Here is a 62432-nt window from a genome sequence, read left to right as displayed (position 1 = left end):
CCCCAGCAGTTTGGTTCGTGATTAGAGCCTTGAGCAGCCTGCACTAAGATGCCACAACCATATTCTTATTCATAATACTGCAGTCGACCAGTGGTTTTGATAATGTGAGTACATTTGGTTCGTTGACCACTGAGCCGAATTGCCCTCAAATCATGTGTATTAGATATTATGGTATTTTGTGGATGCTTTTATCTTGAGCTGTTAACTGCAGGCAAATTCAAGACCAGTTCCTTAAGATTTATTGACTTTCCTAGATCCACAATGTTAGCGGCTAGCAGGAGATGATGCACGAGCTGCACCGCCTCAGGACAGACTCCACCATCTGATTGCATAGTATTAAAACTGATTTTAGACCATTTACCTTGTATTGTTACATCGTTGATGTTTCATAATGTTCTCAAAGACACCTGGATGCCCTCAGGGATCTCTGATCAATATTTCACTGTTCGAGTATTCAGTGATTTTCTGATGCACAGGCCTTGCAGACTGTAATGGGTACACGAGCGTGTCAGAACTCAAACCTGACTCATCCTGTTCACAGGCAGATGTTACACTTAATCACCCACACAACAACTTCACAATGTGCTCTTCAACACAAACCCCCCCACACACCCTGAGTGCAAAAATATACTTCACATGGAAAACAATACCAATATATACTCATACAATACCTCTACACAGATAGGCTTTCTAACGTTTTTTTACTATTATTCACCTAGTCAGTTTCATTTTGACGCTTCACTAAAATGCTTTTTAAAACTCTTCTTCGGTAATGCTGATGAATGTTCTAGACTGGAAGAAAATGTGGGATCAAGATTTACTTCACTGTCTAGACTTTTCTCACTTATCCAGTTTGTCGAAATTTGAATGTCATTCAAATAACTGTCCAGTTAAGGCAGATAATTCTCAGTCTCAGAACAGGATTAAAGTTTTAAGAGCCGTTTCAAGGACTTGGATGAACAATAGTGAATTCTGATGCTGAGCGAACTCTATGGTTTTAAAAGTTCTGTGCAGCATTCTGTCATCTTGATTTGTGGTGTCTTTCCATCTAAATAGTTTAGGTTACCTCTAATGAACCCATTTTTTAAATTCCACTGTCAACATTACTTAAGGCCATTACCAGGCCATAAAACGCAGACCATACATTTACTTTACTATGTTCACGTTCATTTTATTTAGTATAATTAAGTAAAGTTTAAGTATACTTTATGTAGCTAGTAGTATACTTGTAAGTGTAGGCTACTATTTCAGTACTACTTGGGACTAAATTTGCCCACTTTTTAGTGTATAAAATATACTTTTAAGTACACGTTAAGACAGTAGTAAACATTGAGTACACAACTTAGTAAACGTGATTGACACAACACGAGGTCGTATTTATTTTTGAACGTGCGAAAACATAAAGAAAAAAAAAAAAAACATAAAACATTTAATGTGCTTTGGCCGGTCATTTACACAACGGCGTTTTGGGGGCCTGAAAACGCAAACGTTTGAAAACGGGTTCAGAGTGCAAATTATTTTTAAAACGATGCCCCCATCGTCTGTGTAAACTACAAAAATGTGAATTTATGAAAACAGTGACGTCACGTGCTTGCGTATAGGTGTTCAGTCGTTGCGTAGTGTTTCTTTACAAAGTGACATCGCCAACTGCTGGCCTGGCAGCATAATACAGCGTTTTTAATAACTTTCGTGAATCCTATGGAATCCATGCGAACGGGATCATTTTGAAAAGGTTGTCATCTGCTTTAAACATAGGTTACATCAGAAAGTGGAATTTAAACATTTTAGGATGAGAGCCTCCTTTGCATTTCTTTTGCTGTAGGCTATTAAAAAAATGGTGTAGGATTGACTTTGAAACTAAATTCATTCAGAAATTGCTAATACATTTCACAAATAATTACAAAGCGACAGCAAGTGAAACATTAAAATTAAGACACTTTAAAATGTAGGCTACTCCAAAAAAATATATCAGAACTTTATCGTTATAATTGTATTTTTTCCCCATGAATTTTTCCACTAAATGAAAGTGAATCAGGATATGAGCTCTCAGGCTCCAAAATGACAAAAATGTGTGTGCTATATTAACAAACCCCTAATTTAATAAACCAGTAGATAAACACACAAAGCCAAACCTGTTACAAACAAGTTGCTTTTTTTTATTATATTAGCTGGAATACATATAAGTCTGCAGTTCAGCCTAAAGAGATGTCTAGCTCCATGCACAATGCTGAAACATGCACAAATATTGCAGTACAAAGGTGTAAGCCTGAAACATAAGAGTGTGTGTTATTGCTGACACTGTGAGGCTGAATACAATGAGCATGTTCACCTGTGTCCTCACCGCAGGTTCACTCTAGACCAACATCTGCTTGACAACCATTTACAAACACTGCTTTATCAGAAAAAAAAAACACCATGTCTCCCTTCTTTAACAATGCAGGCCTGTATTTATATGTGCAGTGTGTTAGAGACCGTGTAAGCAAGTATCAGTGAACTTAAATTCAGTTGCTGTGTGTGGCATGTGTTAAGGCCTGAAATCTGTCTTTGGCAGCGCTTTTAATACAGCACAGGAGATGAATGAACCCTGAATGAACAGAAGGGAAACCCACAGTCTGAGCAGTTAATAAAAGATGAGAACAGTACAGAACTGAACCATACTGAACCCCTGGCTCAACATATCCATCTTACATTTAATAAACACTTCACCCAGAAACCTCTCTTAGAATGCTAGAGAAAAAAAAAGCACAAGTTGGCAACGTTTGAAAAGCTGGTTAATTAACACTTTTAACTGAGTCTAACTTTAATAGTTTATAGGAATTACGAATAAAACATAAGATTGAAATAAAAAAAAACTCTCCAGGAGCCCAATAAGGTACACATCTACACAATAAACAAGAGAAAGGGGGGAACAATCTTAACATATCTTAAACATGGCCCACTTTACAAAATTACAAGATACATTTAAATAAAACTATCTGATTGTAGTTTGGAAAAAAGGCAGATAACAGAAGGAAAAGCTTGTCAACAAGAAATATTTACCCTTTTAATTTCATAATTGCTTTTAAGAAGCCATTTGTTTCCATGTAAACTACAAAAATACCTTGGAATGATTTTTGGCACATTGTGTCAACTGAAATATATAGCACTTGGCCTTACAGAAAAAAAAAGTAATGACACAAATGAAAATAAAACACTTTGCAATCTATACAAATAATGTGGACAGTCTATCTCTCAACCCAGAAAAATACAAGAGCTGTCTCACAGTAATGCTGCAGGTGAAATTATTCTGTTATTCTGGCCAGTGCACAAAACACATGTACATATTTACACATCTTTGATGGCTGTACATTCACTTAATTGGGGAGTGATTAAAAAAAAGAAAAAGAAAAGGGGAAAAACAGGTATATTAGAAAATGAAGTCTATAAAGGTTAAGGAAAGGGATAAAAGAGTAATTTAAGTGCTGGTTAAGTGCAGATTCTGGAGTGTGATATTTCACGACACTGACCTATTTTTGGCCTTTTAAGGCCTTATAATGCAGGCACAACATGTCAAAGCCTTCAAATGTTCTCTTATGTGCATTCAATATTACTTTATTGCTTAGAAATGGCTTTTAAACAATAATTACCACTACTTTTCTCAATAAGGCTTAGGAAATTGCCACTGTCAGAAGCTAGCCATGGTAATGCTTCCTGACTGGTGTCATAGCTAGGTTAAGTTTGGCTAGCTAAAATGTCCGTAAAAGTGATGGGAAAATCTTGATGTCGGAAGACGTATTTTCATGATTTAGTTCTTTTAAATGAACAATACGTGAAACTATATAACCTTTGATCCGTTCTGAGATGTGTAACCAAATCTCGCACCGATTATTTCCACAGAGAGCTAAAGACAGAAGTGGAGGAAAGAAAATCAGAGACATGTGTTAGATGACTTCTGAGGGTGAACGGCACATTGACACATCAGTAAATGGGGTTGAGAAACGAAGAAGAATTCCTTGAGAATTGTGGTTTGTCGGCCTCTTTAAAAAAAGAAACTCTGGGCTGTCTCGCGAGCACATAAAATCTACGTTTTCCGACAGCTGTGGCTGTGCGTTGAAGCCACAGAGCAGCCGGGAGACCTTTGCCTGGCCGGGGGGTTGGGAAGGGAGATGTAGTCTGCTGGTATTTCCAGTACAGACTCGCTATATATCATCACATCAATCTGGGTCATGCTGCAGTTTTAGGATCATGTTTGCAAGCTTTGAGTGGGCACACATTTATTATAAAGGGATTTACAATTCATAATGCCTAAAACTATTTGCGGGAGTTGGGAAACAGCTAAAACCTTCCATCTCTACAGAATCCTGGCTGACCCTCCTGGTTCTTCTTGGTACCACACATGGACACCATCCTGGTCACCCACTCTGCTTCCTCTTTTGCATTTTATTTATTTGCTGCCAGCTGGTCCAACTTCCTCCCTTAGAAGTTCTAAGGCCATCAAATGCAGCGCTGACCTCCGACCTGCAACCAACCCAGGGACCGTATATCAGGCCTGCTGCTGCCGCTGCTTTAGCCAGCCAATAAAATCGCTTTAGGGACCGGCAGCTTGGATTACAGCAGCCCAGGGCACTAGGGTATTCTGAGAAAGCAAGGGCATGAGATACAGGAGCCAGCGTGTTCGCTTCAGCCCAAGACCCCTGAACAGGAAGTAGAGGTGAAGTCTGGGATATTCATTTGGAAAGACAAACGTTTGTTTTTACTGTGCAGAATAAAGTAGGGCAAATCTGAGAAGTACAAAACCAAACTGCCGCCCGAAGTCAAATGAGTTATTGAAAAACTTTAATAAAACATATAAACAATAAAACATACATATAAATTTTGCATGGGCAGCTTGGTGTAGAAAATGAAATGCGTTTTAAGTTGGTTGGCAATATTATTTAGCAAAATGTGCTGTTAGCAATACTTTTTGCTGTTAAGCCACATCAATCATGTGTAGTCTCTCTATTTCAGAGACAACCAAAGCTGAGAACATTATTTATACATTAGAAATAAATTATTTCCAGAAAGATCTAGACTGTTTTCTTACTTTTGTAAGGCTGTTTTAATGATTTAAGTGCAATTACAAATTCATTAGAATGACTTAAATAAAAAAGATAAATTGATAAACAAACAGAAATGTCCACTTTTGTTTCAAAGACTCTATCCAGCCCAAATCAAAGGGATGAATAACTATGCAGGACACAGAAGCACAGGAAACCAGAACAAAGCTAAACTGACCGTGATGGTGAGGTGTGGATCTTTTTAAATCTGTAATAACCGAGTGAGACGCCTAAACATCAACCCCCAGAACAACATTACACATACAGCATTAGATTAAAACAAACAGAAAAGTAAAACATCCCACATTCCAGTGACTGACGGATAATTGACCCTTTGTCGTCATCGTCCGATTCAAGGTATTGGATAAGAGAGATGTTAATACACACAGACACTTAAGAGTAGTGTACAAGGACAAAAGGAATTGGAGCCGGAATAAGAAAATATATCGTTGGTGGCACTGAACTGGAGTTTAAAACCTAATAGAAACAGTACACAACATTTCAACTGCAGCAGCTCTATTCAATTATATTTCAACAAGTACTAACCACACGAGGACAAATTGATGTGCATTCCGATGTTTTCGATGGTGAGGCCATTTATCCAGGCATAGGCATTCCTAACTGAAGCATTCTGGATCCTCTGTGGTGTCATGCTAGCCACCTTCAAGACTCAACAAGCTCTATGGCTGAAATAACATGAAAACACAACCCGTCTAGGGGTTTATTAGACTCACTTGGACCAGCAGAATCCCAAACGCTGGTTTTCTGTGACACAAAGAGAGTTCGGATCATTGTCTTTCTGTGCAAAGTTAGCGAGTAGAGTAGAGCGGCTGTAAAGAGTCGGCTCTGAAAATCCTCTATAAATGTCCAGAATTTGGGTTAATCCCAGTGAGCTACCCAGATGGACAGGCTCTAGGTGATCGGATTCTTCTCCAGTGGTTTGGAATCCAAAGCCAGCATCCCTTCAGAGCTACTGAGATGGGGAAGGGTCAACATGCAGATGCATTTCCCAGCTTTTCTTAAAAACGTTTAGTGTTGGTGGCCCTGTGCATTCGCTATGCTGGTTGTGAGATCATCAAATCCAGTTAAATAGAAGATGAAGGAAACATACAAACTAGTAACAGAATAAATTGACATGATCAAATTCAAGGAGCACATTACAAATGAGATCAAATAAATTTGGACAACTGGGCATATGTACATCAATGTATAATGAAGAACGTTGGCCTTAGCGTGTACTCCAAGAATGTGGCTGACACTACTGGCTCCTAAGACACAAGACAAAAAAATATGTATACACCTATGTGTGATTGCCTAGATAATCAATGTATTTTAGCTGTGTGCAATAATCCCAATGAAAAAAGAAAAAAAAAATTTGTGAGATTGTAGAACTAATTGAGAAGCCACAAGCTGTAACTTGCTCCTTGTGAGAATAACACATGGAGTTCAAGACCTGTGGCATCAGAAAGGTCTGTGTGGGGTTCTCAAAATGCTGATCAATTACCCAAAGCCCCTTTCACATATTCCCAACGTCAAAACAGTCACATGTCTGCACCTCTCCCTTGTCATGTCTGACGACTTTAATACACTACAAGGAGCAGAAGAGGATTCGTCGCTGTAGGACCATGTGACTCCCGTTCCCAAAGCGACAGCTGGAAGATGGTGAATTCATACAGGTTGATGTATGAGTATGACAAGGTTCCCAGGGGTCTTTTGGGGTCTACCTGGAAATCTGATCAGCTGATGGGTCTATTGAAGACATGGCATAACTGAAGAGATGGGATGAGCTTCATTCCTTGCACACAGGGGCTGCTTTGAGTACTGAGGTAATAAAAACACACAAGGACACTTTAGGTCAGGACTCATTAACATTTGAGTAATTAGCTTCTAGCTTGCTTTAATTAAGTATAACCCAGAATCCTCTATGGTCTTAAGTTTAACTGAATATGGCTATAAGAGGACACATACCTAATTGGAAATGTCAATTTGGATCAATTTTCCAGATGTCGGTTTGACCACGACCGGCTTCCATCGGCTGTGCGGTTTCTGCTAGACCAAGCTCCACGACTCCCAGGCCTATCGTACGGGTCCACGTCACCTGTGGGCTGCCTTCGCCATGAGGACGGAACAGGTTCTCCATCATCTGCTGACTGGGAAGAGAACAAACATACAACAAATGTGATACAGTATACTAATGATTTCAATAGACTCAAAACTTTCCACTTCTGTTTATCCACCAAATTCTGTCATGTTCTGAAGACCTGTTACAATCACATAATTGCCTGACCATTAGAGTTCTCAACGGGTCGGGTCGGCCCGACAAACCCGACGGGACCCGCGGGTTCGGGCCGGGTTCGGGTCGAAAATATAATCAAATGACTCGGGTCGGGTCGGACCTCGGGCTTAATCTTTTCCAGTCAGTGAAAAAAAACAAAAAACATTTATTAATCATCGCTGCTGTTCACCGTAAAGAAAGTCTGGCTGCTGCGTGCAAGCGCATCATGGAGAGGGGCGGGGGCAGACCTGACGCCGCTGCGTGCACGCCTTTAGCCTGGAGAAGAAGATGGAGTTGGTGAAAAGTAAACTTGCCTCAGGTGAATTCACCGTCGCTACTACAGCCTATTTATATATTTAAAGTTTATTGTTTCAGTTGTTTGTATTGTTAAAAGGCGTGAACATTAAAGGTTGATTTGAATTTCCGTCTGCTGGTCATGATAATACGTGTATGAGAAAAAAAAAATTCCGACGCAGCGTCGGGCCGCGGGCCGGGTTCGGACAGATAATTCATGTTGATGTGTCGGGTTACATCGGGTCCGGGCTTTAAAAGCCACGGGCCGGGTCGGGTCGGGTTTTTATTTTCAGGCCCGTTGAGAACTCTACTGACCATGATTATTTGATCTATTATACGCAATATGATGGATTAGTGAATACCCTGGACACAAGATTCCCTTATTTGAATGGAAAAATGTGACAGGAATTTAAAGCAAATGAAATGCACTTTCAAAAAAAAAAAAAAAAAAAAGAAATCTCTTGATGCAGTGCAGTAATGCGTTAAGAGCATGTGAAGTATAAAAACCGCCATTACAGGTTGAACCTGTAACATTAGGCTATTAGTAGACATTATTTATACATTAGAAATGGACATTAGGGCAGAAAAAAAAAAAATGTCTTGCATAATATTCTAATATTCATAATAATAATAATAATGACCAATGACTTATTTGTGACGTTCCTACTCATTTGTGATTGTGTATTGCATAAGATTAATTGTATAGAGTTTCACAGACTGACAAAGAGATTTTTTGAATAAACAAATGTACTTTATAAAGTATTTATAATAGAAATGGCCAGGACGTTTTCCATTTCTTTTTAACATTAATTTCCACAATTATTATAATTTTTTTTTTAATCTTATATTTCCAGATATTCAATGTCTGTGGGAAAATGTGTATTTCATGTAAATTTGCTGGGTTCCAAAAAACATTATTATTGTCCATTCCGACAGAAGTAGAACAATACGTAATTTCTGTACAGACCACTCTTATAGGACACGTCAGAGGAGAGAAATTGCACAGACCGCAGAACAAGTCCCAATATAGAACGGCTATTGTCTCTTTTCTTTACCATGAAGGTGGAGACTTTACACAGCCAACCAAATGGTTTATGACGTCAGTTATAAAAAGTTCCCAAATGAGGCAGCAGGATATGCCACACACTGCTGTGGAATTTCGTACGCTGCAGACAGATGCTAATTGTCCATAATAGGGCTTGAGGCCTGCTGGGATACGAGAGGTGGGTGTACAGGAAACCAGTTACGATGCATCGGCTGCCAAATGGGCAGGCGCAACCTTGCAACTTCCCGTGTCACTCAGGAAGGGGCAACGGGTGGAAACGACCAAAGCACAATCTTAAAGAAAGATGTCATGACGGAAGGGGTTCCATGTAAGTCCATGTTACAAGAATTTTAAAAGACATTATGAGAATAGTTGTGATTGTGCTGAAATGGCAAAAGTTTTTTTGTCTCAGTTACTCAGTACCAAGAGTAGAACATATGAGGCCTGTTACAAGACATTCTGAAAACGTTTTAATAAAATCTAATTCAATAAATTCCACTATTTTATTTCCAGTGTGTTTCATGTGATTCAAGTATGTAAGTTGAGTTAAACTACTGTTTCCTTAAAACTTTTTTTTTTTTTTTACTAAAATTATTAGTTGGTAGTTAGTTTATCAAGAAATACACTAATTGGTTAAATTAGAGGGAACAGCACAGAATCTGCATTGCTCAAGGTCACTAATGATATATTATTATCGTTGGACTCAGGATCACATATTGTTCTAGTTTTATTAGATCCAAGCGCTGCCTTCGATATGATTGACCATGAGATTCTTCTCAACAGTTTGGAGTGTTGGGTTGGTGTTCAGGGTACAGCCCTTCAGTGGTTTGCCTCATATTTAAAAGACAGGACAGTTGCTGTGAATCTGGGAGACTGTTCTCTCTGTATATTCTTCCTCTAAGCACTATTTTTCGGAAGTATAGTATTGCGTACCATTGTTACGCCGACGATCTCCAGTTTTACTTTCCTGTGAGCTTAGATAAAACCGGTTCGCTGGACAAAGCACAGGAATGCTACAGTGACATTAAACTATGGCTTTCTAGCAACTTTCTCTAATTAAATGAGAGTAAAACTGAGGTTTTGACTGTAGGTTCTCCCATCTCACCTGATCATTTCGGTTCCTTGTCCTTAAAGATTGAAGATCATGTAAAGAGTTTAGGGGTAATTATGGACTCCTCACTAATTTTAGTGTGTCTCCACTGCAATTTTAATAATCAGATTGGTGCTGTTGTTAAAGGTAGCTTTTTAAACCTGAGATCAATTGCTAAAGTAAAGCATTTTCTATCCAGTAAGGATTTGGAAATAGTGGTTCACTCTTTTATCTCATTAAAGATTGACTATTATAATTCTTTATATATTGGTCTCCCCCAGACTATGATAGTCTGCCGACAGTTAGTGCAAAATGCAGCAGCAAGGCTTTTAACGGGGGGTGAGAAAGAGAGACCATATTACCCCTGTACTGCAATCCTTACATTGGCTTCCTGTTAAATGCAGGATTGATTTGAAAAGTTCTCCTGTTTGTCTACAAGGCCCTATCAGGCCTTGACCCCCAGTACATCAGTGATTTTATCATTCCCTACTCTCCTCAAGTTCTCAGGTCCTCAGATCAACGGCTTTTAAAGGTCCCTCGTTGTCATTTGAAATCAAAAGGAGATCGTGCTTTTTTCCGTGGTAGGTCCCAAACTCTGGAATAGTCTCCCATTCCACGTGAGGTCAGCTCCATCAATTGACACTTTTAAGTCTTATTTAAAAACGTATTCATTTTTCTTTAGCTTTTTAATAAGTTATGTTCATTTTATTGTATGATTTTAATGTCATAATTTTTGTAAAGCACTTTGGGGCAACATCTGTTTGAAAATGTTCTGTATAAATAAAGTTGCTTGCTTGCTTAAAAGAATACCTTTATTCAATGATTTCAATACCATGGCATACTGTATATTAAAGTACTATGGTATTACCTTCTAAAATTTAATGTATCGTATTGCCACATTACATTACTTATTTTGTAGTTTATGCATTTTTAGGAACACTACAAATTATTAAAAATGAATAACAAATTATTTTTAGTGCTAATGCACTTTTTCCCCCTTTACTTAGTTGGAAGTGTCTCCTCTTAAGAGACATTTAACAAGATAAAAGCACACCCAAAGTGAAAGAACGAACGTAAAAGGGATCACAAATTCAGCCCTCAAATTTACAATGTTACTTTGTCCAGACAAGCTTTTAAAAGCTTTTAAATCACACACCACAGGTACCATTAAGCAAAGTGCTATTATATCTATGGCAGATAGTCACTTTCAGTACTCTACATTAGTAAGCAGCTAATGGTTGCCTGCATAAGCATTATTTTCCCATATTAACTTCTAGAAAAGAAATAATAAAAAATAATAAAAATAAAATAAATACAAAATGAACCTGTGATCAAAATTCCTCTATAAATCACTCCAGATTTGTGTAATTTTCTAAGCACGGATGAAAAGTCATTCCAGCTCTAAACATAACATGACATCTGGCTGAACAGGATTACTTTACTTTACACAGCTCTCCTCGCAGTAGGAGTATTAATGACTTCAGCACTTATATTTGACTCACATAGGCTTTGTGTCAGAGACATGAAACAGATGACCTTGATCTTCGAGGACAGTCCTGGACATGTGCCTTCATTAATTATGGAGGAGATAAAACCTCCGCATCTGTCAGCACAACGCCACCGCATCATTGATGGACGGATTGAATCTCCTCAAATCACTGTGGTATTGATCCTGTATAAGACACAGTCTGGAAATCTGTCTGAAGGTTTAAATAAAGACACCGATGGTCAAGCTATTCCACTGTAGAGTACGCAGAGATTAAAAGGAATGATGCTATATGATACGGGTCCAGGGAAATAAATAGAAATAAAGGACTCAACAATTCAATACTGCATCCACAGTTGTGATGGCAATTTTCTTCCGTTCCATTTACTAGTTTTACAATGTAACTCGTAATAATCTACAAGCAACTGAAAATCAGACCAAATTCTAAGTTTAAAGGGTTTCTTCATTTAAACATTGATCATGTTGTATGTGTTTGTGTGTGTCACAATCATTGTGATAACCCTGAGTGAGGTATTTATTGAGAAGATTAGTCTAAATTCAGGGGGAAAAAAGAAATCACATGAGTTGCAGATAAAGCTGAATGCATGCCTGACCATGGTTGATTAGATAAATCCTTCCCTAATGGACTCCAGATTGAGTGGGAATGGATGAAGTTTGCCTTCAATCAGTTGTTGAAGCCTGTTAGACTGAGAATATGTGGGTGCTTCTTCAAATAAAGGCATTCATTTATTTTATGTTTATTTTATGTACTGTATAGATATTATTGTTTTAGCCTCATCTTAAGCCCAGACTTTCAATATACTAAAACTATGATAATTCATTATAAAAAAATATATTACATTTTTTAAATAATAATTACCTTAACAAGTGAAATAAGCATAAATAATTTCATTATTTTTGTCAAAACTGCAATGCTTTACACAACTTACGGCTTAATCAGTTGTCATTTCCAAAAAAAACAAGATTTGTCAAATTATGCAAAAAAGTTTGAAAATATTATTCAGTTGTATATTTAGTATACATAAAAATTCTAGCCATGAAATTAGACTATTTTATTCTAAAAATGTCAAAAATGTAATTTCCATCGCCACTATGGTGGAATGACACTGTAGTAGAAATGTTCATGAAATTGAGTCATTCAGAAAAAGGACTGAAATTACAGAATTCTTCTGTAAAGAATGTGTATAGAAAAATAAACTACTGGGAGTGTGTTTAAGGCCAAAAAATACTCATAGTGGAAGAAACATCCATACATATCTTTACTCTCTGGAACCAACTCTTTCTTTTTTCCAATTTAAATTTCTTGGTAAAGAAGGTTTAAAGGTTTATAGTACAAATCACATTCACTTCTACAGATGGAAAGATGCTTTAAAGATAAAAAAAGGTACAATATTAATGTTGGAGAATCCCCAACAGAGAAACAATCACAATAGCAGTATATTAACTTACGGCTGCAATGACAGCATGAAGAACCATCTGTAGTACAAAGAAAACTAACCTTGGGTGATAGAGAGAAGGGAGTAAGACAAATGATCTGACCTATGCTTATGCAAGTGCTAGAATTCACTTGTGCATAAATCTTTCAGCTTCTCAGATAAATGATCAGACATTTGCAATCCATCATAACAATAGACAAAGAAAACAAACATAGCATGAAATAGAACGTGAGAAACCAGAAAGAGAGGGAGAATGAAGAAGGGGCCGTTTTTGAAGTCGTATGCCAGGAGGGGGCCATGTTTGAGGGCCATTTTAGTGAATTAATTAGATCTTTGTGGGTAAATTTGAAGGCTGGGCTGTTTGAGATGTTTAATGAGAGGATGATGGTAATTGGTGCTCTGATAGGGGGCAGCTCTATTCTCTTACTTGTATTCTCAGTAAGTGAAAAAGAGTGAAAGCTGGTGAAAAGGGTCGGCTTTCCCGGTCTTGTTTTGACTGCTGGGGTGACGCCAGACTCAAATTGGTTTAGCTGTTGAGACAAAAACTGCCAGTTGACCTGACTAACAGCTTTTCTAAAAACAAAAGCATGATCTCTGACCTGTTTGATCATTAGCTTTTAACACCCTTCTCACATACTGTATCAATATCTAATACTACACTCAAATGTTACTAGTAAAAAACAGCTTTATTATACAAATATAAAAAAACGTAGTATACTACGTCATATTCATTTTTGAGTCGGCTGTATCTAGTTTGTTTCTTCACGATTTAGCTTTTTAAGTACATGCAAGACAATGTATTGAAATGACTGATGACAGACACAAAACACAAAACTGCCCAGGCCACAACAACTGAAAAGCACCGTTTCCCAGTACGGATTCAATATCAAGAAAACAGAAGAGAGAGATACCTCAAGGGCCTATTTTTCTCTTTCAGCAGATGGAAAGTGATCTAAAAATACTTCATGCCTACAAAATATCTGTCCACTTCACCTTCTTCCAGATGCAGAGGATTACAAGGAAGACTTCCAAATCAAACTAAACTTTTAGAAACAAATGTGTTAAATTCCATGGCTAAGAAATATGAATCAAGATGGTGGCACGGTGGCACCAAATATGTGCACAGACTTAAAGGCTCCACTGAGATCATTAACAGGTGGTAGGACAAGTACACAGAACTTAAAAGGACAAAAACTACAAATAGAACAAACATACAAGACAGGATCTGAATGACCAGATACTTTGCATAAGCACATTTTATGCTCCTGTTTGTCTTTATCTTAAGATTTCACTGATCTCACGGTGCTCACAGTGAAAGACAACCATTGGTGGACAGAACAAATCGCTTACAGTACACTTCTGGAATCTACATTATTAGTTATGGCCAAAAGGTAAAAAGTTAGTACTCACCATGGGTTGTTTACGGCCTCTTGGTTGAAGTTGCTGGGCACTGACAGGCTCATGTGCAATAGCCCTCTCTGGTGAAGGAGTCTTCTTGTTCCTTCGTCCTTGTTCAGGGATAGACGCCGCTGCATTGTTGATCCTACGCATGTATACCTCAGCTGGGGTTGGTTTACCTCCAAAGTTAGCAACAGTGCTAGTGTTTGATGGAGTGTCCAACACTGTAGTTGCCCTATATGCTCTCCAGGTGGTTGCACCCTCACCCTCATCCTCTGAGCCATCTTGCCTTATTGCTCGAGGAGATTCATCCACAGAAGCTGCCCCACGGCTCCTCCAAGTGCTCCTGACAGTGATGTTTCTCATTTCTGACAAACTGTCATCATATGAGTGGTGGTTTTGACGGTGGCTTCTCCAACTGGTCACAGTGGTGCTGCTACTGCTGCTCTCAAACCCAGACTCAATGTCATTATTAAAGTCTGAAGCATCTGAAGACTGGAGGCTGCTTTGAGACGGGAGGGCTGCCTCCATGGGAGCTGTCTCAAGGTAACTGTGAGGTTCAGAGAGGTCTGCATCAGTCTCACTTTGACACAGAGTGATCTCACTCTTAGGGATGGATATTTCGTAAGGTATAGAGATGCTACCCCTATGCTCACTGCTGGGACCGATGACAATATTACTAGTGGAAGTGTGCCTTTCCTTGGAAGGGGGCTCGCTTGACAAACTACTGCTCCGACTGCTTGTTCGAGAGGAGCTGGGGTCATTGGGATAGAAGGTGATACTGCTGGTCATCTTGCTAGTCAATACTGGCTTAGTGGAGATCTTGGGCTTTCCACTGGTAGTCAAAGGCTCTGTGATTCCCCCTGACATCACTTCCTTCCTGTCAATCTCAACAATGGCTTGCTTGATGACAGCTTTTGACCGGAGGGCTTCACGAGGGCTGCATACCCTGCGGATCTCAATACCTGAGGTAGTATGCATAGGAATCTCTTGGGTATCCCCTTCTACCGTAAGAGGTCTGTGTTGCTCCTCACCAAAGGGGCCCTTTGAGGAACCATCAGAGTAAGATTCTTGCAGTCGTGAGTATCTGGTGTACTTTGATGTTCTTCCACTTGTACTTGATATCAGGGGGTCACTTTGCTCACCTGCCGATCGCCTGGAGCCAGTGGATTCTGTTTCAGAGGCTGAGGAGTGACCATCAGAACCGTGATCACTCAGAACAGATGGTGATACTTGAGACTTGTAAGCAGTATAGGATCCGTTTGCCTTGGACAGACTCAACATTGCAGAAGCATCTTGATCTAAACTCTCAGGTTCATTTAGTCCTTTCTCAGATGCAGCAATGATAGCTGCCCTGGCTGATATTAAGACTGCCCCATCAGAAGTGTTGGATTCATTATCACTTCCAGGGTACCTGGACAACTTTTCCGCTTGATTCCTCTTGCTATCACTGTCATTTTGCTTGACCGATGGCTTCCAAGGCTTTTGGTCATTAGCAGCTGGAGGATAGCGACTAAGGACGGACATTTTCTTGCTTTCACTGAGAGCACTTGATGAGCCACTTCCACATTTTTTTTCTTTCTTGCCATCTTTTGTCTCATTGTCAGACACAGCACTGAAAGCACCAGTCTTCAAACCTTTCCTGACATTATGTGCTGGACTAAGATTTCTTCGTACAGTCTTTGGGGAGCATTCTGTGGAGTGACAAAGGTCTTTGTTCCTCAGTTTAGTTTCTCGCCTCTGCTGAGGAGATGCCTCTCTGCTTTTGTACTTGGAGATGACTGGTTCGGAAGCAGCAGGACTCCTATTTAGGAATTTAGGTGTCTCCTGTCTGAAGCCTCCTCGTACATTAATCTCCTCATTTTCCGCCTTGCCATTCTCCAGGGCCTTTGTAATGCTGCTAATTGCAGAGTTTCCATTACTATTGCTGCAACCATTGAGCTGCAGTTTCATCTGCTCAACCTGGTCATGGAGAGCTTGACTACGGTTCCTCTCCTGCTGGTACTTTTCAATCAGTTCAGCATTTTTGGATTCCACGTTCTTCAAGTCCTCCTCTACTAACTCCATCTGCTTCAAACGATTTTTCAATCTTTCCACTTCCTGACTGAGGTCTTTTACCTTATTGTCTTCCTGTCCCTCTAAGCTATTTTTTTCATTCTCTGACTTATTTCTCAAATCTAGGTCATCTGAATGCTTTAAGTATTCAAAACTCTTCTTCCTGGACAGTTTGCATGTAAGGCCTGTTGAGAACTCATCCTCAATTCGAGGATCTCTAGAATCAAATTGGCTGTGGTCTGCTGTGCCTAGTTTGTTTTTCTGACGTTCAAGTTTCTCTGTCAGCTTGAGTATGATTTTCTCATCCTCTCTCTGCCTTTCCAGAAGTCGTTTGCGTTCATTCACAAATGTCTGAGTGAGACTCTTTAGTTTCTCCATCTCTGCTGTAAGGGATTTTTCTGCCCTGTCCAGTCGAGCTTCAGAGGTATCCACTTCCTTTACACGTGCCTTCAAGGCATCAAGCTCTACTGCAAGCTTTTTGGTCAGGTTTTTCTCCTCATTAAGACTAAGGCACAACTGAGTACAGTCCGACTTGCTTTTACCAAAAGCCTCTTCAAGCTTCTCAAGTTCAGACATTCTGCGCTGAAGACGCTCAATCTCCACTTTAAGATCCTTGGTAAGTTTCTCCTCCTGATCTAGTTTCTCCCTAACGTCACGACAAAGATCCTCTGCTTTTCTGACCTCTTCATCTTTGCCTTCAATTTTGAGCAATCTCTTCCGCATTGTCTCCACATCGGCGAGCAGTGAGGAATTACTCCCCTCAGCCTGAATGATTTTGTCCTGAATGTCAAGAAGTTCATCTTCAGCTTTCTGTAGTTTTCCTCTGGCCTCTTCAAGCTCATCCAGACGTCGTCCTAAGCTCTGCAACTTGTGCCTCAGATGGCGATTTGTTGTGTCTGTCATTTTTTCTTACTGATACTAATCTACTGTGAGGTCTTTATGATTGCTTGATAGAGGGGTACACATTTGTATGGTGGTGTTTCCTAAGTGGCTCTAGGACTCTTAAGAAGAAATCGAAGATTCAAAGTTCAGGTCCCTTTGTCTTCCTTTTACCTTTAGGGGGAAGTTTGGGATTTTTTTTTTTATTTCCACCTTGTCTCCACTATCCCTAGTGATCGTAGTGAGTTTTGATTACCTGCAAGATAAAAAGAAAGAAACACAAAGCGTGAGTGCCTAATAATTAAAGATAAAGATAGATTTAATCACCAAAAATAATGAGAAATATATGTAATTCCCCAAATTAATTGAATGATTGGATTAGATTAGGACAATAAGCAAAGCCAGGAAGACCTCGGAAAGGGGAAAAGGATGGTAAAGGACAAAGGATCAACCTATGATCATTTCAGCATCGATATCTTGCTGCACTTTTGCTGACAGCAGCACAACTCACTGACAGTGGCCTCTGTCCATGTGCCCGTCTCTATGGCAACATTCATAGTGACAGCCACTCTAAATCACATCCTCAGGACGCTGAACAAGATTTAGAACGTTTTGCACGCCAAGACAGTTCTGGCCACAGCAACGCACACTATAAGTAGTCTACAAGCAGTGCCTCCTCAAATTAAAAATAAAAATTTGACACTATGAGCCACTGTCTCTCACTAATTTACAGTTTATAACTTTAATCTACCAATCAAAATCTCATGATGACTCAAAATTACTCTTATTAAGACTAATGCAGAATGTCTTGATAGCAGTTGTTTTTGTAAAACCCCAAGCCTTATTAAATATTCCACTAAATATAATGAAAGCCCGCATAGTAACAGCAGGTCCAGAGGTACTAGAGCATTTTATTCAACTTAATCTAAAGTGCATTTCAATATGACCGTTCGACTGGCAGGCCCACCAACATGGAGACTGGCCCAAATGAATGAGCTGCTCTGTGTGGATTGCAGGAATTCTGTTATAATACTTTCATAATCCCATAATTTTATGGTGTGAGAGGCAGGCAGCGGTACTTCAGGGTTTAGAAAGGAAACGAGTCATCCAGTAAATATACCAGCCAAGCAGGATGGAGATCCAGCACATCTAAGGCAGATTTCCATGACACATGACATTCATAATCACTCTAGCAAGATCCCTCAATGAAGGGGTTTCTAAGGTCAGGTTAAAGTACACAATGATTCACACAAGATCAAACTAACATTCACATTTATAATGTCTATCTACCAAGGATAACGATTCAACAATACATCCAAACAAACTTGCACATAATGGATTTACAACATAGGTCTCATGGTCTGATTTCATACTGCCCCTCAAGTGTTAAATCCGTACATCTAGGTTGCAAATGATTTGCAATTTTCTGCAATATTATCCTGTATGTCTCTTAAGCAATGTTATACAGAAGCATATTATATATTTTTCCACATGACCTAAAAACACATTTGTAGATATGCAAATGTAACCTGCGTGTATCACTTAAAAAAGTTTGGTTATGCTTGAAAATTGTTCTCATTATTAATCAATCAAGCCGTCTAAACAGGGAGTCACACACTGAAGTGATGGTTAACTAATATGCATCCAGAGTATGGGTTAAGTTTATGACTTAACCTTTGGCTTATGACCCCATTTCTAACTATGTAATTAATGACACTGAGATCAGTATAGGGGAGAATGAAAGTGTGACAGAGGCAGTTATCACAGAAACCCTAGAAGATAAGGATCTAAAAGACAAGATGCACATTTTGAAAATACAGAACATTTTTCAAAAATACAGAATCTTTTGTAAAAAAAATAATAATGAGAGGGTGAAATTGAGTGTGGGGACAAGCAAACATTTGTAGAAGAATTTAAAAACATGTGTCAAGAAAATGACAAGGTCCTTTCACATTTGGAAATCTAAAGGTGGGTAATAAGACACTCACTACCCCTTGCAACCAAACAAACCAAATCTAACCAAATCAGACAATCATGAAGAAAATCATATGGAAATAGCTTTATAGAGGATCAATAACTGGGCTACATTTTTTCTATGCTGTGAATTCTGGTTTCAAGTTTGCCTTGCACCAGAGGAGAGTGAGGGTAAAACTAGGAACACAAAATTGTGTCTCATCATGCAATGTCTTTAGGGGCTCAAGCTAGAATACATGAGAAGACATTTTGCATGACAAGTACAATTTCATCTGAACAAACGAAAGTAAAACTCTTCAAATTTCTCTTAAGACAACTATAGTGGTGAGAAAGAAATTAAACAGATCCATAAGGAAAAACATAACAGAAACTGATGGCATGGTAAAGTACCTGAAAGCAAAGAAACTACTTTTTCCCCCTTGCTTCTTAGCTTCTAGTCTCTAACACACTCTCTTTCTTAAGAGCACCACACATGCAATCATGCACCATATCATTAGTCCAAGCCACGCTAAGCAATCCGTCGGCCTCACGAACATTCTCTTCCCCCGGAGGAAAGGGGGAAAAAGACTTTCCCCTGCACTTGACATCAGTTTGGTTGGCCAGCCTGAAGCTCTTTATTCTTTATAAACATCCCTTAATAATCCCTCAACCCCAGAAAATATGCCAATCACAACCACCCGAGAGACAGAGGGAGTTCACGTTTTACGAACATGGCTTCCAGATGAAAAACTATTTGATCACTGCAAGGTGAGGTTTAAAGTCACACTATCCTAACTGAGACAAATACAAGAGAAAAATAAGAAATAATCATTGTAAAAAAAAAAAAAAAAAAAAAAAAAATTCTTTTGCAAATAAAAATGAAAAATTAATTGAATGTAGAAATTGCAGCAGTCTGTTTCTGTAGGTGTGCAGAATTTACATATAGTGAATCTTTCCATTATGCCAAATATCTGAAAGGAGACGGATCACGTGTGGTCCAATGTCTTTCCTTTTTATGGCAGTCATTGCATAACATCATCGCTCATCTAATTCAACTTTTAACACCAGACACCTGAAATGACTAAATTCACAAGAAATATTAATGACTCCCGGTTGCTTTGTTGCTGTACATCAGTATTATGTGTGAACATTAATATGTACCAGATCCTGTACTGACTGAATAATTTGTCAATATTGTATGGTTAAAAGTGATGCCAAGAAAGCACACTGAATTAAAAAGTGAGAGCGAGGGAGAGAGAGAGAGAGAGAGAGATGATGAGAGTGTGTGTTTGGCCTTCTCTGAACTCGTGCAGTTCTGGCAAAAACTGACAAGCCACAAAATAGTGGCAACCTGAAGCTTGAAGCAGCAATTTTTTACATTTTTCCATGAAAGCAAAAACCAGCCTATAATGTTCAGTTTGTTGTTTCCTGTGCAGTCATGTCATTTTCTTCTCGCTCTCTTCACCGCGTTTGGAAAAATGGCAAAGTAAGGACAGGAAGTCTGATGTTTTAGTGGGGCTGTACGTCTGAACGGCAGAGCAGACAGCAGTTCTACAAAAAGACTCTGGTGAGAAAAGAACAGCCTAGTGTTTAAAATAAAGACATGCTGAATACAGATTTGTTTGGACTTTCACAAGAGTTAAAGATTAAAAAAAGAAAACAGGACTCCTTTAAGCACCCTCAGGCAAAAGGAAAACACAAATCAATATAAGCAAACAAACCCTTTAAAATATAAACTTAGTGAATATACAGTCAGCTCAAAAAGTATTTGGACATTTAAGACACACTTGAAAAATATCTTAAATGTTATTGCTTTAGATAACATATTAAACAAAGTGGCATCTCCAAACAAGTGATGCTAGAGCTTTTCTCAGAACTAACTTGAGACATTTTTCTCTGGATGTGAGAATAACCACAAGTGTGGTTCATCACATTAACGTAACATTGTTAAAAGGTTTTACTGAAATATGACAACCAAAAAGTTAAAAAACTTGTATCTAAAACAATATATCTGTTGTTTTATCATTTCAAATCCAAAGGGCTACTACTTCAAGTTTTGCTTGAAAAATGTTGCTGTGCTCTGTCTGTCTTTCTTTCCTTCTTTCTTTCTTTTAAAGACCACTTGCTTTTTACATTTTGTTATAAAAAGACATACATTGGTAATGTATAACAATAGTGTCCAAATAAATACTTTGGGGGCCCCTGTAGTACAACACAACATGTCTTTATTTTGCATAAATTCTGCTAATGTAGACTGAAATAATAAAAAATAAAAAACTTTTTTACTACTATGAGCAACTGTAATGAGGACATTCAAGTCTAAATGAAGCTGCATTTCCATTACACTTCAAAACTGCAATGGAAACAACGAATGTTTGTTAAAGTACAAAAGAATTACGGGAATACTGGATTCTAAACAACACCTAAAACAAATACCTAGAAGCAGATAGGAGGGAGAAACACCCAGATACTCCAAAGTATAAGGGGCTTTCCTTGCCATTAATGCTTAGATAACACGTCTACATCTCCTTTGATTAAAGTGTTTAAAGTACTAGTGTGGTGGCTGCGATATACATAAACCTACCAACATTCGTTGCCATGATTTTTGGAATTAATTATCGCAAAAATTACATTTTAGTCGTATAACATCAGTAAATGGAAGTTTAGTTGCATAACATCGGTTAATGGAAGTTTGCATTCGTCATTTCGCAATAGTTTTTTATCACCATTTAGAAAATATTGCAAAAGTTTTGTGCAAATCTGTAATGGAAACCAGGCTTGAGACAAATGAAATTCAAATTGAATTATTAGCTAAATTATTGGCAAAACAAAGCAGCTCATGGTTTAGCAACATCACAGCTGTGCATGAAAGTGTTATTCCAAACTGGTTCAAAAATCTTTTTGACATTACTGCATAATAAATGGTGCACAGGAATAGTATGTTAAATAGTCGCGCTACTCCTCTTTAATAATCTTTTTTCATCTTTCTCAACTCTTCTCTCAGCAAGATTCCCTGCATCTGCAGGAACAACACCACAGACACACTCTCCTTCATCTCCTAGACAACAGCAACAAATACGTTAAACAACAAACACTCAAAAAAATCTTAGTTATTTACCTTGGTATTTTGAGGTTTATACCTCTTGAGTTACAGCAAGCAAACATTTACATGTCAATTTTGATTTAGTAAAGAGACAAATCCATCACGCAGGTCACTGACCCCAGCAGACACAAACAAAGCACAACTCCAGAAATGTTTTCAGCCCAATATACGCACTTAACAAACAGGAAAGAATGGAGAGAGCAAGAGAGTGATCCGCCACACATGTTTGTTATAAACGCAGGTACTTGAACAGAATTCATGCTGTTATTTGAGTTTCTGTGGAGATTTCGAGAGAGGTCTAGGCTGTGTATGTTTGCAATTGTGTTTTGATTATGTGTGCATTTCTGAGAATACCAGTTTAGGTCCCTATAAAGCATGGATACAAAATTTCACTGGGTATCTGAAGTGCTGCATGCTGTGTCAGTATATTTAAAGATACGAAGCTAAACTGCAAAGCATTTGTCCTCAGGGTCAGCATATTGAACACAGCAGATGCATTACTGAAAACTGCATAATTGCCATTTACAATCATCCAAAAGGGCTACAAAACTCTGTGTGAGTCTGTATAACACGTTTCGGTGCCATATAACAGCTGTAAGAGAAGGTCTGTCTGTTTGAAAAACATTATGACATCAGAGAGAGATTAATTGTTTCTCATTATTAGTTTTGGCAGTGCAAACAGGAAAGGCAAGGAACTGAATGAAACAATGTCTGTTATATCATTAACTATTGGTTCTCAGCTGATAGGTCATGACCTAAAAATGGGCCTGTTCTGATAGGACTATGGACAGTGAGGAAAAATGCTAATAATTAAACGCAACTAACTATTTGTGCATAGTTAAGATTAGGTTAAGGTTGTGTTTCCAATCAAACATGAACAAAACTTCTGGAATTAAAACAAATCTCTTTCTTTCTTTAAATCTTACGTCATTGTTACACTTGTTTGCTAAGCACAAAGAAATCCTCACATTTCTATTTCATTGAATGATTCGATCATCACTGTACAGTCACTTTCACTCATTCAAGTAGTTTGGAAAAACAGAAAGTGGTATAAAGCACGTGTGAAAAGGTGAAAAAAGTAATAATTGTCACTATTATGACAATAATAGTGTCATATTACAGTTGTTCAATTTCCAGGTGAGTGATTTATGACAGTGATTTACGAAAGTGATTCTCCACAGGTTTTGCTTCATAACCTAGATTTTATATTTGAGATTTATTGGCGTTTATTGTACAACAGTGAACAAAAATGCCCTTACAATCAATCAATCATTGATTTTCCTTATTAATTATTTGTTTAAAAACTCGTATTCCATGTAAAGAACCTGTGGAGAATCACTGTCATAAATCACTGTCATAAATCACTCACCTGGAAATTGAACAACTGTAATATGACACTATTATAATGCCTTTTCACACGCGCTTTATACCACTTTCTGTTTTTCCAAACTACTTGAACGAGTGAAAGTGACGGTACAGTGATGATCAAATCATTCAATGAAATAGAAATGTGAGGATTTCTTTGTGCTTAGCAAACAAGTGTAACAATGACGTAAGATTTAAAGGTGAGGCTGTGATGAAGCGGGACTGTGTTAAGGACAGGAATTCTCCCAGCTGATATTATCATAAAAGTCACAAACAAATCGAACAAATTTTAAGAGACCGTACACTGCTGTTCAAAAGTTTGTCGTCTAAGATAAAAATAAAATAAAATAAATAATACTTTTATTTAGCAAATACTCACAAAATTGAGCAAATGTGACAGTAAAGTGTTACAAACAAATTATATTTCACATGCTGATCTTTTGAACACACTTTTATTTTCCACAAATATATTTTAGCACGGAACCGTTTTCAATATTGATAATAATTGAGCAGCAAATCAGCACATTAGAATGATTTCTGAAGGATCATCATGTGACACTAAAGACTGGAGTAATGGCTGCTGAAAATTCAGTATTGCCAATGAATCATATTTTAAAATATATTAAAAATAGAAAACATCTAATTTCGATTGTAATAATATTTCACAATGTTACTGTTTTTAAATAAACGAAGCCTTAGCAAGCATAAAACTTTCAAAATCTTAAAAACCAATCCTCAAACTTTGAAACAGTTGTCTAGCCTATATTCAACGTGAATTCATGACCACTTCACAGTCTGGATGACACAGAAATCAAGCATCTGCTCAGTTTAGGTGACCTGCTTTTGCTGCTTTGGGATTCCAGCACAGCAGGAAATACTAAAGAAGAACTACCTAACTATTACAGTTATAAAATACCTAGATCTCATCTGCTTTGCAAGCTATAATCCACGAGATCCACTAACATCTATGACTAAAATACCTTCTGACAGTTTACACTGCCTCAAATATCATGGAAAACCACCTGGACAAAGTACAGAGTACAGACCAAAGAAAACCTAGCAACAAAAGTGCCACAAAATATGGCATAATAGTTTAATGCCACGCATGCAAGCACATGGAAAGCACGAGATCATTTTGAATAAGGAACAAGAACGTGTTATGCCAACAATGCAAAACAAAACAATCCTGAGACAGTTCAGTATTCCTGAGTCAAAGATCAAAGGTTATTGTCCACTGAGAGATTTCTAGAGACTGCTGATGATGGTGGCGATGCGCTTCTTTATTATCTTGTTTGTTATGCGTTTACAGCTCTAATAACTGACACACTCTGAAAGGATGTCATTCTCATTCTTTGACATCCAGATAACCAAAAGTTCATTGCTAGTGTAAAATCAGTTAACATATTCACAATGTGTGAGAGTTTTGAGGAGGAAATGGTTTGTTAGTGTGTATACGGTCTCAGAGTCCATCTGAACCCTTTGTGAGTGACTTCCTTTAAACCCGGCGCCACTGTTCCTTCCCTATTCAGTTCAAGCTTTGGTGTGTCTCACTCTCTTTTATTCTTACAACACCACATTTCAATTTCAGATGCAAAAATCAGTGAATCACTTTACCATCATCATCAGCCATCACAACCTGCTGTGGAAAACACATTCACTCTGACTTTAATGCCCATAACTTTAATTACAAGACAAGTAATACATTCAGTATGTAAAACAAGAAGAAATCAGTTCATGAGTGTGAATTTACTTAGCAATACACTGGGGACAACTTTGTCTCCAGAAGTTCGAAAATGCAACAAAATTTCACAACCTTATTCTGAAATATGGAGTCTGTAATGTTTTTGAGAGATGTCTCTTATGTTCATGAAGGGCTGTATTTATTTGATGAAAAAAAAAAAAAAAAAAACTGAAATATTGTGAAATATTACAATTTAAAATCTATTTTATTCCTGTGATGGCAAAACATGATCCTTCAGAAATCATTCTAATATGCTGTAAATAAGAAACTTTCTTATACTTATCAATGTTAAAAACAGTTGTGCTGCTTAAGATTTTTGTAGAAACCATGAACATTTTTTTCAGGATTCTTTGATGAATAGAAAGTTCAAAAAAATTACAGCATTTATTTGATATAGAAATCACATATTAATCACATTTTTTCAGCCACTTCAAGTTTTTGCTAAATAAAAACAAAAAAATATAACAGACCCTTCATTGTTGACCGGTAGTGTGTTTATCTATATTTAAATATATAATTTAGAAATATTATATATTTTTAATATATTGTATTATATTTTATAATGCATTTATCATTAGCTTTTTATAAATGACCAAATATATGGTAAGTTCTCATTTAGATAGCCATGTACGTGCATGTTTGGTAGTTTTGCTCTCCCTCATAGATGAGTAAACTCTTTGTAAGATGCTGGCCAAAGTAAACAGAGGTCTGCCAGAGGAATACACACATATACACACTCAGACCACAGACACTCAGTGCTGCTTTGTTGTAGTTCTTTCTCCCTCTTGATACATAATATTTTAATTTAGTTTCCATACCTCTCTCACTCTTAGCAGGAATACAGATCCTAATAATATTATAGACCTATAAGCAAGCACGAGAAAACTACACCATCATCATCATCATCATCATCAAGTAAAGTACATAAAAACTTAATTTCTCATTATTTAAAGACCTTTTGACACTTGTCTGAGTGACTTTGAGTGACATCATTTGACTCAATGGTATTTCTGCTCATCACTATACAACAATATTTGACAAAGAATGCTATAACCGACCAATCAGAATAGAGTGTTCCAGGGAGCACTGCAGAAATAATTTAGCCAAAGAGTATCATAACTGTTGACCAATGTGTCCATCTGGATAGGAACTAGAAGCCTAAAATCAGATTATGGACGTGCAGATATGAGCAAACACAGCTTAGTGCGCCAACAACAAGAGAGCTGATTGGAACAAAAACCAACCTATCAAGAACAGCTACTACTAATCACATTCTGAATCCAGTTTTGAAATCTACACAAACTAAGACACATTAACAGAAACTTTAAAGCAAAGTTAAAGCTCACGAATCCTACCAGAGCACAAACAACCATGAACTCAGAAACACCACACGATATATCCAAAGCTTGTTTTGCCCTCTTTCTCTCATGCTGTACAGGAGCCCATTTCCTGAGAGTGATTAGAAGGGGGGAGCTCACGGTCCAGAGAATTTTCGCTCTTTGTTGTTGTTGTTTTGTCTGCGAGCAAAGGGAAGGAATGCCCGAATTAAACACGTGGAATTCGGGACGCCCAAAGAAGTACAAGGTTCAAAAGATGGCACGAAAGACAGTGTGTGTGTGTGTGTGTGTGTGTGCGTGAGAGAGAGCGAAGGAGAGGGAAAGAAAGAGTGCAAGAGAATCGAGGGGGGAGGGATGAGTGAGTTAATGTGTGATTAAAGAGAAGAAAAGAAAAACCTTGTAACATCTTTGGAATCCATTTTTTTGCACTGTAGACTGGCAGCTGAATGCTTTGTATTTATGTTCGTATTTTATGACAGACAGGAATGTTAAATAAAACGCCTGAGTCCGACCTGAAGAACATGTTCTCTATGTGTTATTACACACACTCTCTGAGCGGCATGCAAAACACTCCCAGCCACCTCCCAAGGAATTAACCTGAATGTGATTTCAAATGACAGGCCGCTTTCACAACTGGATGAGCAATTACAGAAGACTGATGAATGTGAAGAAAAACAAAACAAAAGCTTGGGTCAATGACATGACACTCATTTTTGGCGAATGGGCATAAAGTAAAAAATTTGGGGGTAATACAACTGTCCTGAATCAAAAAAAAGAAAGAAAAAAAAAAGCCTAATTAAAAAAAAAGAATGAAATTCTGGACGAAAAAAGTTTTATTTAAAGCATATAAAACGAACCTGAATACCAAGAGTACATCTCTAAGAACTTGCCACATGTTTTAATTATTTCTTTTTTATCAAAATAAATTCGGAAATAGTTTTTGCACAAGTGTCAGGCTTCTATAATCCATGTAAAGCGCCTGGCTGCAGAGGGGGAATGGATCAAACGAGCGAGAAAGAGAGATGCCAAGTGCAAATGTTAGGCTAAATGTGAGATTTGCCTGCATCATGTCCTTATAAGGCCTGAAAAAAGAGCCTTTTCCCTCTAAATCCATCTGGTTGGCATGACCTACAAACACAATACCAGAAGCCCAAAATGATAAAACAGCATAATTTACACTGCATTCTCCAGAGCAAGAACAACAAAAGAAAAAAAGGGATGAATATATCAGAGTGGGTGGGCATTTAATATGCTTGACCTTTGGCACCATTTTCGGTCTTGACTTTGGGGTAGAAAACAGACGGAAAGCAAACGAGAAGAAAAAAAAGAATCGCTTGAATGTGTGGTATGTTTGTGCAGCCCTCTCCAAACTACCCTCAATAATTGGGTGGACACACACTTACACACTGAAAAACACACACATATACATTACTACAGCTTCAGGAACAGGAATATGTGGAATACCGTAAAAACAAGCACAAAAAAAAAAATGTTTCGCAATACCACAACTGGTAACACTTCCCACACACAAGTGAAAGACAATTGCCTCATCATCCAGTGACGTTACTGGACATTTGGAAACTGTCTGGGAATTCTGATATCCATCAGGAATTGGGCAGCCTCACTCTGCTAAAGAATTCCTGATTCTGTTTGTCGATGTGTGTGTGTTTTGTAGGACAAAGACTTTGTTCTGCAAAAGGCACTGATGCTGCGGCAGGAGGTCGTGTCTATATCCTATTATGGGTGGGAATGAGTCAGGTCAGAGTCATGTTGACATAGTTCCAGGCAGCACGGCTGACAGACTGACAGCTTTTGGGGCCGCGGGTAGAAACTGAAATAATAATCGTTAACTGACTGATTGCACAATTTATGGAAGACTGATGACTGCTCTATTTGTCATATGATTAGTGTTTGACATGATGAGAAAGAGTGAGTATGTCTGTACAAAACACGACAAAAATGTTGTAAGAATCGTGCAAAAAAGAAAAAATTCTTAGGCCTGGTTTCATAGACAGGGTTTAGATTAAGCCAGGATTAGGCTTTAGTTCAATTAGGACATTTAAGTAGCTTTTTTTTAAAAGTGCCTTAGAAAAACACATTACTTTTGTGCATCTTGAGACAAAACATTAAGTCTTTATTAAGACTATTAACAGACTTTATTAAGAAACAATTTATTGAAAATCTTGCCATTTGCCCTAACTCTCTTTGGCGGTTTCATTTCATTTCTTGAGAGAAGTGGCAATGCCCGAATGGTGGATAAATCGGTCTTTGGAGTCAGATATTTTCAATGAATCAGTTTTTCAGAATCATAAACCATTCAAAACCAATTCTCAATGACTTAAGAATCAGACTGATTGAGTTTTAAAGCTCAGCTCACTGGAAGGGAAGTTTATCCGACTAAAAATTTACATTTTGGTCTGTTCATCATCCAAAGATGACTCCAGAAGACCTCCTTACTCCTCATTCACAACCATTATTTGGAAAAGAATGGTCATAATAATGTTCACCATAAAAGATAAGTCATACATGTTTGGAACAGGCTGATTAAATAATGACATAATTCTCATTTTTGGTTGAACTCTCTCTCTTTAATAAGCAATAGAAAATCCTTAAAATTCCATTTCAATAAATTTAGATTTTAAGCTTCCATTTTTTCTTCTTTGAATAACACATAGGCCAACTGACCGTTCGCAAAGACCCGCCCCCTTTAGTTACTGTTGCTATGTCCGACAAGCCACGCCGCTCTCACGCCACACACCATGTTCTCACACAGTGAAAAATACATCGCGAGCAGAGAGGACACTGACAACGCACTGACAGACAGGACAGAGCAGGTTACTTTTGATATGAAACAAAGTCTCACATTTCAAATTTGGTCATTTTTGACCGTTTTGTGGCTCTTTAATGTGTCTGACAGATCGCTGTAGAGCCTCAGTTACAGCTGCTTGTGCACCGATCATCTCTTCCTTCTAGTTCATTTTTAGCATCAAATAAACATGAATGTACATAAGAAGGAATTTGGTTTTAACCGCGGAAAGACATCAGTACACTCCGTTTTTCAAGTTCAAATCCTCCAACGTTAATCTACTAACTCTCCTGACTGCTTTGTCGGCCAAAAATAGCGGATTCGGCGGATGGAGGATTATGATTGGTCAGATCGCCTGTCAATCAAACTCTCTGCGAAGGGTCAATTGCCTCCTCTCTAATTTAGATATTAGTAATGTATTGAAATTTTAAAAGATATGTATCGCACAAGATAATTATACGCTTCTGCGCAATACAAGCGGATATTCAGAAAGATTAACGGCGGGTTTCCACAGTTATAAATGACATAATGCGGTATGGAATTCAACCAACTGAACACAGGTATTCATTTTTCGGTTATAAATATCAGGAAGCAACTAATGACAGGGAAGAGGACATAGAACACTTTTAATCGGATAGACAAGACAGACTTTGATTTAGCCACAGTGACGTCAGGCATGAAAGAAATTAATGAACTAGCTACTTTAAATGGATTGAGAATATAGTCTTAAAAAGGAAGAGGAAATGATGAGTGTGTATGGGGGAGAGAAGGAGAATGATAAAGAATGAGTGCGTAACAGAGGAAGAGGAATGTTGAAAATGAGATGCATTGTCATCCAGATGGTCAGACCATGAAGATGTGTTTATGAGTCAGACACAGCAAACCTCACTTAACACAAGCCAAAATCAACAACATCCCTCTTTTAGGAGCATCAGCGGTGCCAAAAGCCCCTCAGACTATTCACAATACAAACGCCTGGTCACAAGGGTCTAAACCACCAATCTATCAGACTGAAAAGAGGGAGAGAGAGTGGAAGGTCTGCTAAGTCCATGCTGCTTTATACTTTAAGAGAGAACCAGAGAAAGAGAGAGAAGAGACAGAGGACCTGCGACATGTTAGCCTGTACATTCCTCTCTCTGAGAACATGTATATTTTCACTGATCACAGAGAAAAACAATCCAGCACAGAAGGGCCATGAGATTGCATGCTGAGAGAGAGAGAGAGAGAGAGAGAGAGACACACACACACAAATATATCCAAACATTGTGTTAAGTTTCATAGCTTATATATAGTAAAGTTATTACCATATAGAAACATTACTATATGTATTTTTTTTTTTTTCAAATAACTGTTTTATTATGTTTGTATATATTACGTATATATTTTATTTGTATATTTTGTATATGCTTTGGCAACATTGTTTCAAAAACTTTCATGCCAATAAAGCCCCTTTGAATTGAATTGAAAAATTGAGAGAGAGAGAGAGAGAGAGAGAGAGAGAGAGAGAGAGAGAGAGAGAGAGAGAGAGAGAGAGAGAGAGAGAGAGAGAGAGAGAGAGAGAGAGAGAGAGAGAGAGAGAGAGAGAGAGAGAGAGAGAGAGAGAGAGAGAGAGAGAAATTCAAGAGGTGAGTCTTTAAAGCACACATAAGCATCAGACACCTCCAAGACCCTCATAGTGAACTTAACCAGAGCTTTTCTACTATAGACACTAATATACACTGGGATTAGAACGTCTGACACCACTAGCGAAAATAATCTATTTTGCATTTTTTTTATAATTAATAAAATAAAATATACAAATAAAACATGTATAGTTTATAAAATTAAAACATACAGTACTGTGCAAATGTCGTAGGCACTGTAGTATTTACACACACATACAGACAAAAAAAATGTGTATCTTTTGCTGTAGTGTATCAGTAGGAAATATCGGTTTACATTTCCAAACATTCCTTTTGCCATTAATTGTAATAATCCAGTGAGATTTTTGCATTCACAAGGACTCTGAAAACAGCCGGTATCTCATCTTCATCGAGTCCATCTGTGATTACATGAAAAAAACTGAAAAAACTGAGACAGACTAAATCCAAATGAACTGTGGCAACGTCTTCAAGACGCTTGAAGAAACCTTCCTGCAAAGCTACAGTGCTGTGAAAAGTTTTAGGAACTTGTGTAAAAGTGCTGTAAAGTGAGGATGCTTTCAAAAATAACGTCATAAATAGATTTTATTTATCAATTAACTTCTATCAACTCATTCAAATCAATATTTGGTGTGACCACCCTTTGCGTTTAAAACAGCTTTTGTCCTAGTGCGCCTTTGGGGTGAAAATACTAACATGCCGAAGACTTTTGCACAGTACTGTATTTCATAACAATGATTTCAAACATTGAAAAATTGAAAATAACAGAACATTTGAAATAAATAAAAAAGACTTTACAGAATGTTTTAGTATTTGCATCTTTTGCTTGCATAAACATAACAATTTTACGTTTAACACTATCATGTTATCTGATTTATGTTCCGGAACCATTCCATTCATTTTACATTATAATATGTTTAAATCCATAATTAAGCCCAGATATAGACTTTGGAAGATTTGAAAGGGTTTCATGACTTCAGAAGGATTACACTGATGAAGGTTCTCCTCATCTATGGTGAGAGCACACCTCCCATAACACTTTTCCACCGTTTCTGGTTTGAGCATGTCTAAGGGGCCAGAACAAAACCAATTTCTCTGGCCTAGGACCTTTTTTTTTTTTTTTTCTTCTTCTGGGTTGGCAAAAATGGAGTGTGAGACAGTGAGAGTAACAACAAACTCTTACTTTAATGGCAAACACAATCACGGTTGCCTCCAGCTCTGCTTACAATTAATCAAAAAGTTAATAAGCTCTTAAATCAGCATGAACATGTTTCTCTGTACATGCTAACAAACGCTGAAATACTTCACAAAAGCCCTGCTGACACTCAATCAGGCGAATCAAAACAAATTGACTGAACATTGTGTCTCTAATGAGGTTTTTAATCAAAGAGCAACCATTGACAGATGGAAAGTCGGACGTGAGAAACAGACGTGGAGTTATTGTCCCGCTCTTGGACTGAGAGTTGATGACGGATGATGACATAACAAGGACTGACAGCAGCGCTGGAATCCAACCGCAGAGTAAAACGCCAGCCAACTTTCAGCTCCGATTCTCTCCCTTTTAATCCCCCAATCGCCTTCTTTTTCCTCTTTACATTCATGTTCACTCTTACTTTCTCATTCTGTCTCTTGGTCAGAAATGTGGTTCCTAGAACCTGTTTCTTGTTCAGAGGCAAGGAGGGCGTCTGGAATTGAATTTCCCCATGTGTTCGGCTAACATTCTGCTTCCTGATTCAGTGTCTGCACTGATATCCCCCACCCAATCAATCCCACCAACCATAGCACAGGATTTATGAAAGTCAGCTTCAGGATGTTGATACAGGTGCCTGCACCACCCCTCTTTCTCCCTCTCTCACATACATCCAGGCACTCTTTAACCTCTTTCTACCCATTTGATTTTTATCTATCCATTTAGTTTTGTCCCCCATTTTTCTTTGCTGCAGAGAGACAGACCTTTGTAAAGCTGAGACATGACACAAGAAATGCACTACAGTTCAAAAGTTTTTTTTTTAAACTAAATTAATACTACACATTAAATTGATCAAGTGTCAGTAAAAACTTTATCATTGCTACTTACAATTACTATATTTTAAATATGCTGTTCTTTTGAACCATCTATTCATATAAATAGACAAAGTGACAAAATATAGACAAAGTTTTTCGCAAATCAGCATATAAAGCCCTATTCAGACGGGACTAGTTTCTAAACGACAGTTGAGTTACAATTCTAATCACCCAACGTCTGTGATTTCATGTAGGCTACCGATTCGGTAGGGACTAAAATCTCTGTTTATTACAGAGGAGGTGGCAGTGTGTTTTCTAGATGTGGGTGTTAGATCTCATTTAAATAAACTTCACATGAGTTCAGAAGTGGCTGTTTAAAATAAACCCACATAAGTGAGTAGAGAAATCTAGACAATTATCCTACCTGACCCTATTAAAATGGGCAGCCTTGGCAGTTTCCGTGTTTTGGATCCATTTATTATTTATTTTATAATTACTTTTTTTTTGTCGGATATCATCCGTATTGAAATGAAAAGAAAGCATGCGAAAGATTGGTGGGCAAATGGTAGATCAAGTCAAAAAACACATGAGGAGAAGCGTTAGAATAATAATACAATATTGGCAATCACAGACATTTTGCATTCTTCCATGAAACTTAGTCCCATACGAATAAGGCTTTAGAAGATTTCTGAAGGATCATGTGACACTGAAGACTGGAGTAATGGCTGCTGAAAATTCAGCTTAAAATTTCATTTTAAAATATATTATAATAGAAAACAGTTATTTTGAATTGTGATAATATTTCACAATTGTACTGTTTTTTTTCTGTATTTTTGATCAAATAAATGCAGCCTTGGTGAGAATAAGAGACTTCTTTCAAAAACAAAAAAAAATTACCGACCCCAAACTTTTGAACAGTAGTGTAAATCATATTTTTAAACAAATTTTTACACTGTATATTTTGTATTATGCATCATTTACTTTATTTGTATTATGTATCATTATGTACATTCTGATACAATTTATTCCATTTAGTTTTAATTATTCCTAATTCCCTTTCTTTCCTTCTATAGGACAATATTAACAATATCTTGTTTGGTAAAATAGGGTGTGGAGTATAAATAAAATAAAATGTTTTTTTTTTTTTGTATCTAAAAACTGTCAGTAAAGATCAAAAAGGAAGAATGAAGTCAAATCGATCTGTTCAGGCCTTTAGTCCTACTCAGACAGACTGACAGCTCTAAATCCAATTACCTTATTAATCACTAATCGACAAGAAGTGGGATGGTCAGAATATGCGCGGCAGCCATTCCAATGGAAATGCAGGTCACCAGGTATCACCAATGACATCAGTGATTGTTTTTTTTTTTTATCGTTTCATTCAGCAGCAGCAGAGGTGCTCCTCTTTCAGTGAGATAAGAACAGTCTTGTTGATGTGACATGTGCTGCGCCCCAATAAAAAGTATGTACTGTTTTTGTGAAGGAAAAATACATACTTTTGAGTGTGTAGCAGAATAGTAGGCAAGCTTTGAGACACACTACTTATACTATAATCACGTCTTCACGTCTTAATCACGTCTTTAACGGACAGCTCTGTCGCTTAGTTACGTGCATCCTGTCAACGTTTCAACTGCCCTGTCAATCATCTTGTCACAGTTCAAATCCTCCACATTCAATTTAATTACATTTCCGACCGTTTCGAAGAGAAATGTAGTAACACGTTGATCTGCCAGTCATGGGTCTTTCATGCGGAGACTCTCCTCGTGTGTTTGCATAATGATGCATTTAAAAGTGAATGACTAAACCTATCTTTACAGAAGTTCACAATGCTGTTGCAGATGAAACATAATGTGGATAACATGAATAACTTGAATAAATATATTTTTGTCAGTTTAGATACTGACTATTAAATCACTCAAACCCCTAGTCCAGGTTCAGAAAGTAAAAGTCGTCCTCAGTATTTTGTTCCAAACACCTGGATTTGCTAATTAGCACAGTTTTTCAGCCAGGAGATAGAACTAGGCTAATTAGTGAAATCAGCTGGCTGAGTTCATGGGTGGAATAAACATATGGCAGGACTTTTACTTTCTGACCCCTGGACTTTACACCTCTGATAAAAACCTCTCTACTTAACCGTCGGACTCTCACATCTGCCATGTTTGTGATTTTTTAACACATTTCATTTGTGTTTGTACTTGTAGTTCTAATCGAATCCTCGTCCAACGCGCAATTGGTTGTCGGCAATATTAGCCGGTAGAGTGTGCACAGTTCGCTACTTCGGATTCTAACCGGAAAAAGACGAGCATCCGGGTATCTTTGGAATTCTCATTTCAACGTACTATGATTTGGGACACACTAATTCTAATTTCTAACACTATTTAGGACAGATAGTATGCGAATTGGGAGGCAGCAATGGAGTTTAGCAGAACACTGCATCTAAACTACACAGCAAAACCTTCACTAACTACCAACACTAAATTAGTGGGTCAGTGACATGATAGTAATTTTGTCTAATTATTCATTCAAAAATACATTAAAAACATTTAAACATGCATGTCTTAAACTCCTCTTCTAATGATGTTTTTAATTTCTGAATTAAATAAAACTGCTTTGCTGCGTTTCAATATATATATATATATATTATTATTATTATTATTTTTATTTTTTTTAAAGACAGCCAAACCAACATGCAGGGAAAAAATAACAAAACAAAAGAGTTTATGATTGTCAGAGTGGACCACTTCAGACCTACTTGACTGTGTCAAGGTCAATAAGTCTCCTAACAAAAATTAGTTGACCGTATTATGATTTTTGTCATAAATTCAAATTATAAATGTCATGTTGTGTGACAATTTTTGAAATATTTTTCCTTTTCTTTATCTTAAATGTCATTAAAGTACAAAACAGACCCTCACAAATAAACCTGTAACAAGGCAACACAAAGTCAACCTCAAACAAAGACTCTTTTCTGCAGCTCACATTCTATAATTCATCACAATTATAGATAATAATCATGGAAAACCACCAATACGCTCCAATCTCAACAACAATTATTTCTTCATCCATTCTTTAATAAGCATGGAAATGGACTCTAACGCAGTCACCCATACAGTCAAAATACAGCATTTCTTCATGAAGCGAGTACAATTTCTAGAACAATCTATGGGATCATACAAGGGAAAGACACAAAAAAGAGATCAGTATCCACATGAGCTGTTAAAACCCAAAGTTTCTGCTGAGACAGAAAGACTTGTTTAATGGGCAAAACTCATGCTGTTTTTCTCTAGTAAATGTTCTTTTAAGTTACTTTTTCAAGTCCTCAGTACAGAACAGAATTCTAAATGTTACACAAGCCTCATCCATAGCATGTCCCAGTGTGCAAAAAGTGGACCTTGAAGGGAGCTGGAATGGTTTCTAAAAAATGCTAACTATGCCCCTTTTCCACTCTCCCTCCCCAAAGATCAAGTCCAGCCCAACTTAACCATCCAACCCAGAGCATTCCTGTGTTCTCCAGCCCCTTTAACAAAACACAGTGTGAGAGAGACGTCAAACGAATTAATAACACAACTTTCCACTCAGCTGACCGAAACATCCCTTTTAAGGCCAAGCAGTTCAGATTTCTCTTTTCATTAAGTTCCAAAAATACCTCAAGAACAGAGAGAACGAGAGAAGGGAAGAGAAATCATTGCACTGCCTGGTTTGAGCTGACATCTCTTGGCTTTGATGACTATAGAAAAGAGAGAGAACGGCTTTTACAGACTTGGACAAACCTGATAAAACCCCTTGAGGCCTCAGACATAAATATATGAGCCGGTCCAGAGGATTCGGACTCACAAAAGTAATATGACACAAGATTAAAGATCCCTGCTCTTGAACCTTTTAAAATGTTTTGAATTCCCATGTTTTAGGTTCCATCTTGTCAACTTTATGTCTGACAATCTTCTTTAGGCAGTTTATTTTTCAACAGCAAACATCCGAGAGACGTAGTGGAACTTAGTACTCAATTAATCATAAATAAACCAATCCAGATGGAAAAAATTATCTATTTTGACTGTGAAATAAGGAAGTCTTGTTCCATCCAGTCACACATTATTCCTAATGTTAACATTTTGTCCATTTCTCTAATAAATGTTCTTCAAAATACGGAAAACAATATGCTGAACATCTGTCCACAATGTGTCCGATTCCTAGAGGTAATTTATATTTTGTTATGCCTTAAAAGAGCTTTTGTAGAACATTCTTGGAAGACGTCCTGAATATGTTACATTTCTCTAAAAAATGATTTACAAAATAGGGAAAACAATATTCTGAACATCTGCACACAATGTGTGCCATTCCTAGAGGTAATTTCGATTTAGTTAAGCATTAAAAGAGCTTTTTGTAGAACATTCAGGAAGACGTCCTACATTTGTTTAGCTTTGTCTACACCACCAAAAACAAAAGGTTGGTTCTGAAATCTTATACTGCTTTTTGTGAGGTTTTATTTTCATTCACAGTATCTTTTTGACACATAAAGGTCCACAAAATTCAGTGGGTCATCCTACGAAAATAACTGTCCTTTTTTTTTTTTTTTTTTTTTACATTGCCTTGCAGGTGTAAAAGCAGAAGCAGTGTAAGTTTTACCAGGCATGACGTTTTAACAGGAAGAGACATGCAGGGCAGAGTTTTCAGGCTTTAGGCTTGAACTTCCCTTTCGAACGGCAAAAATTCCCAAGCATATGTAAAACATTACAGAACTCAGGGAAATGTTTACAATCGAGTGTCACAGTAGAAACATGTTTTCTATCAGAGATAAGAGATAATAGGCCTCGAACCAGAGCAGACCAAACGTGCGTCAGCCTCAGTTTAACTTTCTCTACATATTTGCAGAGTTCACAGGTCACAGCCATCCTGCCTCTAATAAAAGATAGTGCAGTTCCACTGTCCCCGGATAAACCACACTAGAGACGTCTTGCATTTAGTGAGAGTAAAGACAAAGGATATAGTTATTCCTCAAAAGGGGTTGCTCTGCATATATGGTTTAACAGTATAACGCTGAATCATGACCAGGAAATGGAAGCAGCTGATACAGTTCTTTGACTGCTGTGATGCCAAGCAAAGATAGTACTTCAAAATGACGATCAAATGCGGTTTCTATTAGCATAATATGAGGCATCCCTCTGGGCAATGTATTAGGCCCGTTCATTTTTAAACAGATTAAGGCTTTGCATGTATTTGATTACAAAAATAAGCTTGTGTCTGTTGTGAAGATGTGTGCAGGGTGGAAAACACTTAGGTCTGTTTTAGGGCTGCACAATTAATCGCACACGATTTGGAAAAGGCTGCGATAATTTTATGCGCAGCTTGTCAGTGCAGTGCGGCTGATCGTTAGTAAATGCTGCTCTATCTGAACACCAGAGGGAACTCTCGTGCAACATGCCAAATATGCCCCGCCACATAACGCCCAGCATTCCACGAAATCCCTATCGCTGTAGCTGAATAAACAGGAGATTGAAATGCTTTGGTTGATTAATCATGACCAATAAACACACAACTGCCTTATTCTGTGTAAGAAGCCATATCATCTCACAGAAGGATGCTCAACTGTCGTTATGAAGTTAGTTGAGTAAAAGCATGTTATTAACAAAATCCCAAATGGTGAACCTGATGTGAACTCACGGACATCATAATGGCCAAAGGGCACTACTAACCTAGACTACTAACTAGCATTACATCAAAGTGCAGTCCTAAATACCACCCTAAGCCCTTGCGACTGCAAGGGCTTAGGGTGGCATTTAGGACAGGGACTGCCCAAGTACACAATATTTGAGTGTTGCTGTCCTCTATAGAGCATTAACATATATAGGTTATGGTAGATGTTCAAGATAAAGGAAAATCTGATGTAAATTCAACTTGCTGCATTACAGTAAACAATTACCGTGAAGGCAATGGCTCAAAGAAATCTTTCATCTGTCTGTCAGATCTTTGACAGATGGGTTCATTCACTGTTTATTCAATAACACTAACTCTGTGCTTCTTTATAGTACTGTGTGTAGTCAGCAACGTGGCTAAAACGTCAGCTAAAACTAGAGTTCATGCATCAGTGAGAAACTGTGCAGAGGGAGGAAGGGCACGGACTCTTTCCCTGCCCATGCCTGAACCTCTCTGCTGGAAATCAGGTCAGTGTTGGACCCAAAAGTCTCTGCTTGTGTTTCCATGTGGAGGGTATAAATAGGCAGTACAGCACAGAATTAAAAAACCAACAGCCTCATGGTAAATGAAGAGGAAATCCGAGATCACTGGATATTACTTTTTGTAAGACCCAACAGGGTTATTTCTGGGTCAAAAAAGGTCTTCGGTAGTGGTGGACGAACACGGTCATCCACACACACAGTACAAAGTACCCTACCAATGTGAACTGCGAGCCCAGTACTGACAATAAATCCAAAATAAATGCAGAAACAGTTTGTAATACTAACTTATCCTATTTATTCATTAAATAAAATAAAATAAAATAAATCAATGTCAAGACAGATCGTAAGACATTTAGAGCGTGCTCTTAAAGTCCCCCTATAATCAATCATTTTATCCCTTAAAACACATTTTTTATTACCAATCACATATTTAAATGTTTTATCCTGTGAAAAAAGTTATTCATGCCTAAAAATAGCTTGAATGTAACTCTTCACCTTTGCCTCATTTAATATACGCGGATCTGTGAATGTGCAAATTAGCCTTGCCTCCACTCACTCACTCACTCACTCACTCACACCAGCACAGAGATTCACTCGGTCAACTGTAGTAAACGATGCACAACGGCAAGTGGAAATACTGGTTTAATTCAGCCATATATGTTTGAACCAGAAACTGATTCAGAAGAAATGGAAGAGTGAATTATACAGGCTTGTATACAAGTCGGGGTATCAGAATGGTATTTAAGTTGGTGTATCAGAACGGTATTGTGTGTAGTTTTATGTATCTCTCTTTACAACGTTGGACACATAACGGTAATTAATATGATTAGCCTTTTGCTTGACTACATTATCAAACAGCTAATAATGTGTAACTAATTTTACACAAACCATGTTCCCGTTCGCCATCTCAGAGTCAGACATCTGCCTTCTAAAAATCTGTATCTTAGAAACGCTTTGAACATGAAAGAAATGAAGGCATATAGTTTATCATAACATTGCAATATAGCCTACATCATATACATAATTCACCTGCTATATTGCTAAATGTTTATGATTTTTCATATCAACAGAAAAATATACAGAGATAACCTGGTTTGTCTTGAGACTCCCCTAATGATATGCTAAAGCCCGCCCGCACGTTTCCTGATTGGTTACAAGCCAAGGTAGTTTGTGATGTAAGAAACACCAGCGAATTCAAACCTTGTTTTTAAAACTGTCTTTTTTTCACTGCAGTTTTAAGGAAAAAATACTCAGCAATGGTGTTGACTTATGAATATGCACATGGTTTGTCTTAAAGCATATTAAAAACACCACATAGACATAGGACCTATATAAACAACATTAAGACCACAAGATCTTTAAGGAACCTTAATTACCATACTAAAATGCATCAATGTTGCTTCCTTTTATATAGCCAACACAAATCAAGTGATTTGTAGAGATTGATTCTAAGACTAAAGGTGGGAAACACTATGTAGAGGACTATTAGCCCTCTGTAGCACACTAGACTTTACAAGACAGGAGAGAAGGAAATCAGGACAGTGCTTGAGATCCATTAGTCAAATCCCTGATGGAATTCCCCATCTCCACCCAACACAAACATGCACAGAAGCTAATTAACTTAAATATAATCACTTCTGTGCAGCGGCAGAGTGCTGCAGCTGTGTCCGGTGTGCCGTCCCGGATACTGAGGGAACATTACACCATCACAGAGCATGTGGGCTGCTGTGTGTGCATCACTCTGGTTCAGCCGAGCTATTTCAGGAGACCTTAGAGATATTTCAAACACGCTCCCACTCTCACACCCACACTCCTCAACAGCGTCACAGAGGAGGGGGGAGGTGGAGAAAAAAACAAGGTCAAAGGTCGATGAGGTATCATTTGCTGATCGATTCATTTGAGATGCACATTACTACCAGGTGTTGAACAGTGATCGGTCTCAGCTGACCACTTGTAATCGGATGTCCAACACAGTTCCTAATTCCAGGTGTAAAATACACACCTGCTGGTTAACACACACTAAAACTTCAGTATTCTGTACTGTACATATGCTCAAATGTAAACACGGGCGTGTTTGTGCGCAGGTAAGAGAGAGAAAGGGTGGGGCGTTTTTGAGGAGAAAAGACATTCAACATAATTTACAGATGAATTTGAGTGCTTAGAGCTGGGGAATCTGATGAGCTCTTCTAACAAATATTTTCTATGATGTAAAACATCACAGGAGGAGCAGGTCTGAGCAAATCCAAGCACATTGGCAATCCTAGACACCTAGGATATCAACTCTTGCTGTGTACCTCTTTGTTACTTAACTGTTGTAAGCTCTTCCATCCAAATAGTGGTCAACTGACATGGGTTTTTTAATTGCCAATGCCTATAACAAAGCTGGCCAATGAACAATATAATAATGCAATTTAATGACTGCAAATAAAATATATGCAAAATTGTATCATGCCAATGAACATCTATTTAAGACAAAATGTATTCAAAATTATTATTTTTTTAAGTTTTGTGTCTGACACTAGAAAGATTGATGGCAAATGTTCATCTGGGACACACAAATAATAACTTCAAATCTGTGACACAACATCAACTAGACATGTTGAAACATCTTTTCTTTTTTCTTTTTAAATCTACAGGCACTGCTTACTTTAAGATGTATTAAGATCCATCTCGGGTAATACGATTTCTGTTTACACCAACCTCTCAAATGGACAGAAAGATTAATGTGCGGTTATGTTAGCGAAGTTTTGACGAAATTGCACGGACAAAAAAAATGTCTACTGTCTATTGTAATAGTGGAGTAATGTGTGAAGCACAGCTCACACAAAAGAAACTTTCAAACCAAGCAGCTTTTTGCTGTTCAACACAGTGAATTTGCTTGAACAACTTGAACACAATGTGAAATCTGTGTGGGGAAATCACACAAAATTCCTAATCACTTGCATTCTAATTTAAAATGACTGGATATTGCCTTCAAAAATTAACTGAACATAAATGTCCTGTAAATGGTTGGTAAATGTGATCACATGCATTTTCGACTACCTATCACAAAACATTTTGGACCACGTTTACACCTGAATTTAGCACACTTGTGATCAGATGGCCCAAAATAGATCCTGTTTTTTTTGTCCATTCATTGAAAATCAGTGGGGTCCAAAACAACTTGGGCACCACTGACTTTCTTTGTATAGACAAAAACAGTTTTTCAAAATATATTTTCACACATAAAATCAGGTGTAAACAGTCATGGAAGAAGCACTCTCGATTTAAGTCCTTTGGTACTGTGTGAAGATCAGCCCTCAGGCCAAACTGGGACAGCTGGACTGGTTCAGTGTGTGTGTGTGGGAGGAGCTGCTGTAATCTTCTTGTGTTCACACTTTAACACCTCTTCCTCAAGCTGTATGTCTGTCAGCAAGCTTTCCCACTCCCTGACAGCACAAAACTAGAGACACTCGGCTGTGCACCAGATTTGGTCATCCTTCCTAAACACCTCATTATATGTCTCAGTTCGCAGGAACACAGAGAATTAATGAAAGAGTTGAGTAATTTTTTTCAAGATTGTGTATACTATTCCATTATAAAAATGTCCATTTTCAAGATAAACAGCTGGTTGTTAATGTCAGTGGCAGTGCTGGGATGGGAATTTGTTTACAGGCTGTCAAAAGCTATCCACTGATGACATTTAACGACCATACCATTTGGTAAATCTGGTAAAATACACAACAAATTTCACTTCCTTTTAATTTGAGGAGAAATGTCAACTCAAAGCCTCATTCTCACAGAGAAAGAAGAACAATGACGTCATGTAAAGTACCAAACTGTCCAATAATGTCCCTGTAAAACTAAAACTGCATTGAGAACTGAGATTTTGCAACAGAATGAAGACATACTGACAAAACGGTGTCAGTATCTATAAGTTCACTTGAGCAAGAATGAAAGAGAGGGAACAAGAGGAGTGAACCGCAGTATTTAATTTAAACCTCAAACTAGTCATTTAGCCTCTCCATAATCCCTGGGTCTGGTGCTAAGTCTGGTAATTACTCTTATTGGACACCGATAACCATCACAAGCGTTTCGGTGCATGCTTCCTTCAAGTGGAAAAGCAATCAGTAGACTGGCAAAACCGGAAGCAGGACCTGCTCATAAAGAAAAGTGGAGAGGGAGGGCAGGAATTACAGCACACCGGTATTCGTCGTTTGTTCATTGGGCAAACTGTCTTCGAATTTTCTCTTGAGCGAGAGCTGCCCCTGCCTTCACTCTCTCATGAACACACACCCATCCTGTTTCAGCTGACAAAGTTCACATGTACTGTTGTATAACCAAGAATAACAGCTCATCATAAAACAACCTTTGCCCTTCTAAGGTGAGAGACAAGTGAAATGGCATAGCAGGTCATGAAACACACAAGAGATAGGCAGAGATAAGCTAAGATAGAAACAGACAAAGAACAACACAAGAGTGTTGGTCGGCATTTGGCAGAAAGAGAATACATCCGGCTCTAGAATGCAGTCCAGATTTCCAGCTGAACATACACTAATACAGTGGCTCTCTCAGCTGGTTTTAGTTTTTTTTCAGATGTTACAAGTGGTAACCAAACACAGTACCATTCTTAATGCTTAATGTTGTCTGGGTCATATGTTCTTTGACCTTATGTAGTTTTTATTGATATTTTTTAAGGATGAGGGCATCTCACACAACCTGTCAAATCTGCATAAATTGCTTAGCATCTACAAAGTGACAAATGAAATTGCACTAAAATACTGATGTAATATAGTATTATGCTAAATGTTTCCAATGATGTTTAAATCCAGAGAAATCAGCCATTTCAACCAGTAAAACTGCCCGTGTCATTGCGTTGCCTGTCAATGACGTCACATATCAGGTACATTACCTTCGATTGCCGGTTTTACTTCTGTGGAAACCAAACACCAAAGATGCTTTAATATATGATGTGTTTTATTAGGCTGGTGAACAACTGTTTGGACACCTTTATTGACCGAAATCTAATCATTGTTATATACTAGATCAACACGGTTAGTCTAATTGTTTGAATCTTTTGTTTTCTTGATTTACCACAAGTAATATGTTTGTACTAGGGCTGCACAATATTAGGAAAAACTGACATTGTGATATTTAGTTTTTCTGCAATATATCTTGCAATATAAAAACAGTTTCACTAGATGACTTGAATAGCTCGAATTGGAAAGAATTAATCATTCTGACGGGATTTTGCAGGGGAGTGAATCTGCATGCAAATTGCAAGCATTAGATAAATACAATAGATCAAAGATACAAATTAAATATACAGTGCTTTATGTTTTTTTCAGTCAAGTCTAACAGTATTCAGGTACAGAAATTGAACAATCAAATGTAAAATAACACTGCATAGTGTAACACGGCAATTCATCTTTGTTAAAAATACAAAAGTGATTTTCTCTTTGTATTTTGATTAACATTAAAGGAGCTGTATGTAAGAAATGTATTTCAATTAACCATAAAATGGCCCTGCATGTAAGAAATCATGTTCATTTCAAATACTTATATCACTGACAACAGTATTCCGGCCAGGATATTGTCATTTAAAAAGTGAAGTTGCAGCCCTCAACTGATGTTGATGTTGTCATGTTGTGTTTTGGCCTGATGCTCCACCCTCCACCTATCTACCAATCACGAAGTCAGTAGTGTTTCGGCATCCAGGTTGCCAGCTCTGCTCTAGTTACCACAGCTACGTAGCAGCCTACGTTCCTGCTGGATCCTGCAGCCTATCTGGCAACCTCGAGTCAGGGGGGAGGGGATACACCGCTCTACAGTAATTTGAAAGTGATTGCAGTACCAGTTTTGGCCACAATCTTACATACGGCTCCTTTAAAAACAGACAGCAGCGGGTTGCTGTCACTTTAAGAGCTAATGCATGGATCCAATATAATGATATATCTGTTTTCTTTCTCAGTTGTTTAGGTTCACGTAAGCTATTTGTGACTGTTTACAAGGACACTCGCTGAGACAGGGTTTTTTAACATTATTTTGCATGTATGTGTGCATTTAACCACAAATAGAGGAAGAAGAGATCGGAATTCGGTGTACGCTTGCTGTCTGTGCTGCTCTGTGTGTGCGCACAGAAAACAGCCCATGAGTTCTCTTTTGCGTCTTCTTGAGCTCTAATGGCTTTAAATTGCTTGAATGTTTAAACTGACGGGATCTAAAAACACATGCAAATGATAACCTTTCACTCTATGATGGCTAAACTTAATCCAGTTAATCCAAGAATCATGTGCATTTCGAACCGTGATGCCTGGTCCATATGAATAACACGATCCCTATACTTTACATCGCACATGTGACTTTTCGCAGATGCGCACATGATATCGATGCGAAAACAATTTATCATGCAGCTCTAGTTTGTGCCATGCCTCAGAGACAACACTATTTTGACAAGCAGCTAACATGGCATAATCAGAAAGAGCTTTATTTGTAGCAACAGTAATAAAGCATTTTCTCCAAATAGCCTACCATATATTTTAAAATAATTGCTTGCATGCCATTTAGCAACACAAGTCATCCAGCTTTTATTAATATAAAATTCTAATATCAATCTAGCTTACTGCAGTGAGCAATACTGTGTCTCATACAAGCCACAGAACTAACGCACAGAGTAACTTTAACATAACTTTCAACACTCGAATATATTGTAGTATGATTGCTTTGACCAAGTTAAAAAGCGCTGTGTTGTTAACCAACAATTTTAATTCATTAAATAAAGTGACATGTATAAGTAATTCGGCACTTGTGGCCATTTCATTAGAATAAAATAAAATAATGTGAATATAAGTGATCAAAAGTAACTGTAATAAAGTTAAAGTTCAGGGAAGAAGGGGGCAGACATTAACCGTAACTTTAATCGTAAAATAAACAACTGCTTCATACCACAGTAAAGTTAATAAAACTTTAATAATTAGCTCATCCATGAACATAATTTCTGCCCAATCCCATCGGATTGCTTTCCATCAGCTGTGGAGGTGAAGACAACAACTCCAATGAGTTCACGCTCATTCACGGCGTCATCAAGCTACTAGAGGTGGGAATCTTCAGTCACCTCACGATCCGATCCGATTCCGATTCTGGGAGTCACGATCCGATTCCAGAACGATTCTTTATTAAACAAGAGTGCGTTCAGTATTTAAGATTATCTGAACATTTTCCATTCAAGAACTGTGAGTGATTTATTTTCATCATACTTTTGTTTTTTACTTTGACATCTTATTAGACTGAGATATCTTAGATATCTATTTAGCTGCATTCACGCTCGGATCTCTTTTTAAATACATGTAGTAATGTGGTTTGTCCTCACCGTTTAATAAGACATAACTTGCTGTGTTTACGTTTATTTTGCACAAGTATATTAAACCACTTACACGGAGCCGCACAGCCGCATGCGCGAGCAGTCAACACAAACAAAGCGCGCATCAGCATTTGAAACTGAAAGCAGCCTTCTGTTAGCGAGGTTCATATTTTAAATATATAAGTCCACTGCATTCCAAACCACATAAACGATGACTTCGTAGAGCATTTTTAAGGAGAATATCGACGCGCGAGACAGCACACTTCAAGTGTAAAATCAAACAGAGCGCGCGCGCGTCTCACAGCACATCCTGTACAATGAAGCCTGTGAATGTCCTTATAATTCGTTTCAACCTTTCCGAACTTTATTAAATATTATTTTACTGAAGGTAGCCTACGTGTGTGGGGAATTGTTAGCAAGCAGAAGACGGGTGTTTCTAAAGCAAACTCTGCGTCATCGCACATCTGGTTATAAACTAAGCTCAGAATCGATTCCGAAATTCTCAGAATCGATCCAGAATCGTTGGAGAGAGAATCGCGATGCATCGATGGATCGATTTTTTCTCCCACCACTACAAGCTACGCCTTTGATTTTGTTTTGAATAAGTGACCTCTAGCAGCAAAACTTACATATTGTGCCTTTAAGACGTACTTGCATTACAAAAATATTCCATTTAAAATAAATGCAGTTCTACTTTCTTTTCAAAGAAAAAACTGCATCTGTTTCTAGAAAACTATTAGAAGCAGTGGATATATTTAATATATAATAAAAAACCCAGCCCGAGGACCACTGCTCAAGAAACTGTACACAAGTGAAACTAGGTACAGCACAATCTTAAATTCAAACAACATTAAACTACTTTCAACCGCATTTTTAAAAGCTTTAACTCAAGACAATACAGAATCTCGCCTTGGCAATCCCTTTGACTACCATTCAGAAACCGACACCTATACTGTCTCTCTTTCTTCTCTAGTCAGTCACTGAACACATCTCAAACTAAAGATCAAAGCAACTCACAGGAAAGTGCAAATATTTGATCTTGACTCCATAAAATTCTAGGGTATTCAAGATAGTCTAAGTCTAAAGCTAAAAGAAGTCTTGTAAAAGTTAAGTGCCAGTAACTGTAGCGGTTTTTAGTTGAATGAGCTAGTTTATGTTCATACTAAACACCAATAGACAAGTGTTCTAGAGTCACTATGACAGGCGCTGCTTCTCAGGTCTTACTGGAAATCTGTCAGTGCTCTGCATTTGAGTCTGGGACAGGTCATGGCAGGTCCTCTCTGTACTCATCTTCCCCCTATCTGCTTTATGGGCCCCACCTGCCTAATGTAATGGAGCTTATATGGGGGTTGCAGTTCTCTCTGTGCTTAGTGTTTCATTTTTCTGTCATCCCCCACCCCCCAATGCAGCTTACCTGACAAATGCATACTCGTGTGTATATGTGTTAGCAGTGTTTTGTTCATAAACAAATCAGAGTTTTTAATTAAATGCTTTTTCCCAAACCGACTCATTTTTTTAATTCACTTTAGTCTGTCTCTCGACTGCTTTCTTGCCTTTAAAGATGAACTATAGTGCATAGTACAGCTGAACGAACATCATTGGTTGGATCTATTGAATGAAGACATTCCCCTTCACTGCAAGAGTTATTAGTTGTGTCCCAAATGGTTTACTATGTACTTTAGTGTTTGGTTAAGTGTATGAAGTGTACATGCATATGTAGTCATGCAAAGAAAATGTATTCATTCAAACTATGTAGTCTCACATAGTCAGATCTACAGTATAAATAGACCTTATAATCAAACTATCATAACAATTTAATTTCAATGATCTCATCTGTTGACATTATGCCGGTGAATTTCAGAGCTGGTGCAAACATATCCACATCGTTATGATCAGATGCTTTCTTAACTACCGTTTTTTTTCACCGCTGTCTGTCATTTTTGTTGTGTTGAGAGGAAAGCGCACAGCACATATTTACATTTATCTAAACATCGCTCTCAGCGTGGGCAGCGTCTGGATGTTTATTAACAGCATATCGCTGCAAAGGCATTTCCAACCAGTTTTTTTATTTCTAAGCCAAGAACGAAAAAGAACTTCGCAGTGATTATTTCGGGGCCTATAAGTTGCTAGCTGCAGTTCACATAACGGCCACCTGCGTTAATAATAACAAGGATTTCTGAATTCTACCCAAATGTGCCACACAAGTCCTGAAAAATGAAGCCAAAACTTTTCGATCACCCCCGGGTGGCTGGACCCAGTATAGGTCATAAACCATGTCTCTCCATGTCATCTAATGGGACGTGAGACAAACGAAACAATCAAATTACACTTTAAATAAATTTTGTCCAAAGATGGTTTCTGTCATTTTAGGTAGTTATGACGTTGAAGTTCAAATGTTTTTTTTTTTTTTTTTTTTTTTAAATTTGGTTTAAGTTAGTTATTTGATGATATAAAACCGAGAGTGTGATGTCATGATTGACAGCTGAGATTGACTACTTCTCTTCTCAAAGTAGTCACTGAGGCACCAACAAACTTTTATCAGGATTTTTGGGAGAAAATTGGAGCTTTAAATGTAATTTCTACATTTCCATATCTGTTTATTTCACACCGACATAATGAGTTGTTCTGCAGTAAACTGTACTAACCGTTTCTGCGGGAGTGTGGGCGGGGCCTTGATACCGTGGCTCTACTTCACGCTCACTACTGCGCAGACTCAGGTCCCGAATCAGCGCCATATTGGGGCATTGGTGGCTTCACTGTTCTACAATGGAAGCGAGTGAAGGTGCGTCGTCCAATTAATTTTTTTTTTTTTTAAACAGTCTATGATTCTACCTATAACCCCTTTAAATAAGAGCATCATCTGGGTTTTTGAAGTGCACGTTTTCTTGCAATGTTGCAATTTCAGTGTATATACACTGCTCACACTATTTATACTACAAACCGGCATAGAAAAGTGCATAAGTATGAAAAGAGTGACAAACCTGGGAAATGTTTGTTTCGTGAACAAAGCTATTTTTTATTTGTGAACAAATCAAATTTAATGGTTTTTTTTTTTACATTTCAAATCTGATGACTCCCATTACATGATGGGATAGGGAAGTAATTGCCACATATTTAAGTATTAAAGTATGATTTTGCTACTGTTTCATAAATACTGCGTATTCCGCCATTCTGTTTATCTGGCATAGCCTACGTTTTGCGTAGCCTACTATGTAGGTATGCAGTGACTCAGTTCTCGCCACCTACTGGCGAAACGATGTAACCTGCAAAAAGAGTCACTCAACATATCAGAACAAACCTTTTTGGTGTATTCAAAGGCTCGAATCACTGAGATGAATAAAATGTATCTGTCTATAATCTCAGACATGTACACAGTCAACACACCAATATGCACAGACTGCCAAAACACATGAGCTAGCCTCAATCTTCCTGACCTCTACCAAAGTCCCTTTAGGTATATAAAGTCTTTGCCTCTACTCGAGTCAAAAATAAACACAGATTTTTAGGCCAAGGCAAAAACAGGACTTTCCACTTCTAATATAGGCCTAAATATGAGCCATGTAAGGTTAAGTTTCTGCTTAATGACATCAAAAGCGTTTAATTGTGCCTGTCATCGTGTGTGAACGCACCTCGCATCTCTAATAACGGCTGTCAACATTAATAGCAACAGCTTGAAATACATTTTCTATTCGTGTACGTGCCGACAGTAGTGCAGGTCGAGACACACACACTGCGTCAAAAAAGCTACACGTTAAGATACAGAAATATAAATTTAACACGGTATATCTGACAAGCGACCATGAGCTTCATAAGCACAGTCCCACTCCGGACTTGCCGGGGGAGCGGGGGGGAACTGTAGGAATAATAAAAAAAAAATGTAAACTCTAACCGACCCAAGTTCTCAAACTCTGCGCTATTTTTCTTAGAGAAAGCGACTTTTCCTGTTTGGAAACAATATTCTAGAATAAGTCGGGTGTAACGTTACGTGGCGAGGAATTTAAATCGATTTGACATTTCAATGCTCGCGCGCGACAAACTAAGTGCAAATAGAGCGTAAATGTAAACTTTATTTCGCTACATAGTGCGATGCTGCTGACGTAGAACATCACAATCATACTGAGGGAATCTCTGTTTCAGCCTCCTAAAATCAGAACATACTCCATTACGTTTCAGTTGTCGCCCGACTACTTAACATCCGTCGTTTGGAAAGTCCCGGTTAAAGTTTACAACCGCATCGCTAGGAAGCTATTTCCTACATCAGCCACAAAATAGCTTGACTAAAATCACCGCAGTCCGGCGTATCGAGCTCCTCCGCTGCAGCGAACAGGAGGGGGAGGAGGGTGGCAAAGTTGCCGCAGTTTGGAGTTGTGTCTGGGGGTAAGCTTCGACCGTTCAGCTCTCCTTCTACTAAACTATCTTAATAGCCCCGCTTCGGATTTCTCTTACCTTGAGCACCAGGAGAAGAGTAGTGCGAATTTTTCGGAGGTAGCTCTCTGGAAGGGCAAACTACTCAGTCGCGTTTGACTTTTTGAGGATGAATAGATCAGCTCTCCGCAGGGTCGTCGCTAGTTCCTTCACTCACCCCCTCCCTTGCGCCGCAAGATCAAACCATCACATTCCTTCGACATCCAAACAATGAAAAAGGTGGGTTTTCCTTTGCCAAGAAAGACCCACCCCTAGAACGACTACGCCGCCTGTGACCGCAGAAAGAACGCCCTACCCGGGTAATACGGTCCCGCCTTCCCCGAGCGAAGATTGAAAGAGTGGATCAGTCGAGAGCTCTAGAGGAAGCTTGGGGAATAACGGAAACTGAGTTCACAAGCTGGACTTTATTTTTTAGCACTAATCAATACAGGTGTTAAAACATTTAACGCCGTTTCCGTTATTCCTCAAGCAATATATATAAGTGAGTTAAAAAAAATTACAATGGAAAATTAAAAAACGTAAATAAAAAACAACATGACAACAGCAATATTTTCTGTATTGACAGAATGAGTGACGTCACTGCAAAGGTGAGCACTGCAGTTGTCCATTCCACTGTCAGGCAATGTTGCAGTAAAAAAACAAACAAAAAAAAACCTTGACGCCATTCCTTGTAGCCTACCATGCAAATATATGCTAAATGTTTTAAATGGTATTTAATTCCAATATGAATGATATGTAATACATTTTAATTGTAATAATTGCACCATACCAGAATTACCCCCCACGAATAGTATAACAAATATAATAATAATATTATCTTATACCCTTAACTGTATTGTTTTATTCAAAGTCATATCTTGATTATTATTGTTTTTGTGTAAAAAATATTGTAGTTTTTTGTGTATTGTGCTTGCAAAGCAAAGACCTTGATCTGTTACTCAAAGGCAACAGTGCATTAACTAGGGACTGGGCTAAATTAAACATATTTCCTAACCCTTTAAACACTTAATAGTGGTCAGAAATAGTGCACACACACACACACACACACACACACACACACACACACACACAAAAACACCAGTCCAGTAGAAAGCTGACTTTACGTTTCCAAAGTGGGATCTGAACCAGCATTTGATTGCTGGTGTAGAGCCTCAACCCGCAAGCAACCACCAAAATCACAAACACCCTTATATTTTTAGCAGCTACACTGTTTCACCAAATTTTGATTGCATTCTTTTTACTCCTCATTAGAGTCATTTCAAAGCAATGCATAGTGGTTTCTCATTAGAAAACCAACTCTCTCGCTCCACTTTTTTGATGTTGAGAAGAGAGAAGGCGTGACTGTTATTTTCAAAAGAGAATTCAGAAACATTTATATCCACTCCAAATGCACACAATCCTGTTTTTGGTCCAAAAAGAAAGGAAAGCATTTATTTCTGAAAGCAACAAGTATTAGTGCGGTGGCCAAGTTTTATTCTTGTGCTGCAATTGACTATTTAAGCACTCCGTGAACTCAGTGAACCATTATTACAACATGAAAAGTGTATGAAAAAGTCAAATCTGCCCACCATGGTAAGACAAACACTGCGGTCATGTACTGAGGTCCATGTGTAGGGACTGAAAACTATAATGAATAGGTTAAGTTGCTTTCAACGTATTAAAATAAGATAAGAGCAATCAATGAACCAGGCTCACTTTATCAGTCCAAGCTTTATATATGCTCTGTTGGGGATGGATGGCAGTTAAAATTACTCTTTCTCCAGTGGCAGTGATCCTAAATAAGCACATAGCAGAAATAAAATGCTATAAACAGCCTACTAGCTTCAGAGTGGCTGAAGTGTAACCAACCAATAGTTACACATGCCATAGTCAAGGATAATCTTCACCATATGCTTTTGACTTGCCTGTTTTTGGAATCTTATGCTGTGTTATATTATCCTATTTATGTATTTTCCATATAACAGTATTTTTTTATCATTTAACATTTGCCCATTTCAAATTTACACTTTACTGGATTATATTAGTTAACTGTCTCTTACTGCATGTTGCAAACATCAAACATTAGGTTAAGAGGGTTACTTTGCCATATAGGACATGAGTCAAAATCTGGAAATTAAATGTTACAAAATCATGTAAAAATGAATCATCTTTTATTGTAAAATGAAACAACATTTGATCAAACTTCGATAATTGCCTTAATCCTTTAAACAACAGAGAAGATAGTATTTAAACATTTTATAAAAATCACCTGTCAGGTTTATAATATACATGACATCAGCATATAAGAGTCAAATTGGAAGACCACAGGGACTCATTTCAAGATCACTCATTTAACAGTTCATCTATTGCCAAAATTATGAAATAAAATAAAATAAAATAAAAACGCCCTCATGTCATTCCAAACCCATAAGACCTTCGTCTTATGGAAGCTCTCAGATTTCATCAAAAATATCTTAATTTGTGTTCCGAAGACGAACGAAGGTCTTATGGGTTTGGAACGACATGAGGGCGAGTAATTAATGACAGAATTTTCATTTTTGGGTGAACTAACCCTTTAAGCCACGAAATAAACTTCAATCCGTAAAATAAGTATAATGAAATAAGTATAATGAAAATAAAATGTATAGTCTAATAATAGTCTAATAATGTATAGTCTGATAATAATAATATAAAGTATAGTGAACTTTTCCAGCACGTTTTATAATTACCCCAAAATCAAACATAGTTCACCTCTTACGCACGTTATCACGTCCGTCATAAATTTGGCTAATTAATGAGTAATTAATGACAGAATTTTCATTTTTGGGTGAACTAACCCTTCTAACCTGTTTCTCAGAGACTGACATAGGCTATTTGGCTTATCAAAAATGTTACATTCAACTGTCACAAATTTGTTGACTTTTGAAAATCAAGATATTTTTTTTACCCGTGAAAATGCAGATCCTGTTGCAAATAATCGTGATTTTTTTTTTTTTTACTGATGTTCCATTATATTTAGTGATGACTTCTACAGAAAGTTAGAAAGTTTGAAATGAATAACTACAGCAAAATATCCAGCTATCCTGATAATATAACAATATAATTACCTATTATTTATCTGCATATCTGAACACCTGTAGTTATGAGTTTGAACGTCAAGGGTTAAAGCACAAGTGGCTTTCAGATCTCTATCTCACTCCTACACAAGCTGTCATCGGTTAAATCAAAACAAAGTCCTTCACTCTTCAATTATTTTTGAATAAGGCCACTGCATGTCACAGCAGGAGAGACTGTAGGTGGGGAGAAAATCCCAAGTTCGCACTGTTTGGTGAACGGTGTGCTAAATATGTGGGAAAATTTGGTCTTACATAATACTACTAGGGTGAAGGTGATTTCACCAAGTACAACATGTTCCTGGATCACCAAAATGTTGATCCAGGAACATACTGTACAAACCCTAACCCATTCCAATCAACCAATCAGATTTGAGGGACAAGTTTACAGTTTTCTCAAGTTTAGGCTTACAACAAGGGTTAGGGGCTTATGCACCATTCTTATTCACCTATCATTTCTCTCTGATTTTATGATTTTATAAAGTTATGGGTGGGATAGGGTTATCACAAAATCTTCGTAAAGAAATGTTGTTCCAGGATCAACAAAATATGTTGATCCAGGAAGATATCTACTTGGCAAAAGCATGGTGACCACCATAATAGACACTGACTTGATACCCCCCTGACTTGATATATTATCACATTCCCACAAGTTAATATGTCGTGCCAACGACATGGATCGAAGATGTCCCCTCCCGGTCACTGTACAGTTGAAACCCATAAAATCTGTTCAGTGGTTGTTAAATCATTGAGAGAACAGCCTCAAACGTGTGAAATACATGCTTTAAAACAGCATGGCATGATGGGACATGCCCAGGTATCCTATCAGTGTGTCACAACACAAGAGAGACGTCTTGAGTGCTGGCATATTTTTCACTCTCTCCCACATTCAAAAGTCAACTTGCAGTTATAAGGAGAAGAGATTTTTTTTTAGAACTATACGGTTATCCGGACCACACCTATTTGGGTAGGGTTAGGGTTAGGGTTAGGTTAACCGTATAGTACATTTACGTGTGGTGACGTGTGGTCCGGATAACCGTATAGTACCTTTTTTTTTATTGAGTGAAATAAAAGCTGTTTTATCTTAAGTGCTGAGCTGTGAATCGTCCTTAATATACCTGGACACTTAGAGGAGCCTCTAGGCGTATTGAAACTCTCAGCCAAACAATATCTAGAGTCAGAACTAAGACGCCTCACCGTCATATCTCTCTCTCACTATTGTTTACGGCACAGTCCTGAGACGTAAGCAAACCATGTGTTGTTATGTCATCTCATCGCAAGGGGTGTTTGTGTGCAGTAAAAGGTGCTCACCAGAATGTGCTTCAGCTTTTTCTGGAATGTAGCTCCATCTATCTCCATAATATCGCATGATGCCTTTGGGCTGCAGGCCAACATTCCCCAAAGAGCACCTGGGTGAATTTGCTCCATCGCTTTTCTAGATTCCATCTGCAGGACCTGCCCTCTGTAAGAAATGATTGAAGTTTTAAGAATTGCAATGAAAATGATGGTGTGTTGCCCAGACAGAGTGCATTTTAAAAGTATTCACTCATTAGTGTGGTTTCTCAGTTATATGGAAATAATTTTATTACCAATAACATTATTGTGAGTGTGATACAGTTAAATAAACAAGAAGCTAATTCTGAGTACAAAAACTTACTGAATCAACATTGAACTAACTTGAGCTGAATATTGTCCCTTGTAGAGCTGCGCAAAGCTAAATTGAACTTGTTTCATAATTGATGAACTTTGCAACGCTGACAAAGTTATTGAACTGAATTTAAAACAAGTCATTTGAGCTGAATAATGATGCTATTGTTTTTTTTGTAGAGCTCTTTACTGAAATTGAATTTGTTTCATAATTGATGAGTTTTACAACATTTACACTGTTTTTTCCTGTTTATTAATGTGAAGTTGCTTTAAAACAATCTGTATTATAAAGCGCTATATAAATAAATGACGAAATAAATTACACGAAAACCCCATTTTTATCACAGAAAACGATTATTTCTAAAAACTCCAGCCAAAGTGGAGATTTCCGATAACGCCGGTTATGAGTTGGTGTGTCAACTGGGAGAAACGGGGTTTTAGGTTCTCAAACGTCACATTATGCGCCAGAAAATGCTTAACGTCATGTGAGCGCCCTATGTTTACAGTTTGCTTGGCGCTCGACGGCGTATTTATGCGGGTTGATGACGTAAATGACAACTTTTTTGAAAACGATGGGGGTAAATGTGGCCTTAATCTGTTGTCACTGTCAGGGTTATGCTCTATGTTCTGTTTTGTGTTCAGTTTCTGTTTGCCTGTTTTTCTTTGACCCCAGTTTTCCCATGTGTTTCATTGGTTCATCTATTTCACCTGTCCTTTGTTAATGATCTGGTTAGCTCCTTTGTTTGCCCTTAAACCCTCAGTTCCTGTCAGTTCTTTGTGGATTGTTTAACATCAATGTGTATGTGGTTGTGTTTCCTCCGAGTTACTCTCCTGTTTATTGTTTTGATTCTTGGATTAAAGATCTATTTTGTGTATCTCCTTCATCGTGTGTCAGCCACCCACCGTGACAGCTGTACCCTAGTATAAAGCGCTACATAAATAAATTAAAGTTTTCTTGACTTGATATTTTAGACACACTATTGCCAGTTACTTTCGCGATCAAAAATAGTTCCAAACGAAGCCACAGCTAAATTTATTTTATACGTCTCCAAACAACACGCAGTTGTGGTTTAGTTCCAGAATGAATCTGTATTTTTGAGCAAATTGGTTCAATGAATGATTCAGTGATTCATAACGACAGTCACCACCTTCTAGTGATGTAACCTGCTGTTGGACTGTATTAGGACAGACAGATAGACGGACGGACGGACGGACGGGTGGATGGATGGATGGTTGGTTTGCTCCAGCAGCATGTTTCTCATCTCTGTTGCAGGCATTATCATAACAAACAGTAGTTTGGTTAGAGACTATCATTAACCTTAATCCAGGATTTAGCTTGTGGCTCCATCAGGGCTAGGGCTGCGTGTCTGTGTTGTGTGCATGTTGTTAAAGTTAATATCTATTAAAAAATAAAGTAGCATTGCATGAGGAAACGTACGCCAACTGTAAAAAAAGTATTTTACTTGTTCTCTCTCTCTCTCTTTTTCAAATGTATGAACTTTGTCTTTTAACAGGAAAGGAAAGTGGCATAATTTTGGGGATTATTTTTTGCTGTTTTATTATTTTCTTTTCTTACTCTATCCTCTGCAGAATGGGATCGTTCTTGACTGTCTCTGGCTGATGTGAGCACTGTGAGAGAACATATAAAAGGAATTGTTGTAGCCTACCTGCCTGAAGGTTGCATTGCCATAACTAAACATTCTATGCTAATATTTCTGTGCTGTTGCTCGTTTTACTTGAATTGTAAATATGGATAAATATATAATTCACATTTATAGGGAAGCTGTATATTGAGCGCTATTACATTTGTTGTAATATTTTATTTTTATGTTCACAGTTAGTTTGGTGATTACAGTGAGGGGAACTAGTTTGGTGAGCCTCACCCATATGGGGTCCTAACTGGGAATTACAGATTGCACAGAATTTGCTTTTTGTTGAGATTTTTTTTGTTATATTTGTGGAATCAATACAGAAGTAAATGAATAAGAGACCATATTCTTGATAACTTGGTGCCCCCATGTGGCCACTATGACATCTGTAGATTGAAGAGAGAGAGAGAGAGAGACATAACTTATTAGGTGGAAAATGCATGATTGCATGCTTCTATTTTTCATACACTTTAACAGGCACTTCAACAATTTGTTTCGAGCACATTTTGAGTTAATACATCATGTTAAAATGTTCATAATGTGGGTTTCTCATTTGGGTGCTGTATGTTTAGCACTTTACAAGAATTTATCATATTCAAATTCATAGGATATGTTGAAATAAATTACAATTTCCCTTTCAAGTACAAAATACCTAAATAGGAACATAGTAGGCTATATACTTAAATTGCAAACATAATTTATAAATAATAAACTATGATGTTAGGTTCACTTAAAGAACTTACAAATATTCTTGCATTATAAAACTGCTAATCTATAGTTTACACTTCAAAGTGTTCTTCCATAAACTGAAAAATGTGTTACAAGTATTAAACTAGTAAACTACTTTTTGAGTAGGGTGGTGGGTGCCAAATTTTGTTTAACAGTTTTCTCCTGGTTTTGGTTTAGTTGGAGAGATGGGGAAGTTCCCCGTTAATTTATTTATTTTTCCTTTGTTGAGCAGGTAAGTTAGTTTTTCTTTAACCATATAAAATAATCAGATTTTGTTTGTTGTTTTAGCATAAGACTGAGACTTTATGACTACTTCTGTTTGTTCTTTATTTCTAAAAGACAAAATTTTATTTAACCAGATTAAGTGTCTTGTTTGGAGACAGGAAAACCTACTTGTTTCTCTCAATTTATTTAACCTTGTTCGTCGTTCCTAGACTGGGGAGTGACATAACAAGTGGGGGCTCGTCCTACTGTAAGATTGTGTAGATTGTTGTGATAAAAAAATCTTGAAATTTGGTAAGTTCTTTTCTTCCTTACTATTTCACTGTTTGACTGTTTTCAACTGTGGAAGGAAGTATGGTGGAGCGACAAAATGGAATTCGATTTAATATTGTTTATCCTTTCTCCTTCCACTGAGGTTTTCAATTGTTGTAGAAAGGAAGATCTGCTTTTGATTGCAGACTTCTTTTAATGTCGATATTCCAAAAGAGTCTACAAAGCAAGTCTTTGAAGAGGACTTGTTTGGAAAACTTGTGAAGGCTGGTATTTTGCCAGAACATTCAGAGGGCAGTTCTGAGGAACAACCTGAGGCTGCAGTTCAGACTGTAACCAAAGAGGTTCTTCTCAACACTGGGACGGAAGGCCCACAGGATCCTTTGTTAATGTTAACTTAAATAATTAGACCTCATGATAAAAAAGCAAGAATGTGAGACTCAGATGATAATGCTTTGTGTTGTTGAGGCTGAGGCAGACAGAGACATTACATTGCACAGATTGGACCTGGAGGATCAGCGGCTAGAAAAAAAGCCTGTGCCAATGTCTCAATCTAAAAAAAAAACTCTACTTCATTGCCTTTGTCTGTATTTAGTCTTGCCTTCTCTGACGACTCTGATCACAGATCCTCTAAGTTCGATTCCAGTTAATTAATCAAACTTGTGCCACCGTTTAGAGAAGCAGAAGTCAACACTTATTTTGTAGCAGGTAAGTTAAAATGGCCTAAAGACATATTATATGGGCTTTATTGTTGCAGTGTAGTTTTACTGCTAAGGCACAAGAGCTTTGCTCTGCCTTACCATTAAAACAATCTCTTGACAATGACTTGGTGAAGTCCACAGTTTTATGTGTGTGTAAGGGTGGAATTCCTACAGGGGTTCAAGCTGCAAGACTGCCGAATGACTAAAGAAATGTTATTAGCAAGATGGGAGAAAACTGTACATTTCTTGTCTATTCCACCCACTGCCACTTATACCAACGATGGAAATAAGCACAGTTACAGCAGCTTAATATGTTGGAGAGCGTTGCTTTAGAGAGTGACAATATTGTATTGCAATAGGTAGCACTTCAAAGTCAATACAAAATCAAAACTAGTTAGCACATTAGTTGTAATTGAAAAGGTTTAATGACAAAATATGGTTATGGTTACACTTAAAATAGTTACAAAATAGATGTATGAGATGATGATAACTTATATTATTAATTGTACCCAGCATATATGAAAAATGTTACCTGAGAGAAAAATAGAGAGACAGGGAGAGAGAGACCCAAGAAAGAGACCCAGATAATCAGAGAGCCAGAGCATAAAAAGAGACAGAGCAACAGTTTCAATCTTCTTTTATACTTTACTGACCATGTGACTTCAACCCAACTGTGAGGCGTTTAAACTGACCAATCAGATAATTCGAACTTCCCCCACTGTACAGGTGTGATAATTAATTGACCTCCAAAATACAAACATTTTGGCCTACAGATCACTGTCAGCCCATCTGTGCCTTTAGGAACTCCAAATGGTCCTTGTGGTAGAAAGAGGGGGTAGAAAAACAGTCAAGCAAATATCTTTGTTCATTTTGAAATATATTGATTATTTCAATTCTACATGTGTATGAGTTGGTCCCTGAGGTTTACCACCAAATATTTCATCCACAGTCAAACAGGCGTATATGGAGAGAAAAAATGACACTTTTTGAGAAGCGGTGTCTTTCCAACAAGGTTGAAAGTTTTGAGCAACTTCAGGAATTACTCTTGTTGGAAGACTTTAAAAAAGGGTTGTTGTCCATTTAAACAAGCAGAAAGTCACTTCGCTTGCGGATGTGGCAGTTTTGTCTGAGTTTTGTGCTGACGGACACCAAAATGTTTTCTGTTTAGATTGTCGAACTCTTGTTTCTACCCCTTCTGCTGTAGGTTCTGTGATGGAAGATTTCTCGCAAATTGATTAGAAGAGGCGCTCACTCAAATTCCGGTCGCAAATCTTTCACGCGTACCCATGACAGGCGTGTTTGTTTTCAGCACCCAGCCGACATCAATGTGTAGACGCGCTAGGGTATAGGGTTATACTCTAGCGCGTCTACACATCAACGTCGGCTGAGTATAACCCTATACCCTAGCGCGTCTAAACATCAACGTCGGCTAGGTGCTAATCCTATACTCTAGCGCGTCTACACATCGACGTCGGCTGAGTCTAATCCTATACCCTAGCGCGTCTACACATCAATGTCGGCTGGGTGCTAATCCTATACTCTACTACGTCTACACATCGACGTCGGCTGAGGCTAATCCTATACCCTAGCGCGTCTACACATCAATGTCGGCTGGGTGCTAATCCTATACTCTAGCACGTCTACACATTGACGTCGGCTGAGGCTAATCCTATACCCTAGCGCGTCTACACATCAATGCCGGCTGGGTGCTAATCCTATACTCTAGCGCGTCTACACATGGACGTCGGCTGAGTCTAATCCTATACCCTAGCGCGTCTACACATCGACCTCGGCTGGGTGCTAATACCTGTTCCCCTTACTAGCTTACTTCCTGCGCAGGAATAATCGACAAACTAACTTCAGCAAATGTCCTTTAAATGCTTTAATCACGGCTGGAGGATCTCTCGAGCAGTTCTCAGAGAATCTCCCCCAAGAAGAAGCAAGGTCGGAGGATCTCAGACGAATTCCATTGAGAATCCCACCAGCTAACACGAATACAACAGTTTTTATAGAATAGGGAGGTATGGCAAAATTATATGAATTTGATTGGTTCTTCATATGCATCCCTTCTGTTACTAGGTAAAGCAAACTTTGTTTTAATGATTACTTCATTGTTAATCACATGGTCATTTGTCTAGTTTCATTTCCCATATTTGTTATTTTTACACTCACACAACCAAAGTCAAAGGGGTATGGCAACACAACATACAACATTCAAAAACACAGGACAGAACATTTTAGTACATTGTGTTTCAAGGTGTTATCATGTTAGGCTTAAAAAGAGAAATAAGGTTAGATGTTAGAAACATGGTTAGTTTAATATACAGTTTGCTATTTTATCTATTAAAAATCCACCACACACTCTTTGTTGGTTTACCTACTAAACCTATAAAATGGCTGCAGTACATCCAGAATTCAGCAGCACGTGTGCTTATGTACACTTCACCACGTCAGCACATTATAGGTGTGCTTTATAGCTTGCATTGGCTTCCTGTTCAGCCGCATATTGTTTTTAAAACTCTCACACTAACATACAAAGCTATTCACGAAATAGCCCCTTCTTATATCTATGACTTAGTCAGCCTGTATTCACCTTCCCGTTCCCTTTGGTCTACTAATTCACTTACTCTTCAGGAGCCTCTTTGTAGATTAAAATCTATGGGGAAGAGAGATTTATCTGTTGCTGCACCCAGGTTATGGGAATGCACTTCCTCTTATTGTTAGAGATGCTCCCACATTAGCCAGTTTCCAGAAGTTGTTAAAAACTCATCTTTTTAAAATTGCTTATACTGACTGACATGATTAGTATTTTACTGTGTTGTACTGTAATGATTATTTTTGTATTACTCTTGTACTTCTGTATTTTATTTGCTTTTACTGTCTGTAGCGCTTTGGGTTTTAGCACATTATAAATAAAATGTATTATTATTAGTATTATTATTATAATAATCTAATATCCATGTGTAAAAAGTCTTCATAAAAAGTACAATATATTGGCCTCTGAGATGAAGTGGAGTTAAATAACAATCTAAAGTAGGCTACTTCAAAATGATACATGTTGAAGGACCCGGTCTCCACGAAGCCCAGACAGGGTCAAAATGATGATGACAAGATAGCAGGGAAATCTGCATGATAGGAACAGAAATATCATATTTGATTTACTTGAGGTAGAATCCAGACAC

General features: G+C 37.8%; 1 protein-coding gene across 1 annotated transcript; it reads right to left on the bottom strand.

Annotated features, from left to right (window-relative positions):
- Window positions 1-4794: 4794 nt before the first annotated feature.
- Window positions 4795-51265, bottom strand: luzp1 (leucine zipper protein 1). The gene is made up of 4 exons (XM_084392477.1): window positions 50962-51265; window positions 14133-17310; window positions 7044-7225; window positions 4795-6896 (listed from the first exon to the last, which is right to left on the bottom strand). Exons 2-3 carry the CDS (start codon window positions 17076-17078, stop codon window positions 7067-7069), a joined length of 3105 nt encoding a protein of 1034 aa, XP_084248603.1. The 5' UTR covers window positions 17079-17310; window positions 50962-51265; the 3' UTR covers window positions 4795-6896; window positions 7044-7066.
- Window positions 51266-62432: the final 11167 nt, after the last annotated feature.

Source organism: Rutilus rutilus (genome assembly GCF_951802725.1).
Source record: "Rutilus rutilus genome assembly, chromosome: 21".
Lineage (NCBI taxonomy): Eukaryota > Metazoa > Chordata > Actinopteri > Cypriniformes > Leuciscidae > Rutilus > Rutilus rutilus.
This window is presented reverse-complemented; position numbering and strand designations above follow the sequence as displayed.

Coding starts and splice junctions, on each gene's coding strand:
- luzp1 (XM_084392477.1), bottom strand. CDS start 17,078: ATGACAGACACAACAAATCGCCATCTGAGGCACAAGTTGCAGAGCTTA. Junction 7,226..14,132: donor GAGGCCGTAAACAACCCATG/GTGAGTACTAAC, acceptor TTCTCTTCCCAG/TCAGCAGATGATGGAGAACC.